Raw genomic sequence first — 70088 nt, forward strand, 5'->3', positions numbered from 1 at the left:
TTGTCCTGGAGACCTTGCAGAGCACTGGAGAAAAGCAGGCAGAGAATTCCCTGCTAGCACCTTCTCTGTGCCTGGGAAGCAGAAGTGTTCACATTGCTTCGCAGAATCGCTTTTGTGCAGAAAACACTAACACTTGTTCAGAACGAAAGAAAGCACAGAGCCCCAGATTTTATGTTGTCCTGGAGAGCTTGCAGAGCACTGGGGAAAAGCAGGCAGAGAATTCCCTGCTAGCACCCTCTCTGTGCCTGTTCATATTGCTTCGCAGAATCGCTTTTGTGCAGAAAACAGTAACACTTGTTCAGAACGAAAGAAAGCACAGAGCCCCAGATTTTATGTTGTCCTGGAGAGCTTGCAGAGCACTAGGGAAAAGCAGGCAGAGAATTCCCTGCTAGCACCTTCTCTGTGCCTGGGAAGCAGAATTGTTCACATTGCTTCGCAGAATCACTTTTGTGCAGAAAACAGTAACACTTGTTCAGAACGAAAGAAAGCACAGAGCCCCAGATTTTATGTTGTCCTGGAGAGCTTGCAGAGCACTGGGGAAAAGCAGGCAGAGAATTCCCTGCTAGCACCTTCTCTGTGCCTGGGAAGCAGAAGTGTTCACATTGCTTCGCAGAATCGCTTTTGTGCAGAAAACAGTAACACTTGTTCAGATCGAAAGAAAGCACAGAGCCCCATATTTTATGTTGTCCTGGAGAGCTTGCAGAGCACTGGGGAAAGGCAGGCAGAGAATTCCCTGCTAGCACCTTCTCTGTGCCTGGGAAGCAGAAGTGTTCACATTGCTTCGCAGAATCGCTTTTGTGCAGAAAACACTAACAGTTGTTCAGAACGAAAGAAAGCACAGAGCCCCAGATTTTATGTTGTCCTGGAGAGCTTGCAGAGCACTGGGGAAAGGCAGGCAGAGAATTCCCTGCTAGCACCTTCTCTGTGCCTGGGAAGCAGAAGTGTTCACATTGCTTCGCAGAATCGCTTTTGTGCAGAAAACAGTGACACTTTTTCAGAACGAAAGAAAGCACAGAGCCCCAGATTTTATGTTGTCCTGGAGAGCTTGCAGAGCACTGGGGAAAGGCAGGCAGAGAATTCCCTGCTAGCACCTTCTCTGTGCCTGGGAAGCACAAGTGTTCACATTGCTTCGCAGAATCGCTTTTGTGCAGAAAACAGTAACACTTGTTCAGAACGAAAGAAAGCACAGAGCCCCAGATTTTATGTTGTCCTGGAGAGCTTGCAGAGCACTGGGGAAAGGCAGGCAGAGTATTCCCTGCTAGCACCTTCTCTGTGCCTGGGAAGCAGAAGTGTTCACATTGCTTGGCAGAATCGCTTTTGTGCAGAAACCAGTAACACTTGTTCAGAACGAAAGAAAGCACAGAGCCCCAGATTTTATGTTGTCCTGGAAAGCTTGCAGAGCACTGGGGAAAAGCAGGCAGAGAATTCCCTGCTAGCACCTTCTCTGTGCCTGGGAAACAGAAGTGTTCACATTGCTTGGCAGAATCGCTTTTGTGCAGAAAACAGTAACACTTGTTCAGAACGAAAGAAGGCACAGAGCCCCAGAGTTTATATTGTCCTGGAGACCTTGCAGAGCACTGGGTAAAGGCAGGCAGAGAATTCCCTGCTAGCACCTTCTCTGTGCCTGTTCACATTGCTTGGCAGAATCGCTTTTGTGCAGAAAACAGTAACACTTGTTCAGAACGAAAGAAAGCACAGAGCCCCAGATTTTATGTTGTCCTGGAAAGCTTGCAGAGCACTGGGGAAAAGCAGGCAGAGAATTCCCTGCTAGCACCTTCTCTGTGCCTGGGAAGCAGAAGTGTTCACATTGCTTCGCAGAATCGCTTTTGTGCAGAAAACAGTGACACTTGTTCAGAACGAAAGAAAGCACAGAGCCCCAGATTTTATGTTGTCCTGGAGAGCTTGCAGAGCACTGGGGAAAGGCAGGCAGAGAATTCCCTGCTAGCACCTTCTCTGTGCCTGGGAAGCAGAAGTGTTCACATTGCTTCGCAGAATCGCTTTTGTGCAGAAAACACTAACAGTTGTTCAGAACGAAAGAAAGCACAGAGCCCCAGATTTTATGTTGTCCTGGAGAGCTTGCAGAGCACTGGGGAAAGGCAGGCAGAGAATTCCCTGCTAGCACCTTCTCTGTGCCTGGGAAGCAGAAGTGTTCACATTGCTTGGCAGAATCGCTTTTGTGCAGAAAACAGTAACACTTGTTCAGAACGAAAGAAAGCACAGAGCCCCAGATTTTATGTTGTCCTGGAGAGCTTGCAGAGCACTGGGGAAAGGCAGGCAGAGTATTCCCTGCTAGCACCTTCTCTGTGCCTGGGAAGCAGAAGTGTTCACATTGCTTCGCAGAATCGCTTTTGTGCAGAAAACAGTAACACTTGTTCAGAACGAAAGAAAGCACAGAGCCCCAGATTTTATGTTGTCCTGGAGAGCTTGCAGAGCACTGGGGAAAGGCAGGCAGAGAATTCCCTGCTAGCACCTTCTCTGTGCCTGGGAAGCACAAGTGTTCACATTGCTTGGCAGAATCGCTTTTGTGCAGAAAACAGTAACACTTGTTCAGAACGAAAGAAAGCACAGAGCCCCAGATTTTATGTTGTCCTGGAGAGCTTGCAGAGCACTGGGGAAAGGCAGGCAGAGTATTCCCTGCTAGCACCTTCTCTGTGCCTAGGAAGCAGAAGTGTTCACATTGCTTGGCAGAATCGCTTTTGTGCAGAAAACAGTAACACTTGTTCAGAACGAAAGAAAGCACAGAGCCCCAGATTTTATGTTGTCCTGGAGAGCTTGCAGAGCACTGGGGAAAAGCAGGCAGAGAATTCCCTGCTAGCACCTTCTCTGTGCCTGGGAAACAGAAGTGTTCACATTGCTTCGCAGAATCGCTTTTGTGCAGAAAACAGTAACACTTGTTCAGAACGAAAGAAAGCACAGAGCCCCAGATTTTATGTTGTCCTGGAGAGCTTGCAGAGCACTGGGGAAAAGCAGGCAGAGAATTCCCTGCTAGCACCTTCTCTGTGCCTGGGAAGCAGAAGTGTTCACATTGCTTCGCAGAATCGCTTTTGTGCAGAAAACAGTAACACTTGTTCAGATCGAAAGAAAGCACAGAGCCCCAGATTTTATGTTGTCCTGGAGAGCTTGCAGAGCACTGGGGAAAGGCAGGCAGAGAATTCCCTGCTAGCACCTTCTCTGTGCCTGGGAAGCAGAAGTGTTCACATTGCTTCGCAGAATCACTTTTGTGCAGAAAACAGTAACACTTGGTCAGAACGAAAGAAAGCACAGAGCCCCAGATTTTATGTTGTCCTGGAGAGCTTGCAGAGCACTGGGGAAAGGCAGGCAGTGAATTCCCTGCTAGCACCTTCTCTGTGCCTGTTCACATTGCTTGGCAGAATCGCTTTTGTGCAGAAAACAGTAACACTTGTTCAGAACGAAAGAAAGCACAGAGCCCCAGATTTTATGTTGTCCTGGAAAGCTTGCAGAGCACTGGGGAAAAGCAGGCAGAGAATTCCCTGCTAGCACCTTCTCTGTGCCTGGGAAGCAGAAGTGTTCACATTGCTTCGCAGAATCGCTTTTGTGCAGAAAACAGTAACACTTGTTCAGAACGAAAGAAAGCACAGAGCCCCAGATTTTATGTTGTCCTGGAAAGCTTGCAGAGCACTGGGGAAAAGCAGGCAGAGAATTCCCTGCTAGCACCTTCTCTGTGCCTGGGAAGCAGAAGTGTTAACATTGCTTCGCAGAATCGCTTTTGTGCAGAAAACACTAACACTTGTTCAGAACGAAAGAAAGCACAGAGCCCCAGATTTTATGTTGTCCTGGAGAGCTTGCAGAGCACTGGGGAAAGGCAGGCAGAGAATTCCCTGCTAGCACCTTCTCTGTGCCTGGGAAGCAGAAGTGTTCACATTGCTTCGCAGAATCGCTTTTGTGCAGAAAACACTAATACTTGTTCAGATCGAAAGAAAGCACAGAGCCCAAGATTTTATGTTGTCCTGGAGAGCTTGCAGAGCACTGGGGAAAGGCAGGCAGAGAATTCCCTGCTAGCACCTTCTCTGTGCCTGGGAAGCAGAAGTGTTCACATTGCTTCACAGAATCGCTTTTGTGCAGAAAACAGTAACACTTGTTCAGAACGAAAGAAGGCACAGAGCCCCAGAGTTTATATTGTCCTGGAGAGCTTGCAGAGCACTGGGGAAAGGCAGGCAGAGAATTCCCTGCTAGCACCTTCTCTGTGCCTGTTCACATTGCTTGGCAGAATCGCTTTTGTGCAGAAAACAGTAACACTTGTTCAGAACGAAAGAAAGCACAGAGCCCCATATTTTATGTTGTCCTGGAGAGCTTGCAGAGCACTGGGGAAAAGCAGGCAGAGAATTCCCTGCTAGCACCTTCTCTGTGCCTGGGAAGCAGAAGTGTTCACATTGCTTCGCAGAATCGCTTTTGTGCAGAAAACAGTAACACTTGTTCAGAACGAAAGAAAGCACAGAGCCCCAGATTTTATGTTGTCCTGGAGAGCTTGCAGAGCACTGGGGAAAGGCAGGCAGAGAATTCCCTGCTAGCACCTTCTCTGTGCCTGGGAAGCAGAAGTGTTCACATTGCTTCGCAGAATCGCTTTTGTGCAGACAACAGTAACACTTGTTCAGAACGAAAGAAAGCACAGAGCCCCAGATTTTATGTTGTCCTGGAGAGCTTGCAGAGCACTGGGGAAAGGCAGGCAGAGAATTCCCTGCTAGCACCTTCTCTGTGCCTGGGAAGCAGAAGTGTTCACATTGCTTGGCAGAATCGCTTTTGTGCAGAAAACAGTAACACTTGTTCAGAACGAAAGAAAGCACAGAGCCCCAGATTTTATGTTGTCCTGGAGAGCTTGCAGAGCACTGGGGAAAGGCAGGCAGAGAATTCCCTGCTAGCACCTTCTCTGTGCCTGTTCACATTGCTTCGCAGAATCGCTTTTGTGCAGAAAACAGTAACACTTGTTCAGAACGAAAGAAAGCACAGAGCCCCAGATTCTATGTTGTCCTGGAGAGCTTGCAGAGCACTGGGGAAAGGCAGGCAGAGAATTCCCTGCTAGCATCTTCTCTGTGCCTGTTTACATTGCTTGGCAGAATCGCTTTTGTGCAGAAAACAGTAACACTTGTTCAGAATGAAAGAAAGCACAGAGCCCCAGATTTTATGTTGTCCTGGAGACCTTGCAGAGCACTGGGGAAAAGCAGGCAGAGAATTCCCTGCTAGCACCTTCTCTGTGCCTGGGAAGCAGAAGTGTTCACATTGCTTCGCAGAATTGCTTTTGTGCAGAAAACACTAACACTTGTTCAGAACGAAAGAAAGCACAGAGCCCCAGATTTTATGTTGTCCTGGAGAGCTTGCAGAGCACTGGGGAAAGGCAGGCAGAGAATTCCCTGCTAGCACCTTCTCTGTGCCTGGGAAGCAGAAGTGTTCACATTGCTTCGCAGAATCGCTTTTGTGCAGAAAACAGTAACACTTGTTCAGAACGAAAGAAGGCACAGAGCCCCAGATTTTATATTGTCCTGGAGACCTTGCAGAGCACTGGGGAAAGGCAGGCAGAGAATTCCCTGCTAGCACCTTCTCTGTGCCTGTTCACATTGCTTGGCAGAATCGCTTTTGTGCAGAAAACAGTAACACTTGTTCAGAACGAAAGAAAGCACAGAGCCCCAGATTTTATGTTGTCCTGGAGACCTTGCAGAGCACTGGAGAAAAGCAGGCAGAGAATTCCCTGCTAGCACCTTCTCTGTGCCTGGGAAGCAGAAGTGTTCACATTGCTTCGCAGAATCGCTTTTGTGCAGAAAACACTAACACTTGTTCAGAACGAAAGAAAGCACAGAGCCCCAGATTTTATGTTGTCCTGGAGAGCTTGCAGAGCACTGGGGAAAAGCAGGCAGAGAATTCCCTGCTAGCACCCTCTCTGTGCCTGTTCATATTGCTTCGCACAATCGCTTTTGTGCAGAAAACAGTAACACTTGTTCAGAACGAAAGAAAGCACAGAGCCCCAGATTTTATGTTGTCCTGGAGAGCTTGCAGAGCACTAGGGAAAAGCAGGCAGAGAATTCCCTGCTAGCACCTTCTCTGTGCCTGGGAAGCAGAATTGTTCACATTGCTTCGCAGAATCACTTTTGTGCAGAAAACAGTAACACTTGTTCAGAACGAAAGAAAGCACAGAGCCCCAGATTTTATGTTGTCCTGGAGAGCTTGCAGAGCACTGGGGAAAAGCAGGCAGAGAATTCCCTGCTAGCACCTTCTCTGTGCCTGGGAAGCAGAAGTGTTCACATTGCTTCGCAGAATCGCTTTTGCGCAGAAAACAGTAACACTTGTTCAGATCGAAAGAAGGCACAGAGCCCCAGAGTTTATATTGTCCTGGAGACCTTGCAGAGCACTGGGGAAAGGCAGGCAGAGAATTCCCTGCTAGCACCTTCTCTGTGCCTGTTCACATTGCTTGGCAGAATCGCTTTTGTGCAGAAAACAGTAACACTTGTTCAGAACGAAAGAAAGCACAGAGCCCCAGATTTTATGTTGTCCTGGAGAGCTTGCAGAGCACTGGGGAAAGGCAGGCAGTGAATTCCCTGCTAGCACCTTCTCTGTGCCTGTTCACATTGCTTGGCAGAATCGCTTTTGTGCAGAAAACAGTAACACTTGTTCAGAACGAAAGAAAGCACAGAGCCCCAGATTTTATGTTGTCCTGGAAAGCTTGCAGAGCACTGGGGAAAAGCAGGCAGAGAATTCCCTGCTAGCACCTTCTCTGTGCCTGGGAAGCAGAAGTGTTCACATTGCTTCGCAGAATCGCTTTTGTGCAGAAAACAGTAACACTTGTTCAGAACGAAAGAAAGCACAGAGCCCCAGATTTTATGTTGTCCTGGAAAGCTTGCAGAGCACTGGGGAAAAGCAGGCAGAGAATTCCCTGCTAGCACCTTCTCTGTGCCTGGGAAGCAGAAGTGTTAACATTGCTTCGCAGAATCGCTTTTGTGCAGAAAACACTAACACTTGTTCAGAACGAAAGAAAGCACAGAGCCCCAGATTTTATGTTGTCCTGGAGAGCTTGCAGAGCACTGGGGAAAGGCAGGCAGAGAATTCCCTGCTAGCACCTTCTCTGTGCCTGGGAAGCAGAAGTGTTCACATTGCTTCGCAGAATCGCTTTTGTGCAGAAAACAGTAACACTTGATCAGAACGAAAGAAAGCACAGAGCCCCATATTTTATGTTGTCCTGGAGAGCTTGCAGAGCACTGGGGAAAGGCAGGCAGAGAATTCCCTGCTAGCACCTTCTCTGTGCCTGTATACATTGCTTGGCAGAATCGCTTTTGTGCAGAAAACAGTAACACTTGTTCAGAACGAAAGAAAGCACAGAGCCCCAGATTTTATGTTGTCCTGGAGAGCTTGCAGAGCACTGGGAAAAAGCAGGCAGAGAATTCCCTGCTAGCACCTTCTCTGTGCCTGGGAAGCAGAAGTGTTCACATTGCTTCGCAGAATCGCTTTTGTGCAGAAAACACTAATACTTGTTCAGATCGAAAGAAAGCACAGAGCCCAAGATTTTATGTTGTCCTGGAGAGCTTGCAGAGCACTGGGGAAAGGCAGGCAGAGAATTCCCTGCTAGCACCTTCTCTGTGCCTGGGAAGCAGAAGTGTTCACATTGCTTCACAGAATCGCTTTTGTGCAGAAAACAGTAACACTTGTTCAGAACGAAAGAAGGCACAGAGCCCCAGAGTTTATATTGTCCTGGAGAGCTTGCAGAGCACTGGGGAAAGGCAGGCAGAGAATTCCCTGCTAGCACCTTCTCTGTGCCTGTTCACATTGCTTGGCAGAATCGCTTTTGTGCAGAAAACAGTAACACTTGTTCAGAACGAAAGAAAGCACAGAGCCCCATATTTTATGTTGTCCTGGAGAGCTTGCAGAGCACTGGGGAAAAGCAGGCAGAGAATTCCCTGCTAGCACCTTCTCTGTGCCTGGGAAGCAGAAGTGTTCACATTGCTTCGCAGAATCGCTTTTGTGCAGAAAACAGTAACACTTGTTCAGAACGAAAGAAAGCACAGAGCCCCAGATTTTATGTTGTCCTGGAGAGCTTGCAGAGCACTGGGAAAAAGCAGGCAGAGAATTCCCTGCTAGCACCTTCTCTGTGCCTGGGAAGCAGAAGTGTTCACATTGCTTCGCAGAATCGCTTTTGTGCAGAAAACACTAACAGTTGTTCAGAACGAAAGAAAGCACAGAGCCCCAGATTTTATGTTGTCCTGGAGAGCTTGCAGAGCACTGGGGAAAGGCAGGCAGAGAATTCCCTGCTAGCACCTTCTCTGTGCCTGGGAAGCAGAAGTGTTCACATTGCTTCGCAGAATCGCTTTTGTGCAGAAAACACTAACACTTGTTCAGAACGAAAGAAAGCACAGAGCCCCAGATTTTATGTTGTCCTGGAGAGCTTGCAGAGCACTGGGGAAAGGCAGGCAGAGAATTCCCTGCTAGCACCTTCTCTGTGCCTGTTTACATTGCTTCGCAGAATCGCTTTTGTGCAGAAAACAGTGACACTTGTTCAGAACGAAAGAAAGCACAGAGCCCCAGATTTTATGTTGTCCTGGAGAGCTTGCAGAGCACTGGGGAAAGGCAGGCAGAGAATTCCCTGCTAGCACCTTCTCTGTGCCTGGGAAGCAGAAGTGTTCACATTGCTTGGCAGAATCGCTTTTGTGCAGAAAACAGTAACACTTGTTCAGAACGAAAGAAAGCACAGAGCCCCAGATTTTATGTTGTCCTGGAGAGCTTGCAGAGCACTGGGGAAAGGCAGGCAGAGAATTCCCTGCTAGCACCTTCTCTGTGCCTGTTCACATTGCTTCGCAGAATCGCTTTTGTGCAGAAAACAGTAACACTTGTTCAGAACGAAAGAAAGCACAGAGCCCCAGATTCTATGTTGTCCTGGAGAGCTTGCAGAGCACTGGGGAAAGGCAGGCAGAGAATTCCCTGCTAGCATCTTCTCTGTGCCTGTTTACATTGCTTGGCAGAATCGCTTTTGTGCAGAAAACAGTAACACTTGTTCAGAATGAAAGAAAGCACAGAGCCCCAGATTTTATGTTGTCCTGGAGACCTTGCAGAGCACTGGGGAAAAGCAGGCAGAGAATTCCCTGCTAGCACCTTCTCTGTGCCTGGGAAGCAGAAGTGTTCACATTGCTTCGCAGAATCGCTTTTGTGCAGAAAACACTAACACTTGTTCAGAACGAAAGAAAGCACAGAGCCCCAGATTTTATGTTGTCCTGGAGAGCTTGCAGAGCACTGGGGAAAGGCAGGCAGAGAATTCCCTGCTAGCACCTTCTCTGTGCCTGGGAAGCAGAAGTGTTCACATTGCTTCGCAGAATCGCTTTTGTGCAGAAAACAGTAACACTTGTTCAGAACGAAAGAAGGCACAGAGCCCCAGATTTTATATTGTCCTGGAGACCTTGCAGAGCACTGGGGAAAGGCAGGCAGAGAATTCCCTGCTAGCACCTTCTCTGTGCCTGTTCACATTGCTTGGCAGAATCGCTTTTGTGCAGAAAACAGTAACACTTGTTCAGAACGAAAGAAAGCACAGAGCCCCAGATTTTATGTTGTCCTGGAGACCTTGCAGAGCACTGGAGAAAAGCAGGCAGAGAATTCCCTGCTAGCACCTTCTCTGTGCCTGGGAAGCAGAAGTGTTCACATTGCTTCGCAGAATCGCTTTTGTGCAGAAAACACTAACACTTGTTCAGAACGAAAGAAAGCACAGAGCCCCAGATTTTATGTTGTCCTGGAGAGCTTGCAGAGCACTGGGGAAAAGCAGGCAGAGAATTCCCTGCTAGCACCCTCTCTGTGCCTGTTCATATTGCTTCGCAGAATCGCTTTTGTGCAGAAAACAGTAACACTTGTTCAGAACGAAAGAAAGCACAGAGCCCCAGATTTTATGTTGTCCTGGAGAGCTTGCAGAGCACTAGGGAAAAGCAGGCAGAGAATTCCCTGCTAGCACCTTCTCTGTGCCTGGGAAGCAGAATTGTTCACATTGCTTCGCAGAATCACTTTTGTGCAGAAAACAGTAACACTTGTTCAGAACGAAAGAAAGCACAGAGCCCCAGATTTTATGTTGTCCTGGAGAGCTTGCAGAGCACTGGGGAAAAGCAGGCAGAGAATTCCCTGCTAGCACCTTCTCTGTGCCTGGGAAGCAGAAGTGTTCACATTGCTTCGCAGAATCGCTTTTGTGCAGAAAACAGTAACACTTGTTCAGATCGAAAGAAGGCACAGAGCCCCAGAGTTTATATTGTCCTGGAGACCTTGCAGAGCACTGGGGAAAGGCAGGCAGAGAATTCCCTGCTAGCACCTTCTCTGTGCCTGTTCACATTGCTTGGCAGAATCGCTTTTGTGCAGAAAACAGTAACACTTGTTCAGAACGAAAGAAAGCACAGAGCCCCAGATTTTATGTTGTCCTGGAAAGCTTGCAGAGCACTGGGGAAAAGCAGGCAGAGAATTCCCTGCTAGCACCTTCTCTGTGCCTGGGAAGCAGAAGTGTTCACATTGCTTCGCAGAATCGCTTTTGTGCAGAAAACAGTGACACTTGTTCAGAACGAAAGAAAGCACAGAGCCCCATATTTTATGTTGTCCTGGAGAGCTTGCAGAGCACTGGGGAAAGGCAGGCAGAGAATTCCCTGCTAGCACCTTCTCTGTGCCTGGGAAGCAGAAGTGTTCACATTGCTTCGCAGAATCGCTTTTGTGCAGAAAACACTAACAGTTGTTCAGAACGAAAGAAAGCACAGAGCCCCAGATTTTATGTTGTCCTGGAGAGCTTGCAGAGCACTGGGGAAAGGCAGGCAGAGAATTCCCTGCTAGCACCTTCTCTGTGCCTGGGAAGCAGAAGTGTTCACATTGCTTCGCAGAATCGCTTTTGTGCAGAAAACAGTGACACTTTTTCAGAACGAAAGAAAGCACAGAGCCCCAGATTTTATGTTGTCCTGGAGAGCTTGCAGAGCACTGGGGAAAGGCAGGCAGAGAATTCCCTGCTAGCACCTTCTCTGTGCCTGGGAAGCACAAGTGTTCACATTGCTTCGCAGAATCGCTTTTGTGCAGAAAACAGTAACACTTGTTCAGAACGAAAGAAAGCACAGAGCCCCAGATTTTATGTTGTCCTGGAGAGCTTGCAGAGCACTGGGGAAAGGCAGGCAGAGTATTCCCTGCTAGCACCTTCTCTGTGCCTGGGAAGCAGAAGTGTTCACATTGCTTGGCAGAATCGCTTTTGTGCAGAAACCAGTAACACTTGTTCAGAACGAAAGAAAGCACAGAGCCCCATATTTTATGTTGTCCTGGAGAGCTTGCAGAGCACTGGGGAAAGGCAGGCAGAGAATTCCCTGCTAGCACCTTCTCTGTGCCTGTATACATTGCTTGGCAGAATCGCTTTTGTGCAGAAAACAGTAACACTTGTTCAGAACGAAAGAAAGCACAGAGCCCCAGATTTTATGTTGTCCTGGAGAGCTTGCAGAGCACTGGGAAAAAGCAGGCAGAGAATTCCCTGCTAGCACCTTCTCTGTGCCTGGGAAGCAGAAGTGTTCACATTGCTTCGCAGAATCGCTTTTGTGCAGAAAACACTAATACTTGTTCAGATCGAAAGAAAGCACAGAGCCCAAGATTTTATGTTGTCCTGGAGAGCTTGCAGAGCACTGGGGAAAGGCAGGCAGAGAATTCCCTGCTAGCACCTTCTCTGTGCCTGGGAAGCAGAAGTGTTCACATTGCTTCACAGAATCGCTTTTGTGCAGAAAACAGTAACACTTGTTCAGAACGAAAGAAGGCACAGAGCCCCAGAGTTTATATTGTCCTGGAGAGCTTGCAGAGCACTGGGGAAAGGCAGGCAGAGAATTCCCTGCTAGCACCTTCTCTGTGCCTGTTCACATTGCTTGGCAGAATCGCTTTTGTGCAGAAAACAGTAACACTTGTTCAGAACGAAAGAAAGCACAGAGCCCCATATTTTATGTTGTCCTGGAGAGCTTGCAGAGCACTGGGGAAAAGCAGGCAGAGAATTCCCTGCTAGCACCTTCTCTGTGCCTGGGAAGCAGAAGTGTTCACATTGCTTCGCAGAATCGCTTTTGTGCAGAAAACAGTAACACTTGTTCAGAACGAAAGAAAGCACAGAGCCCCAGATTTTATGTTGTCCTGGAGAGCTTGCAGAGCACTGGGAAAAAGCAGGCAGAGAATTCCCTGCTAGCACCTTCTCTGTGCCTGGGAAGCAGAAGTGTTCACATTGCTTCGCAGAATCGCTTTTGTGCAGAAAACACTAACAGTTGTTCAGAACGAAAGAAAGCACAGAGCCCCAGATTTTATGTTGTCCTGGAGAGCTTGCAGAGCACTGGGGAAAGGCAGGCAGAGAATTCCCTGCTAGCACCTTCTATGTGCCTGTTTACATTGCTTCGCAGAATCGCTTTTGTGCAGAAAACAGTGACACTTGTTCAGAACGAAAGAAAGCACAGAGCCCCAGATTTTATGTTGTCCTGGAGAGCTTGCAGAGCACTGGGGAAAGGCAGGCAGAGAATTCCCTGCTAGCACCTTCTCTGTGCCTGGGAAGCAGAAGTGTTCACATTGCTTGGCAGAATCGCTTTTGTGCAGAAAACAGTAACACTTGTTCAGAACGAAAGAAAGCACAGAGCCCCAGATTTTATGTTGTCCTGGAGAGCTTGCAGAGCACTGGGGAAAGGCAGGCAGAGAATTCCCTGCTAGCACCTTCTCTGTGCCTGTTCACATTGCTTCGCAGAATCGCTTTTGTGCAGAAAACAGTAACACTTGTTCAGAACGAAAGAAAGCACAGAGCCCCAGATTCTATGTTGTCCTGGAGAGCTTGCAGAGCACTGGGGAAAGGCAGGCAGAGAATTCCCTGCTAGCATCTTCTCTGTGCCTGTTTACATTGCTTGGCAGAATCGCTTTTGTGCAGAAAACAGTAACACTTGTTCAGAATGAAAGAAAGCACAGAGCCCCAGATTTTATGTTGTCCTGGAGACCTTGCAGAGCACTGGGGAAAAGCAGGCAGAGAATTCCCTGCTAGCACCTTCTCTGTGCCTGGGAAGCAGAAGTGTTCACATTGCTTCGCAGAATCGCTTTTGTGCAGAAAACACTAACACTTGTTCAGAACGAAAGAAAGCACAGAGCCCCAGATTTTATGTTGTCCTGGAGAGCTTGCAGAGCACTGGGGAAAGGCAGGCAGAGAATTCCCTGCTAGCACCTTCTCTGTGCCTGGGAAGCAGAAGTGTTCACATTGCTTCGCAGAATCGCTTTTGTGCAGAAAACAGTAACACTTGTTCAGAACGAAAGAAGGCACAGAGCCCCAGATTTTATATTGTCCTGGAGACCTTGCAGAGCACTGGGGAAAGGCAGGCAGAGAATTCCCTGCTAGCACCTTCTCTGTGCCTGTTCACATTGCTTGGCAGAATCGCTTTTGTGCAGAAAACAGTAACACTTGTTCAGAACGAAAGAAAGCACAGAGCCCCAGATTTTATGTTGTCCTGGAGACCTTGCAGAGCACTGGAGAAAAGCAGGCAGAGAATTCCCTGCTAGCACCTTCTCTGTGCCTGGGAAGCAGAAGTGTTCACATTGCTTCGCAGAATCGCTTTTGTGCAGAAAACACTAACACTTGTTCAGAACGAAAGAAAGCACAGAGCCCCAGATTTTATGTTGTCCTGGAGAGCTTGCAGAGCACTGGGGAAAAGCAGGCAGAGAATTCCCTGCTAGCACCCTCTCTGTGCCTGTTCATATTGCTTCGCAGAATCGCTTTTGTGCAGAAAACAGTAACACTTGTTCAGAACGAAAGAAAGCACAGAGCCCCAGATTTTATGTTGTCCTGGAGAGCTTGCAGAGCACTAGGGAAAAGCAGGCAGAGAATTCCCTGCTAGCACCTTCTCTGTGCCTGGGAAGCAGAAGTGTTCACATTGCTTCGCAGAATCGCTTTTGTGCAGAAAACACTAACAGTTGTTCAGAACGAAAGAAAGCACAGAGCCCCAGATTTTATGTTGTCCTGGAGAGCTTGCAGAGCACTGGGGAAAGGCAGGCAGAGAATTCCCTGCTAGCACCTTCTCTGTGCCTGGGAAGCAGAAGTGTTCACATTGCTTCGCAGAATCGCTTTTGTGCAGAAAACAGTGACACTTTTTCAGAACGAAAGAAAGCACAGAGCCCCAGATTTTATGTTGTCCTGGAGAGCTTGCAGAGCACTGGGGAAAGGCAGGCAGAGAATTCCCTGCTAGCACCTTCTCTGTGCCTGGGAAGCACAAGTGTTCACATTGCTTCGCAGAATCGCTTTTGTGCAGAAAACAGTAACACTTGTTCAGAACGAAAGAAAGCACAGAGCCCCAGATTTTATGTTGTCCTGGAGAGCTTGCAGAGCACTGGGGAAAGGCAGGCAGAGTATTCCCTGCTAGCACCTTCTCTGTGCCTGGGAAGCAGAAGTGTTCACATTGCTTGGCAGAATCGCTTTTGTGCAGAAACCAGTAACACTTGTTCAGAACGAAAGAAAGCACAGAGCCCCATATTTTATGTTGTCCTGGAGAGCTTGCAGAGCACTGGGGAAAGGCAGGCAGAGAATTCCCTGCTAGCACCTTCTCTGTGCCTGTATACATTGCTTGGCAGAATCGCTTTTGTGCAGAAAACAGTAACACTTGTTCAGAACGAAAGAAAGCACAGAGCCCCAGATTTTATGTTGTCCTGGAGAGCTTGCAGAGCACTGGGAAAAAGCAGGCAGAGAATTCCCTGCTAGCACCTTCTCTGTGCCTGGGAAGCAGAAGTGTTCACATTGCTTCGCAGAATCGCTTTTGTGCAGAAAACACTAATACTTGTTCAGATCGAAAGAAAGCACAGAGCCCAAGATTTTATGTTGTCCTGGAGAGCTTGCAGAGCACTGGGGAAAGGCAGGCAGAGAATTCCCTGCTAGCACCTTCTCTGTGCCTGGGAAGCAGAAGTGTTCACATTGCTTCACAGAATCGCTTTTGTGCAGAAAACAGTAACACTTGTTCAGAACGAAAGAAGGCACAGAGCCCCAGAGTTTATATTGTCCTGGAGAGCTTGCAGAGCACTGGGGAAAGGCAGGCAGAGAATTCCCTGCTAGCACCTTCTCTGTGCCTGTTCACATTGCTTCGCAGAATCGCTTTTGTGCAGAAAACAGTAACACTTGGTCAGAACGAAAGAAAGCACAGAGCCCCAGATTTTATGTTGTCCTGGAGAGCTTGCAGAGCACTGGGGAAAAGCAGGCAGAGAATTCCCTGCTAGCACCTTCTCTGTGCCTGGGAAGCAGAAGTGTTCACATTGCTTCGCAGAATCGCTTTTGTGCAGAAAACAGTAACACTTGTTCAGAACGAAAGAAAGCACAGAGCCCCAGATTTTATGTTGTCCTGGAGAGCTTGCAGAGCACTGGGAAAAAGCAGGCAGAGAATTCCCTGCTAGCACCTTCTCTGTGCCTGGGAAGCAGAAGTGTTCACATTGCTTCGCAGAATCGCTTTTGTGCAGAAAACACTAACAGTTGTTCAGAACGAAAGAAAGCACAGAGCCCCAGATTTTATGTTGTCCTGGAGAGCTTGCAGAGCACTGGGGAAAGGCAGGCAGAGAATTCCCTGCTAGCACCTTCTATGTGCCTGTTTACATTGCTTCGCAGAATCGCTTTTGTGCAGAAAACAGTGACACTTGTTCAGAACGAAAGAAAGCACAGAGCCCCAGATTTTATGTTGTCCTGGAGAGCTTGCAGAGCACTGGGGAAAGGCAGGCAGAGAATTCCCTGCTAGCACCTTCTCTGTGCCTGGGAAGCAGAAGTGTTCACATTGCTTGGCAGAATCGCTTTTGTGCAGAAAACAGTAACACTTGTTCAGAACGAAAGAAAGCACAGAGCCCCAGATTTTATGTTGTCCTGGAGAGCTTGCAGAGCACTGGGGAAAGGCAGGCAGAGAATTCCCTGCTAGCACCTTCTCTGTGCCTGTTCACATTGCTTCGCAGAATCGCTTTTGTGCAGAAAACAGTAACACTTGTTCAGAACGAAAGAAAGCACAGAGCCCCAGATTCTATGTTGTCCTGGAGAGCTTGCAGAGCACTGGGGAAAGGCAGGCAGAGAATTCCCTGCTAGCATCTTCTCTGTGCCTGTTTACATTGCTTGGCAGAATCGCTTTTGTGCAGAAAACAGTAACACTTGTTCAGAATGAAAGAAAGCACAGAGCCCCAGATTTTATGTTGTCCTGGAGACCTTGCAGAGCACTGGGGAAAAGCAGGCAGAGAATTCCCTGCTAGCACCTTCTCTGTGCCTGGGAAGCAGAAGTGTTCACATTGCTTCGCAGAATCGCTTTTGTGCAGAAAACACTAACACTTGTTCAGAACGAAAGAAAGCACAGAGCCCCAGATTTTATGTTGTCCTGGAGAGCTTGCAGAGCACTGGGGAAAGGCAGGCAGAGAATTCCCTGCTAGCACCTTCTCTGTGCCTGGGAAGCAGAAGTGTTCACATTGCTTCGCAGAATCGCTTTTGTGCAGAAAACAGTAACACTTGTTCAGAACGAAAGAAGGCACAGAGCCCCAGATTTTATATTGTCCTGGAGACCTTGCAGAGCACTGGGGAAAGGCAGGCAGAGAATTCCCTGCTAGCACCTTCTCTGTGCCTGTTCACATTGCTTGGCAGAATCGCTTTTGTGCAGAAAACAGTAACACTTGTTCAGAACGAAAGAAAGCACAGAGCCCCAGATTTTATGTTGTCCTGGAGACCTTGCAGAGCACTGGAGAAAAGCAGGCAGAGAATTCCCTGCTAGCACCTTCTCTGTGCCTGGGAAGCAGAAGTGTTCACATTGCTTCGCAGAATCGCTTTTGTGCAGAAAACACTAACACTTGTTCAGAACGAAAGAAAGCACAGAGCCCCAGATTTTATGTTGTCCTGGAGAGCTTGCAGAGCACTGGGGAAAAGCAGGCAGAGAATTCCCTGCTAGCACCCTCTCTGTGCCTGTTCATATTGCTTCGCAGAATCGCTTTTGTGCAGAAAACAGTAACACTTGTTCAGAACGAAAGAAAGCACAGAGCCCCAGATTTTATGTTGTCCTGGAGAGCTTGCAGAGCACTAGGGAAAAGCAGGCAGAGAATTCCCTGCTAGCACCTTCTCTGTGCCTGGGAAGCAGAAGTGTTCACATTGCTTCGCAGAATCGCTTTTGTGCAGAAAACACTAACAGTTGTTCAGAACGAAAGAAAGCACAGAGCCCCAGATTTTATGTTGTCCTGGAGAGCTTGCAGAGCACTGGGGAAAGGCAGGCAGAGAATTCCCTGCTAGCACCTTCTCTGTGCCTGGGAAGCAGAAGTGTTCACATTGCTTCGCAGAATCGCTTTTGTGCAGAAAACAGTGACACTTTTTCAGAACGAAAGAAAGCACAGAGCCCCAGATTTTATGTTGTCCTGGAGAGCTTGCAGAGCACTGGGGAAAGGCAGGCAGAGAATTCCCTGCTAGCACCTTCTCTGTGCCTGGGAAGCACAAGTGTTCACATTGCTTCGCAGAATCGCTTTTGTGCAGAAAACAGTAACACTTGTTCAGAACGAAAGAAAGCACAGAGCCCCAGATTTTATGTTGTCCTGGAGAGCTTGCAGAGCACTGGGGAAAGGCAGGCAGAGTATTCCCTGCTAGCACCTTCTCTGTGCCTGGGAAGCAGAAGTGTTCACATTGCTTGGCAGAATCGCTTTTGTGCAGAAACCAGTAACACTTGTTCAGAACGAAAGAAAGCACAGAGCCCCATATTTTATGTTGTCCTGGAGAGCTTGCAGAGCACTGGGGAAAGGCAGGCAGAGAATTCCCTGCTAGCACCTTCTCTGTGCCTGTATACATTGCTTGGCAGAATCGCTTTTGTGCAGAAAACAGTAACACTTGTTCAGAACGAAAGAAAGCACAGAGCCCCAGATTTTATGTTGTCCTGGAGAGCTTGCAGAGCACTGGGAAAAAGCAGGCAGAGAATTCCCTGCTAGCACCTTCTCTGTGCCTGGGAAGCAGAAGTGTTCACATTGCTTCGCAGAATCGCTTTTGTGCAGAAAACACTAATACTTGTTCAGATCGAAAGAAAGCACAGAGCCCAAGATTTTATGTTGTCCTGGAGAGCTTGCAGAGCACTGGGGAAAGGCAGGCAGAGAATTCCCTGCTAGCACCTTCTCTGTGCCTGGGAAGCAGAAGTGTTCACATTGCTTCACAGAATCGCTTTTGTGCAGAAAACAGTAACACTTGTTCAGAACGAAAGAAGGCACAGAGCCCCAGAGTTTATATTGTCCTGGAGAGCTTGCAGAGCACTGGGGAAAGGCAGGCAGAGAATTCCCTGCTAGCACCTTCTCTGTGCCTGTTCACATTGCTTCGCAGAATCGCTTTTGTGCAGAAAACAGTAACACTTGGTCAGAACGAAAGAAAGCACAGAGCCCCAGATTTTATGTTGTCCTGGAGAGCTTGCAGAGCACTGGGGAAAAGCAGGCAGAGAATTCCCTGCTAGCACCTTCTCTGTGCCTGGGAAGCAGAAGTGTTCACATTGCTTCGCAGAATCGCTTTTGTGCAGAAAACAGTAACACTTGTTCAGAACGAAAGAAAGCACAGAGCCCCAGATTTTATGTTGTCCTGGAGAGCTTGCAGAGCACTGGGAAAAAGCAGGCAGAGAATTCCCTGCTAGCACCTTCTCTGTGCCTGGGAAGCAGAAGTGTTCACATTGCTTCGCAGAATCGCTTTTGTGCAGAAAACACTAACAGTTGTTCAGAACGAAAGAAAGCACAGAGCCCCAGATTTTATGTTGTCCTGGAGAGCTTGCAGAGCACTGGGGAAAGGCAGGCAGAGAATTCCCTGCTAGCACCTTCTATGTGCCTGTTTACATTGCTTCGCAGAATCGCTTTTGTGCAGAAAACAGTGACACTTGTTCAGAACGAAAGAAAGCACAGAGCCCCAGATTTTATGTTGTCCTGGAGAGCTTGCAGAGCACTGGGGAAAGGCAGGCAGAGAATTCCCTGCTAGCACCTTCTCTGTGCCTGGGAAGCAGAAGTGTTCACATTGCTTGGCAGAATCGCTTTTGTGCAGAAAACAGTAACACTTGTTCAGAACGAAAGAAAGCACAGAGCCCCAGATTTTATGTTGTCCTGGAGAGCTTGCAGAGCACTGGGGAAAGGCAGGCAGAGAATTCCCTGCTAGCACCTTCTCTGTGCCTGTTCACATTGCTTCGCAGAATCGCTTTTGTGCAGAAAACAGTAACACTTGTTCAGAACGAAAGAAAGCACAGAGCCCCAGATTCTATGTTGTCCTGGAGAGCTTGCAGAGCACTGGGGAAAGGCAGGCAGAGAATTCCCTGCTAGCATCTTCTCTGTGCCTGTTTACATTGCTTGGCAGAATCGCTTTTGTGCAGAAAACAGTAACACTTGTTCAGAATGAAAGAAAGCACAGAGCCCCAGATTTTATGTTGTCCTGGAGACCTTGCAGAGCACTGGGGAAAAGCAGGCAGAGAATTCCCTGCTAGCACCTTCTCTGTGCCTGGGAAGCAGAAGTGTTCACATTGCTTCGCAGAATCGCTTTTGTGCAGAAAACACTAACACTTGTTCAGAACGAAAGAAAGCACAGAGCCCCAGATTTTATGTTGTCCTGGAGAGCTTGCAGAGCACTGGGGAAAGGCAGGCAGAGAATTCCCTGCTAGCACCTTCTCTGTGCCTGGGAAGCAGAAGTGTTCACATTGCTTCGCAGAATCGCTTTTGTGCAGAAAACAGTAACACTTGTTCAGAACGAAAGAAGGCACAGAGCCCCAGATTTTATATTGTCCTGGAGACCTTGCAGAGCACTGGGGAAAGGCAGGCAGAGAATTCCCTGCTAGCACCTTCTCTGTGCCTGTTCACATTGCTTGGCAGAATCGCTTTTGTGCAGAAAACAGTAACACTTGTTCAGAACGAAAGAAAGCACAGAGCCCCAGATTTTATGTTGTCCTGGAGACCTTGCAGAGCACTGGAGAAAAGCAGGCAGAGAATTCCCTGCTAGCACCTTCTCTGTGCCTGGGAAGCAGAAGTGTTCACATTGCTTCGCAGAATCGCTTTTGTGCAGAAAACACTAACACTTGTTCAGAACGAAAGAAAGCACAGAGCCCCAGATTTTATGTTGTCCTGGAGAGCTTGCAGAGCACTGGGGAAAAGCAGGCAGAGAATTCCCTGCTAGCACCCTCTCTGTGCCTGTTCATATTGCTTCGCAGAATCGCTTTTGTGCAGAAAACAGTAACACTTGTTCAGAACGAAAGAAAGCACAGAGCCCCAGATTTTATGTTGTCCTGGAGAGCTTGCAGAGCACTAGGGAAAAGCAGGCAGAGAATTCCCTGCTAGCACCTTCTCTGTGCCTGGGAAGCAGAATTGTTCACATTGCTTCGCAGAATCACTTTTGTGCAGAAAACAGTAACACTTGTTCAGAACGAAAGAAAGCACAGAGCCCCAGATTTTATGTTGTCCTGGAGAGCTTGCAGAGCACTGGGGAAAAGCAGGCAGAGAATTCCCTGCTAGCACCTTCTCTGTGCCTGGGAAGCAGAAGTGTTCACATTGCTTCGCAGAATCGCTTTTGTGCAGAAAACAGTAACACTTGTTCAGATCGAAAGAAGGCACAGAGCCCCAGAGTTTATATTGTCCTGGAGACCTTGCAGAGCACTGGGGAAAGGCAGGCAGAGAATTCCCTGCTAGCACCTTCTCTGTGCCTGTTCACATTGCTTGGCAGAATCGCTTTTGTGCAGAAAACAGTAACACTTGTTCAGAACGAAAGAAAGCACAGAGCCCCAGATTTTATGTTGTCCTGGAAAGCTTGCAGAGCACTGGGGAAAAGCAGGCAGAGAATTCCCTGCTAGCACCTTCTCTGTGCCTGGGAAGCAGAAGTGTTCACATTGCTTCGCAGAATCGCTTTTGTGCAGAAAACAGTGACACTTGTTCAGAACGAAAGAAAGCACAGAGCCCCATATTTTATGTTGTCCTGGAGAGCTTGCAGAGCACTGGGGAAAGGCAGGCAGAGAATTCCCTGCTAGCACCTTCTCTGTGCCTGGGAAGCACAAGTGTTCACATTGCTTCGCAGAATCGCTTTTGTGCAGAAAACACTAACAGTTGTTCAGAACGAAAGAAAGCACAGAGCCCCAGATTTTATGTTGTCCTGGAGAGCTTGCAGAGCACTGGGGAAAGGCAGGCAGAGAATTCCCTGCTAGCACCTTCTCTGTGCCTGGGAAGCAGAAGTGTTCACATTGCTTCGCAGAATCGCTTTTGTGCAGAAAACAGTGACACTTTTTCAGAACGAAAGAAAGCACAGAGCCCCAGATTTTATGTTGTCCTGGAGAGCTTGCAGAGCACTGGGGAAAGGCAGGCAGAGAATTCCCTGCTAGCACCTTCTCTGTGCCTGGGAAGCACAAGTGTTCACATTGCTTCGCAGAATCGCTTTTGTGCAGAAAACAGTAACACTTGTTCAGAACGAAAGAAAGCACAGAGCCCCAGATTTTATGTTGTCCTGGAGAGCTTGCAGAGCACTGGGGAAAGGCAGGCAGAGTATTCCCTGCTAGCACCTTCTCTGTGCCTGGGAAGCAGAAGTGTTCACATTGCTTGGCAGAATCGCTTTTGTGCAGAAACCAGTAACACTTGTTCAGAACGAAAGAAAGCACAGAGCCCCAGATTTTATGTTGTCCTGGAGAGCTTGCAGAGCACTGGGGAAAAGCAGGCAGAGAATTCCCTGCTAGCACCTTCTCTGTGCCTGGGAAACAGAAGTGTTCACATTGCTTCGCAGAATCGCTTTTGTGCAGAAAACAGTAACACTTGTTCAGAACGAAAGAAGGCACAGAGCCCCAGAGTTTATATTGTCCTGGAGACCTTGCAGAGCACTGGGTAAAGGCAGGCAGAGAATTCCCTGCTAGCACCTTCTCTGTGCCTGTTCACATTGCTTGGCAGAATCGCTTTTGTGCAGAAAACAGTAACACTTGTTCAGAACGAAAGAAAGCACAGAGCCCCAGATTTTATGTTGTCCTGGAAAGCTTGCAGAGCACTGGGGAAAAGCAGGCAGAGAATTCCCTGCTAGCACCTTCTCTGTGCCTGGGAAGCAGAAGTGTTCACATTGCTTCACAGAATCGCTTTTGTGCAGAAAACAGTGACACTTGTTCAGAACGAAAGAAAGCACAGAGCCCCAGATTTTATGTTGTCCTGGAGAGCTTGCAGAGCACTGGGGAAAGGCAGGCAGAGAATTCCCTGCTAGCACCTTCTCTGTGCCTGGGAAGCAGAAGTGTTCACATTGCTTCGCAGAATCGCTTTTGTGCAGAAAACACTAACAGTTGTTCAGAACGAAAGAAAGCACAGAGCCCCAGATTTTATGTTGTCCTGGAGAGCTTGCAGAGCACTGGGGAAAGGCAGGCAGAGAATTCCCTGCTAGCACCTTCTCTGTGCCTGGGAAGCAGAAGTGTTCACATTGCTTGGCAGAATCGCTTTTGTGCAGAAAACAGTAACACTTGTTCAGAACGAAAGAAAGCACAGAGCCCCAGATTTTATGTTGTCCTGGAGAGCTTGCAGAGCACTGGGGAAAGGCAGGCAGAGTATTCCCTGCTAGCACCTTCTCTGTGCCTGGGAAACAGAAGTGTTCACATTGCTTCGCAGAATCGCTTTTGTGCAGAAAACAGTAACACTTGTTCAGAACGAAAGAAGGCACAGAGCCCCAGAGTTTATATTGTCCTGGAGACCTTGCAGAGCACTGGGTAAAGGCAGGCAGAGAATTCCCTGCTAGCACCTTCTCTGTGCCTGTTCACATTGCTTGGCAGAATCGCTTTTGTGCAGAAAACAGTAACACTTGTTCAGAACGAAAGAAAGCACAGAGCCCCAGATTTTATGTTGTCCTGGAAAGCTTGCAGAGCACTGGGGAAAAGCAGGCAGAGAATTCCCTGCTAGCACCTTCTCTGTGCCTGGGAAGCAGAAGTGTTCACATTGCTTCGCAGAATCGCTTTTGTGCAGAAAACAGTGACACTTGTTCAGAACGAAAGAAAGCACAGAGCCCCAGATTTTATGTTGTCCTGGAGAGCTTGCAGAGCACTGGGGAAAGGCAGGCAGAGAATTCCCTGCTAGCACCTTCTCTGTGCCTGGGAAGCAGAAGTGTTCACATTGCTTCGCAGAATCGCTTTTGTGCAGAAAACACTAACACTTGTTCAGAACGAAAGAAAGCACAGAGCCCCAGATTTTATGTTGTCCTGGAGAGCTTGCAGAGCACTGGGGAAAGGCAGGCAGAGAATTCCCTGCTAGCACCTTCTCTGTGCCTGGGAAGCAGAAGTGTTCACATTGCTTCGCAGAATCGCTTTTGTGCAGAAAACAGTAACACTTGTTCAGAACGAAAGAAAGCACAGAGCCCCAGATTTTATGTTGTCCTGGAGAGCTTGCAGAGCACTGGGGAAAGGCAGGCAGAGTATTCCCTGCTAGCACCTTCTCTGTGCCTGGGAAGCAGAAGTGTTCACATTGCTTCGCAGAATCGCTTTTGTGCAGAAAACAGTAACACTTGTTCAGAACGAAAGAAAGCACAGAGCCCCAGATTTTATGTTGTCCTGGAGAGCTTGCAGAGCACTGGGGAAAGGCAGGCAGAGAATTCCCTGCTAGCACCTTCTCTGTGCCTGGGAAGCAGAAGTGTTCACATTGCTTGGCAGAATCGCTTTTGTGCAGAAAACAGTAACACTTGTTCAGAACGAAAGAAAGCACAGAGCCCCAGATTTTATGTTGTCCTGGAGAGCTTGCAGAGCACTGGGGAAAGGCAGGCAGAGTATTCCCTGCTAGCACCTTCTCTGTGCCTGGGAAGCAGAAGTGTTCACATTGCTTGGCAGAATCGCTTTTGTGCAGAAAACAGTAACACTTGTTCAGAACGAAAGAAAGCACAGAGCCCCAGATTTTATGTTGTCCTGGAGAGCTTGCAGAGCACTGGGGAAAAGCAGGCAGAGAATTCCCTGCTAGCACCTTCTCTGTGCCTGGGAAGCAGAAGTGTTCACATTGCTTGGCAGAATCGCTTTTGTGCAGAAAACAGTAACACTTGTTCAGAACGAAAGAAAGCACAGAGCCCCAGATTTTATGTTGTCCTGGAGAGCTTGCAGAGCACTGGGGAAAAGCAGGCAGAGAATTCCCTGCTAGCACCTTCTCTGTGCCTGGGAAGCAGAAGTGTTCACATTGCTTCGCAGAATCGCTTTTGTGCAGAAAACACTAACAGTTGTTCAGAACGAAAGAAAGCACAGAGCCCCAGATTTTATGTTGTCCTGGAGAGCTTGCAGAGCACTGGGGAAAGGCAGGCAGTGAATTCCCTGCTAGCACCTTCTCTGTGCCTGGGAAGCAGAAGTGTTCACATTGCTTCGCAGAATCGCTTTTGTTCAGAAAACAGTAACACTTGTTCAGAACGAAAGAAAGCACAGAGCCCCAGATTTTATGTTGTCCTGGAGAGCTTGCAGAGCACTGGGTAAAGGCAGGCAGAGAATTCCCTGCTAGCACCTTCTCTGTGCCTGTTCACATTGCTTGGCAGAATCGCTTTTGTGCAGAAAACACTAACACTTGTTCAGAACGAAAGAAAGCACAGAGCCCCAGATTTTATGTTGTCCTGGAAAGCTTGCAGAGCACTGGGGAAAAGCAGGCAGAGAATTCCCTGCTAGCACCTTCTCTGTGCCTGGGAAGCAGAAGTGTTCACATTGCTTCGCAGAATCGCTTTTGTGCAGAAAACAGTGACACTTGTTCAGAACGAAAGAAAGCACAGAGCCCCAGATTTTATGTTGTCCTGGAGAGCTTGCAGAGCACTGGGGAAAGGCAGGCAGAGAATTCCCTGCTAGCACCTTCTCTGTGCCTGGGAAGCAGAAGTATTCACATTGCTTCGCAGAATCGCTTTTGTGCAGAAAACACTAACACTTGTTCAGAACGAAAGAAAGCACAGAGCCCCAGATTTTATGTTGTCCTGGAGAGCTTGCAGAGCACTGGGGAAAGGCAGGCAGAGAATTCCCTGCTAGCACCTTCTCTGTGCCTGGGAAGCAGAAGTGTTCACATTGCTTGGCAGAATCGCTTTTGTGCAGAAAACAGTAACACTTGTTCAGAACGAAAGAAAGCACAGAGCCCCAGATTTTATGTTGTCCTGGAGAGCTTGCAGAGCACTGGGGAAAGGCAGGCAGAGAATTCCCTGCTAGCACCTTCTCTGTGCCTGGGAAGCAGAAGTGTTCACATTGCTTCGCAGAATCGCTTTTGTGCAGAAAACAGTAACACTTGTTCAGAACGAAAGAAAGCACAGAGCCCCAGATTTTATGTTGTCCTGGAGAGCTTGCAGAGCACTGGGGAAAGGCAGGCAGAGAATTCCCTGCTAGCACCTTCTCTGTGCCTGGGAAGCAGAAGTGTTCACATTGCTTCGCAGAATCGCTTTTGTGCAGAAAACAGTAACACTTGTTCAGATCGAAAGAAAGCACAGAGCCCCAGATTTTATGTTGTCCTGGAGAGCTTGCAGAGCACTGGGGAAAGGCAGGCAGAGAATTCCCTGCTAGCACCTTCTCTGTGCCTGGGAAGCAGAAGTGTTCACATTGCTTCGCAGAATCACTTTTGTGCAGAAAACAGTAACACTTGGTCAGAACGAAAGAAAGCACAGAGCCCCAGATTTTATGTTGTCCTGGAGAGCTTGCAGAGCACTGGGGAAAGGCAGGCAGTGAATTCCCTGCTAGCACCTTCTCTGTGCCTGTTTACATTGCTTCGCAGAATCGCTTTTGTGCAGAAAACAGTAACACTTGTTCAGAACGAAAGAAAGCACAGAGCCCCATATTTTATGTTGTCCTGGAGAGCTTGCAGAGCACTGGGGAAAAGCAGGCAGAGAATTCCCTGCTAGCACCTTCTCTGTGCCTGGGAAGCAGAAGTGTTCACATTGCTTCGCAGAATCGCTTTTGTGCAGAAAACAGTAACACTTGTTCAGAACGAAAGAAAGCACAGAGCCCCAGAGTTTATATTGTCCTGGAGAGCTTGCAGAGCACTGGGGAAAGGCAGGCAGAGAATTCCCTGCTAGCACCTTCTCTGTGCCTGTTCACATTGCTTGGCAGAATCGCTTTTGTGCAGAAAACAGTAACACTTGTTCAGAACGAAAGAAAGCACAGAGCCCCAGATTTTATGTTGTCCTGGAAAGCTTGCAGAGCACTGGGGAAAAGCAGGCAGAGAATTCCCTGCTAGCACCTTCTCTGTGCCTGGGAAGCAGAAGTGTTCACATTGCTTCGCAGAATCGCTTTTGTGCAGAAAACACTAACACTTGTTCAGAACGAAAGAAAGCACAGAGCCCCAGATTTTATGTTGTCCTGGAAAGCTTGCAGAGCACTGGGGAAAAGCAGGCAGAGAATTCCCTGCTAGCACCTTCTCTGTGCCTGGGAAGCAGAAGTGTTAACATTGCTTCGCAGAATCGCTTTTGTGCAGAAAACACTAACACTTGTTCAGAACGAAAGAAAGCACAGAGCCCCAGATTTTATGTTGTCCTGGAGAGCTTGCAGAGCACTGGGGAAAGGCAGGCAGAGAATTCCCTGCTAGCACCTTCTCTGTGCCTGGGAAGCAGAAGTGTTCACATTGCTTCGCAGAATCGCTTTTGTGCAGAAAACACTAACAGTTGTTCAGAACGAAAGAAAGCACAGAGCCCCAGATTTTATGTTGTCCTGGAGAGCTTGCAGAGCACTGGGGAAAGGCAGGCAGAGAATTCCCTGCTAGCACCTTCTCTGTGCCTGTTTACATTGCTTCGGAGAATCGCTTTTGTGCAGAAAACAGTAACACTTGTTCAGAACGAAAGAAAGCACAGAGCCCCAGATTCTATGTTGTCCTGGAGAGCTTGCAGAGCACTGGGGAAAGGCAGGCAGAGAATTCCCTGCTAGCATCTTCTCTGTGCCTGTTTACATTGCTTGGCAGAATCGCTTTTGTGCAGAAAACAGTAACACTTGTTCAGAACGAAAGAAAGCACAGAGCCCCAGATTTTATGTTGTCCTGGAGAGCTTGCAGAGCACTGGGGAAAAGCAGGCAGAGAATTCCCTGCTAGCACCTTCTCTGTGCCTGGGAAGCAGAAGTGTTCACATTGCTTCGCAGAATCGCTTTTGTGCAGACAACAGTAACACTTGTTCAGAACGAAAGAAAGCACAGAGCCCCAGATTTTATGTTGTCCTGGAGAGCTTGCAGAGCACTGGGGAAAGGCAGGCAGAGAATTCCCTGCTAGCACCTTCTCTGTGCCTGGGAAGCAGAAGTGTTCACATTGCTTGTCAGAATCGCTTTTGTGCAGAAAACACTAACACTTGTTCCGAACAAAAGAAAGCACAGAGCACCAGATTCTATGTTGTCCTGGAGAGCTTACAGAGCACTGGGGAAAGGCAGGCAGAGAATTCCCTGCTAGCACCTTCTCTGTGCCTGGGAAGCAGAAGTGTTCACATTGCTTCGCAGAATCGCTTTTGTGCAGAAAACACTAACACTTGTTCAGAACGAAAGAAAGCACAGAGCCCCAGATTTTATGTTGTCCTGGAGAGCTTGCAGAGCACTGGGGAAAGGCAGGCAGAGAATTCCCTGCTAGCACCTTCTCTGTGCCTGTTCACATTGCTTGGCAGAATCGCTTTTGTGCAGAAAACAGTAACACTTGTTCAGAACGAAAGAAAGCACAGAGCCCCAGATTTTATGTTGTCCTGGAAAGCTTGCAGAGCACTGGGGAAAAGCAGGCAGAGAATTCCCTGCTAGCACCTTCTCTGTGCCTGGGAAGCAGAAGTGTTCACATTGCTTCGCAGAATCGCTTTTGTGCAGAAAACAGTGACACTTGTTCAGAACGAAAGAAAGCACAGAGCCCCAGATTTTATGTTGTCCTGGAGAGCTTGCAGAGCACTGGGGAAAGGCAGGCAGAGAAATCCCTGCTAGCACCTTCTCTGTGCCTGGGAAGCAGAAGTGTTCACATTGCTTCGCAGAATCGCTTTTGTGCAGAAAACACTAACACTTGTTCAGAACGAAAGAAAGCACAGAGCCCCAGATTTTATGTTGTCCTGGAGAGCTTGCAGAGCACTGGGGAAAAGCAGGCAGAGAATTCCCTGCTAGCACCTTCTCTGTGCCTGGGAAGCAGAAGTGTTCACATTGCTTCGCAGAATCGCTTTTGTGCAGAAAACAGTGACACTTGTTCAGAACGAAAGAAAGCACAGAGCCCCAGATTTTATGTTGTCCTGGAGAGCTTGCAGAGCACTGGGGAAAGGCAGGCAGAGAATTCCCTGCTAGCACCTTCTCTGTGCCTGGGAAGCAGAAGTGTTCACATTGCTTCGCAGAATCGCTTTTGTGCAGAAAACAGTAACACTTGTTCAGAACGAAAGAAAGCACAGAGCCCCAGATTTTATGTTGTCCTGGAGAGCTTGCAGAGCACTGGGGAAAGGCAGGCAGAGAATTCCCTGCTAGCACCTTCTCTGTGCCTGTTTACATTGCTTCGGAGAATCGCTTTTGTGCAGAAAACAGTAACACTTGTTCAGAACGAAAGAAAGCACAGAGCCCCAGATTCTATGTTGTCCTGGAGAGCTTGCAGAGCACTGGGGAAAGGCAGGCAGAGAATTCCCTGCTAGCATCTTCTCTGTGCCTGTTTACATTGCTTGGCAGAATCGCTTTTGTGCAGAAAACAGTAACACTTGTTCAGAACGAAAGAAAGCACAGAGCCCCAGATTTTATGTTGTCCTGGAGAGCTTGCAGAGCACTGGGGAAAAGCAGGCAGAGAATTCCCTGCTAGCACCTTCTCTGTGCCTGGGAAGCAGAAGTGTTCACATTGCTTCGCAGAATCGCTTTTGTGCAGACAACAGTAACACTTGTTCAGAACGAAAGAAAGCACAGAGCCCCAGATTTTATGTTGTCCTGGAGAGCTTGCAGAGCACTGGGGAAAGGCAGGCAGAGAATTCCCTGCTAGCACCTTCTCTGTGCCTGGGAAGCAGAAGTGTTCACATTGCTTGTCAGAATCGCTTTTGTGCAGAAAACACTAACACTTGTTCCGAACAAAAGAAAGCACAGAGCACCAGATTCTATGTTGTCCTGGAGAGCTTACAGAGCACTGGGGAAAGGCAGGCAGAGAATTCCCTGCTAGCACCTTCTCTGTGCCTGGGAAGCAGAAGTGTTCACATTGCTTCGCAGAATCGCTTTTGTGCAGAAAACACTAACACTTGTTCAGAACGAAAGAAAGCACAGAGCCCCAGATTTTATGTTGTCCTGGAGAGCTTGCAGAGCACTGGGGAAAGGCAGGCAGAGAATTCCCTGCTAGCACCTTCTCTGTGCCTGTTCACATTGCTTGGCAGAATCGCTTTTGTGCAGAAAACAGTAACACTTGTTCAGAACGAAAGAAAGCACAGAGCCCCAGATTTTATGTTGTCCTGGAAAGCTTGCAGAGCACTGGGGAAAAGCAGGCAGAGAATTCCCTGCTAGCACCTTCTCTGTGCCTGGGAAGCAGAAGTGTTCACATTGCTTCGCAGAATCGCTTTTGTGCAGAAAACAGTGACACTTGTTCAGAACGAAAGAAAGCACAGAGCCCCAGATTTTATGTTGTCCTGGAGAGCTTGCAGAGCACTGGGGAAAGGCAGGCAGAGAAATCCCTGCTAGCACCTTCTCTGTGCCTGGGAAGCAGAAGTGTTCACATTGCTTCGCAGAATCGCTTTTGTGCAGAAAACACTAACACTTGTTCAGAACGAAAGAAAGCACAGAGCCCCAGATTTTATGTTGTCCTGGAGAGCTTGCAGAGCACTGGGGAAAAGCAGGCAGAGAATTCCCTGCTAGCACCTTCTCTGTGCCTGGGAAGCAGAAGTGTTCACATTGCTTCGCAGAATCGCTTTTGTGCAGAAAACAGTGACACTTGTTCAGAACGAAAGAAAGCACAGAGCCCCAGATTTTATGTTGTCCTGGAGAGCTTGCAGAGCACTGGGGAAAGGCAGGCAGAGAATTCCCTGCTAGCACCTTCTCTGTGCCTGGGAAGCAGAAGTGTTCACATTGCTTCGCAGAATCGCTTTTGTGCAGAAAACAGTAACACTTGTTCAGAACGAAAGAAAGCACAGAGCTCCAGATTTTATGTTGTCCTGGAGAGCTTGCAGAGCACTGGGGAAAGGCAGGCAGAGTATTCCCTGCTAGCACCTTCTCTGTGCCTGGGAAGCAGAAGTGTTCACATTGCTTCGCAGAATCGCTTTTGTGCAGAAAACAGTAACACTTGTTCAGAACGAAAGAAAGCACAGAGCCCCAGATTTTATGTTGTCCTGGAGAGCTTGCAGAGCACTGGGGAAAGGCAGGCAGAGAATTCCCTGCTAGCACCTTCTCTGTGCCTGTTCACATTGCTTCGCAGAATCGCTTTTGTGCAGAAAACAGTAACACTTGTTCAGAACGAAAGAAAGCACAGAGCCCCAGATTCTATGTTGTCCTGGAGAGCTTGCAGAGCACTGGGGAAAGGCAGGCAGAGAATTCCCTGCTAGCATCTTCTCTGTGCCTGTTTACATTGCTTCGCAGAATCGCTTTTGTGCAGAAAACAGTAACACTTGTTCAGAACGAAAGAAAGCACAGAGCCCCATATTTTATGTTGTCCTGGAGAGCTTGCAGAGCACTGGGGAAAAGCAGGCAGAGAATTCCCTGCTAGCACCTTCTCTGTGCCTGGGAAGCAGAAGTGTTCACATTGCTTCGCAGAATCGCTTTTGTGCAGAAAACAGTAACACTTGTTCAGAACGAAAGAAAGCACAGAGCCCCAGATTTTATGTTGTCCTGGAGAGCTTGCAGAGCACTGGGGAAAGGCAGGCAGAGAATTCCCTGCTAGCACCTTCTCTGTGCCTGTTCACATTGCTTCGCAGAATCGCTTTTGTGCAGAAAACAGTAACACTTGTTCAGAACGAAAGAAAGCACAGAGCCCCAGATTCTATGTTGTCCTGGAGAGCTTGCAGAGCACTGGGGAAAGGCAGGCAGAGAATTCCCTGCTAGCATCTTCTCTGTGCCTGTTTACATTGCTTGGCAGAATCGCTTTTGTGCAGAAAACAGTAACACTTGTTCAGAACGAAAGAAAGCACAGAGCCCCAGATTTTATGTTGTCCTGGAGAGCTTGCAGAGCACTGGGGAAAAGCAGGCAGAGAATTCCCTGCTAGCACCTTCTCTGTGCCTGGGAAGCAGAAGTGTTCACATTGCTTCGCAGAATCGCTTTTGTGCAGAAAACACTAACAGTTGTTCAGAACGAAAGAAAGCACAGAGCCCCAGATTTTATGTTGTCCTGGAGAGCTTGCAGAGCACTGGGGAGAGGCAGGCAGAGAATTCCCTGCTAGCACCTTCTCTGTGCCTGGGAAGCAGAAGTGTTCACATTGCTTCGCAGAATCGCTTTTGTGCAGAAAACAGTAACACTTGTTCAGAACGAAAGAAAGCACAGAGCCCCAGATTTTATGTTGTCCTGGAAAGCTTGCAGAGCACTGGGGAAAAGCAGGCAGAGAATTCCCTGCTAGCACCTTCTCTGTGCCTGGGAAGCAGAAGTGTTCACATTGCTTCGCAGAATCGCTTTTGTGCAGAAAACAGTAACACTTGATCAGAACGAAAGAAAGCACAGAGCCCCATATTTTATGTTGTCCTGGAGAGCTTGCAGAGCACTGGGGAAAGGCAGGCAGAGAATTCCCTGCTAGCACCTTCTCTGTGCCTGTATACATTGCTTCGCAGAATCGCTTTTGTGCAGAAAACAGTAACACTTGTTCAGAACGAAAGAAAGCACAGAGCCCCAGATTTTATGTTGTCCTGGAGAGCTTGCAGAGCACTGGGAAAAAGCAGGCAGAGAATTCCCTGCTAGCACCTTCTCTGTGCCTGGGAAGCAGAAGTGTTCACATTGCTTCGCAGAATCGCTTTTGTGCAGAAAACACTAATACTTGTTCAGATCGAAAGAAAGCACAGAGCCCAAGATTTTATGTTGTCCTGGAGAGCTTGCAGAGCACTGGGGAAAGGCAGGCAGAGAATTCCCTGCTAGCACCTTCTCTGTGCCTGGGAAGCAGAAGTGTTCACATTGCTTCGCAGAATCGCTTTTGTGCAGAAAACAGTAACACTTGTTCAGAACGAAAGAAGGCACAGAGCCCCAGAGTTTATATTGTCCTGGAGAGCTTGCAGAGCACTGGGGAAAGGCAGGCAGAGAATTCCCTGCTAGCACCTTCTCTGTGCCTGTTCACATTGCTTGGCAGAATCGCTTTTGTGCAGAAAACAGTAACACTTGTTCAGAACGAAAGAAAGCACAGAGCCCCATATTTTATGTTGTCCTGGAGAGCTTGCAGAGCACTGGGAAAAAGCAGGCAGAGAATTCCCTGCTAGCACCTTCTCTGTGCCTGGGAAGCAGAAGTGTTCACATTGCTTCGCAGAATCGCTTTTGTGCAGAAAACACTAACACTTGTTCAGAACGAAAGAAAGCACAGAGCCCCAGATTTTATGTTGTCCTGGAGAGCTTGCAGAGCACTGGGGAAAGGCAGGCAGAGAATTCCCTGCTAGCACCTTCTCTGTGCCTGGGAAGCAGAAGTGTTCACATTGCTTCGCAGAATCGCTTTTGTGCAGAAAACAGTAACACTTGTTCAGAACGAAAGAAAGCACAGAGCCCCAGATTTTATGTTGTCCTGGAGACCTTGCAGAGCACTGGGGAAAGGCAGGCAGAGAATTCCCTGCTAGCACCTTCTCTGTGCCTGTTCACATTGCTTGGCAGAATCGCTTTTGTGCAGAAAACAGTAACACTTGTTCAGAACGAAAGAAAGCACAGAGCCCCAGATTTTATGTTGTCCTGGAGAGCTTGCAGAGATGGGAAAAAGCAGGCAGAGAATTCCCTGCTAGCACCTTCTCTGTGCCTGGGAAGCAGAAGTGTTCACATTGCTTCGCAGAATCGCTTTTGTGCAGAAAACACTAACACTTGTTCAGAACGAAAGAAAGCACAGAGCCCCAGATTTTATGTTGTCCTGGAGAGCTTGCAGAGCACTGGGGAAAGGCAGGCAGAGAATTCCCTGCTAGCACCTTCTCTGTGCCTGTTTACATTGCTTCGCAGAATCGCTTTTGTGCAGAAAACAGTAACACTTGTTCAGAACGAAAGAAAGCACAGAGCCCCATATTTTATGTTGTCCTGGAGAGCTTGCAGAGCACTGGGGAAAGGCAGGCAGAGAATTCCCTGCTAGCACCTTCTCTGTGCCTGGGAAGCAGAAGTGTTCACATTGCTTGGCAGAATCGCTTTTGTGCAGAAAACACTAACACTTGTTCAGAACGAAAGAAAGCACAGAGCCCCAGATTTTATGTTGTCCTGGAGAGCTTGCAGAGCACTGGGGAAAGGCAGGCAGAGAATTCCCTGCTAGCACCTTCTCTGTGCCTGTTCACATTGCTTCGCAGAATCGCTTTTGTGCAGAAAACAGTAACACTTGTTCAGAACGAAAGAAAGCACAGAGCCCCAGATTTTATGTTGTCCTGGAAAGCTTGCAGAGCACTGGGGAAAAGCAGGCAGAGAATTCCCTGCTAGCACCTTCTCTGTGCCTGGGAAGCAGAAGTGTTCACATTGCTTCGCAGAATCGCTTTTGTGCAGAAAACAGTAACACTTGATCAGAACGAAAGAAAGCACAGAGCCCCAGATTTTATGTTGTCCTGGAGAGCTTGCAGAGCACTGGGGAAAGGCAGGCAGAGAATTCCCTGCTAGCACCTTCTCTGTGCCTGTATACATTGCTTCGCAGAATCGCTTTTGTGCAGAAAACAGTAACACTTGTTCAGAACGAAAGAAAGCACAGAGCCCCAGATTTTATGTTGTCCTGGAGAGCTTGCAGAGCACTGGGAAAAAGCAGGCAGAGAATTCCCTGCTAGCACCTTCTCTGTGCCTGGGAAGCAGAAGTGTTCACATTGCTTCGCAGAATCGCTTTTGTGCAGAAAACACTAATACTTGTTCAGATCGAAAGAAAGCACAGAGCCCAAGATTTTATGTTGTCCTGGAGAGCTTGCAGAGCACTGGGGAAAGGCAGGCAGAGAATTCCCTGCTAGCACCTTCTCTGTGCCTGGGAAGCAGAAGTGTTCACATTGCTTCGCAGAATCGCTTTTGTGCAGAAAACAGTAACACTTGTTCAGAACGAAAGAAGGCACAGAGCCCCAGAGTTTATATTGTCCTGGAGAGCTTGCAGAGCACTGGGGAAAGGCAGGCAGAGAATTCCCTGCTAGCACCTTCTCTGTGCCTGTTCACATTGCTTGGCAGAATCGCTTTTGTGCAGAAAACAGTAACACTTGTTCAGAACGAAAGAAAGCACAGAGCCCCATATTTTATGTTGTCCTGGAGAGCTTGCAGAGCACTGGGGAAAAGCAGGCAGAGAATTCCCTGCTAGCACCTTCTCTGTGCCTGGGAAGCAGAAGTGTTCACATTGCTTCGCAGAATCGCTTTTGTGCAGAAAACAGTAACACTTGTTCAGAACGAAAGAAAGCACAGAGCCCCAGATTTTATGTTGTCCTGGAGAGCTTGCAGAGCACTGGGGAAAGGCAGGCAGAGAATTCCCTGCTAGCACCTTCTCTGTGCCTGTTCACATTGCTTCGCAGAATCGCTTTTGTGCAGAAAACAGTAACACTTGTTCAGAACGAAAGAAAGCACAGAGCCCCAGATTCTATGTTGTCCTGGAGAGCTTGCAGAGCACTGGGGAAAGGCAGGCAGAGAATTCCCTGCTTACATCTTCTCTGTGCCTGTTTACATTGCTTGGCAGAATCGCTTTTGTGCAGAAAACAGTAACACTTGTTCAGAACGAAAGAAAGCACAGAGCCCCAGATTTTATGTTGTCCTGGAGAGCTTGCAGAGCACTGGGGAAAAGCAGGCAGAGAATTCCCTGCTAGCACCTTCTCTGTGCCTGGGAAGCAGAAGTGTTCACATTGCTTCGCAGAATCGCTTTTGTGCAGAAAACACTAACACTTGTTCAGAACGAAAGAAGGCACAGAGCCCCAGAGTTTATATTGTCCTGGAGACCTTGCAGAGCACTGGGGAAAGGCAGGCAGAGAATTCCCTGCTAGTACCTTCTCTGTGCCTGTTCACATTGCTTGGCAGAATCGCTTTTGTGCAGAAAACAGTAACACTTGTTCAGAACGAAAGAAAGCACAGAGCCCCAGATTTTATGTTGTCCTGGAAAGCTTGCAGAGCACTGGGGAAAAGCAGGCAGAGAATTCCCTGCTAGCACCTTCTCTGTGCCTGGGAAGCAGAAGTGTTCACATTGCTTCGCAGAATCGCTTTTGTGCAGAAAACAGTGACACTTGTTCAGAACGAAAGAAAGCACAGAGCCCCAGATTTTATGTTGTCCTGGAGAGCTTGCAGAGCACTGGGGAAAGGCAGGCAGAGAATTCCCTGCTAGCACCTTCTCTGTGCCTGTTCACATTGCTTCGCAGAATCGCTTTTGTGCAGAAAACAGTAACACTTGTTCAGAACGAAAGAAAGCACAGAGCCCCAGATTCTATGTTGTCCTGGAGAGCTTGCAGAGCACTGGGGAAAGGCAGGCAGAGAATTCCCTGCTTACATCTTCTCTGTGCCTGTTTACATTGCTTGGCAGAATCGCTTTTGTGCAGAAAACAGTAACACTTGTTCAGAACGAAAGAAAGCACAGAGCCCCAGATTTTATGTTGTCCTGGAGAGCTTGCAGAGCACTGGGGAAAAGCAGGCAGAGAATTCCCTGCTAGCACCTTCTCTGTGCCTGGGAAGCAGAAGTGTTCACATTGCTTCGCAGAATCGCTTTTGTGCAGAAAACAGTAACACTTGTTCAGATCGAAAGAAAGCACAGAGCCCCAGATTTTATGTTGTCCTGGAGAGCTTGCAGAGCACTGGGGAAAGGCAGGCAGAGAATTCCCTGCTAGTACCTTCTCTGTGCCTGTTCACATTGCTTGGCAGAATCGCTTTTGTGCAGAAAACAGTAACACTTGTTCAGAACGAAAGAAAGCACAGAGCCCCAGATTTTATGTTGTCCTGGAGAGCTTGCAGAGCACTGGGGAAAAGCAGGCAGAGAATTCCCTGCTAGCACCTTCTCTGTGCCTGGGAAGCAGAAGTGTTCACATTGCTTGGCAGAATCGCTTTTGTGCAGAAAACAGTAACACTTGTTCAGAACGAAAGAAAGCACAGAGCCCCAGATTTTATGTTGTCCTGGAGAGCTTGCAGAGCACTGGGGAAAGGCAGGCAGAGAATTCCCTGCTAGCACCTTCTCTGTGCCTGGGAAGCAGAAGTGTTCACATTGCTTCGCAGAATCGCTTTTGTGCAGAAAACAGTAACACTTGTTCAGAACGAAAGAAAGCACAGAGCCCCAGATTTTATGTTGTCCTGGAGAGCTTGCAGAGCACTGGGGAAAGGCAGGCAGAGAATTCCCTGCTAGCACCTTCTCTGTGCCTGGGAAGCAGAAGTGTTCACATTGCTTCGCAGAATCGCTTTTGTGCAGAAAACAGTAACACTTGTTCAGAACGAAAGAAAGCACAGAGCCCCAGAGTTTATATTGTCCTGGAGAGCTTGCAGAGCACTGGGGAAAGGCAGGCAGAGAATTCCCTGCTAGCACCTTCTCTGTGCCTGGGAAGCAGAAGTGTTCACATTGCTTCGCAGAATCGCTTTTGTGCAGAAAACACTAACACTTGTTCAGAACGAAAGAAAGCACAGAGCCCCATATTTTATGTTGTCCTGGAGAGCTTGCAGAGCACTGGGGAATGGCAGGCAGAGAATTCCCTGCTAGCACCTTCTCTGTGCCTGTTTACATTGCTTCGCAGAATCGCTTTTGTGCAGAAAACAGTAACACTTGTTCAGAACGAAAGAAAGCACAGAGCCCCAGATTTTATGTTGTCCTGGAGAGCTTGCAGAGCACTGGGGAAAAGCAGGCAGAGAATTCCCTGCTAGCACCTTCTCTGTGCCTGGGAAGCAGAAGTGTTCACATTGCTTCGCAGAATCGCTTTTGTGCAGAAAACACTAACATTTGTTCAGAACGAAAGAAAGCACAGAGCCCCAGATTTTATGTTGTCCTGGAGAGCTTGCAGAGCACTGGGGAAAGGCAGGCAGAGAATTCCCTGCTAGCACCTTCTCTGTGCCTGGGAAGCAGAAGTGTTCACATTGCTTCGCAGAATCGCTTTTGTGCAGAAAACAGTAACACTTGTTCAGAACGAAAGAAAGCACAGAGCCCCAGAGTTTATATTGTCCTGGAGAGCTTGCAGAGCACTGGGGAAAGGCAGGCAGAGAATTCCCTGCTAGCACCTTCTCTGTGCCTGGGAAGCAGAAGTGTTCACATTGCTTCGCAGAATCGCTTTTGTGCAGAAAACACTAACACTTGTTCAGAACGAAAGAAAGCACAGAGCCCCATATTTTATGTTGTCCTGGAGAGCTTGCAGAGCACTGGGGAATGGCAGGCAGAGAATTCCCTGCTAGCACCTTCTCTGTGCCTGTTTACATTGCTTCGCAGAATCGCTTTTGTGCAGAAAACAGTAACACTTGTTCAGAACGAAAGAAAGCACAGAGCCCCAGATTTTATGTTGTCCTGGAGAGCTTGCAGAGCACTGGGGAAAAGCAGGCAGAGAATTCCCTGCTAGCACCTTCTCTGTGCCTGGGAAGCAGAAGTGTTCACATTGCTTCGCAGAATCGCTTTTGTGCAGAAAACACTAACATTTGTTCAGAACGAAAGAAAGCACAGAGCCCCAGATTTTATGTTGTCCTGGAGAGCTTGCAGAGCACTGGGGAAAGGCAGGCAGAGAATTCCCTGCTAGCACCTTCTCTGTGCCTGTTCACATTGCTTCGCAGAATCGCTTTTGTGCAGAAAACAGTAACACTTGTTCAGAACGAAAGAAAGCACAGAGCCCCAGATTCTATGTTGTCCTGGAGAGCTTGCAGAGCACTGGGGAAAGGCAGGCAGAGAATTCCCTGCTAGCATCTTCTCTGTGCCTGTTTACAATGCTTGGCAGAATCGCTTTTGTGCAGAAAACAGTAACACTTGTTCAGAACGAAAGAAAGCACAGAGCCCCAGATTTTATGTTGTCCTGGAGAGCTTGCAGAGCACTGGGGAAAAGCAGGCAGAGAATTCCCTGCTAGCACCTTCTCTGTGCCTGGGAAGCAGAAGTGTTCACATTGCTTCGCAGAATCGCTTTTGTGCAGAAAACAGTAACACTTGTTCAGAACGAAAGAAAGCACAGAGCCCCAGATTTTATGTTGTCCTGGAGAGCTTGCAGAGCACTGGGGAAAGGCAGGCAGAGAATTCCCTGCTAGCACCTTCTCTGTGCCTGTTCACATTGCTTCGCAGAATCGCTTTTGTGCAGAAAACAGTAACACTTGTTCAGAACGAAAGAAAGCACAGAGCCCCAGATTCTATGTTGTCCTGGAGAGCTTGCAGAGCACTGGGGAAAGGCAGGCAGAGAATTCCCTGCTTACATCTTCTCTGTGCCTGTTTACATTGCTTGGCAGAATCGCTTTTGTGCAGAAAACAGTAACACTTGTTCAGAACGAAAGAAAGCACAGAGCCCCAGATTTTATGTTGTCCTGGAGAGCTTGCAGAGCACTGGGGAAAAGCAGGCAGAGAATTCCCTGCTAGCACCTTCTCTGTGCCTGGGAAGCAGAAGTGTTCACATTGCTTCGCAGAATCGCTTTTGTGCAGAAAACACTAACACTTGTTCAGAACGAAAGAAGGCACAGAGCCCCAGAGTTTATATTGTCCTGGAGACCTTGCAGAGCACTGGGGAAAGGCAGGCAGAGAATTCCCTGCTAGTACCTTCTCTGTGCCTGTTCACATTGCTTGGCAGAATCGCTTTTGTGCAGAAAACAGTAACACTTGTTCAGAACGAAAGAAAGCACAGAGCCCCAGATTTTATGTTGTCCTGGAAAGCTTGCAGAGCACTGGGGAAAAGCAGGCAGAGAATTCCCTGCTAGCACCTTCTCTGTGCCTGGGAAGCAGAAGTGTTCACATTGCTTCGCAGAATCGCTTTTGTGCAGAAAACAGTGACACTTGTTCAGAACGAAAGAAAGCACAGAGCCCCAGATTTTATGTTGTCCTGGAGAGCTTGCAGAGCACTGGGGAAAGGCAGGCAGAGAATTCCCTGCTAGCACCTTCTCTGTGCCTGGGAAGCAGAAGTGTTCACATTGCTTCGCAGAATCGCTTTTGTGCAGAAAACACTAACACTTGTTCAGAACGAAAGAAAGCACAGAGCCCCAGATTTTATGTTGTCCTGGAGAGCTTGCAGAGCACTGGGGAAAAGCAGGCAGAGAATTCCCTGCTAGCACCTTCTTTGTGCCTGGGAAGCAGAAGTGTTCACATTGCTTCGCAGAATCGCTTTTGTGCAGAAAACAGTAACACTTGTTCAGATCGAAAGAAAGCACAGAGCCCCAGATTTTATGTTGTCCTGGAGAGCTTGCAGAGCACTGGGGAAAGGCAGGCAGAGAATTCCCTGCTAGCACCTTCTCTGTGCCTGGGAAGCAGAAGTGTTCACATTGCTTCGCAGAATCACTTTTGTGCAGAAAACAGTAACACTTGGTCAGAACGAAAGAAAGCACAGAGCCCCAGATTTTATGTTGTCCTGGAGAGCTTGCAGAGCACTGGGGAAGGCAGGCAGTGAATTCCCTGCTAGCACCTTCTCTGTGCCTGGGAAGCAGAAGTGTTCACATTGCTTCGCAGAATCGCTTTTGTGCAGACAACAGTAACACTTGTTCAGAACGAAAGAAAGCACAGAGCCCCAGATTTTATGTTGTCCTGGAGAGCTTGCAGAGCACTGGGGAAAGGCAGGCAGAGAATTCCCTGCTAGCACCTTCTCTGTGCCTGGGAAGCAGAAGTGTTCACATTGCTTCGCAGAATCGCTTTTGTGCAGAAAACACTAACACTTGTTCAGAACGAAAGAAAGCACAGAGCCCCAGATTTTATGTTGTCCTGGAGAGCTTGCAGAGCACTGGGGAAAAGCAGGCAGAGAATTCCCTGCTAGCACCTTCTCTGTGCCTGGGAAGCAGAAGTGTTCACATTGCTTCGCAGAATCGCTTTTGTGCAGAAAACAGTAACACTTGTTCAGAACGAAAGAAAGCACAGAGCCCCAGATTTTATGTTGTCCTGGAGAGCTTGCAGAGCACTGGGGAAAAGCAGGCAGAGAATTCCCTGCTAGCACCTTCTCTGTGCCTGGGAAGCAGAAGTGTTCACATTTCTTCGCAGAATCGCTTTTGTGCAGAAAACACTAACACTTGTTCAGATCGAAAGAAAGCACAGAGCCCAAGATTTTATGTTGTCTTGGAGAGCTTGCAGAGCACTGGGGAAAGGCAGGCAGAGAATTCCCTGCTAGCACCTTCTCTGTGCCTGGGAAGCAGAAGTGTTCACATTGCTTCGCAGAATCGCTTTTGTGCAGAAAACAGTAACACTTGTTCAGAACGAAAGAAAGCACAGAGCCCCAGAGTTTATATTGTCCTGGAGACCTTGCAGAGCACTGGGTAAAGGCAGGCAGAGAATTCCCTGCTAGCACCTTCTCTGTGCCTGTTCACATTGCTTGGCAGAATCGCTTTTGTGCAGAAAACAGTAACACTTGTTCAGAACGAAAGAAAGCACAGAGCCCCAGATTTTATGTTGTCCTGGAAAGCTTGCAGAGCACTGGGGAAAAGCAGGCAGAGAATTCCCTGCTAGCACCTTCTCTGTGCCTGGGAAGCAGAAGTGTTCACATTGCTTCGCAGAATCGCTTTTGTGCAGAAAACAGTGACACTTGTTCAGAACGAAAGAAAGCACAGAGCCCCAGATTTTATGTTGTCCTGGAGAGCTTGCAGAGCACTGGGGAAAGGCAGGCAGAGAATTCCCTGCTAGCACCTTCTCTGTGCCTGGGAAGCAGAAGTGTTCACATTGCTTCGCAGAATCGCTTTTGTGCAGAAAACAGTGACACTTGTTCAGAACGAAAGAAAGCACAGAGCCCCAGATTTTATGTTGTCCTGGAGAGCATGCAGAGCACTGCGGAAAGGCAGGCAGAGAATTCCCTGCTAGCACCTTCTCTGTGCCTGGGAAGCACAAGTGTTCACATTGCTTCGCAGAATCGCTTTTGTGCAGAAAACAGTAACACTTGTTCAGAACGAAAGAAAGCACAGAGCCCCAGATTTTATGTTGTCCTGGAGAGCTTGCAGAGCACTGGGGAAAAGCAGGCAGAGAATTCCCTGCTAGCACCTTCTCTGTGCCTGTTCACATTGCTTGGCAGAATCGCTTTTGTGCAGAAAACAGTAACACTTGTTCAGAACGAAAGAAAGCACAGAGCCCCAGATTTTATGTTGTCCTGGAAAGCTTGCAGAGCACTGGGGAAAGGCAGGCAGAGTATTCCCTGCTAGCACCTTCTCTGTGCCTGGGAAGCAGAAGTGTTCACATTGCTTCGCAGAATCGCTTTTGTGCAGAAAACACTAACACTTGTTCAGAACGAAAGAAAGCACAGAGCCCCAGATTTTATGTTGTCCTGGAGAGCTTGCAGAGCACTGGGGAAAGGCAGGCAGAGAATTCCCTGCTAGCACCTTCTCTGTGCCTGTTCACATTGCTTCGCAGAATCGCTTTTGTGCAGAAAACAGTAACACTTGTTCAGAACGAAAGAAAGCACAGAGCCCCAGATTCTATGTTGTCCTGGAGAGCTTGCAGAGCACTGGGGAAAGGCAGGCAGAGAATTCCCTGCTAGCATCTTCTCTGTGCCTGTTTACATTGCTTGGCAGAATCGCTTTTGTGCAGAAAACAGTAACACTTGTTCAGAACGAAAGAAAGCACAGAGCCCCATATTTTATGTTGTCCTGGAGAGCTTGCAGAGCACTGGGGAAAAGCAGGCAGAGAATTCCCTGCTAGCACCTTCTCTGTGCCTGGGAAGCAGAAGTGTTCACATTGCTTCGCAGAATCGCTTTTGTGCAGAAAACAGTAACACTTGTTCAGAACGAAAGAAAGCACAGAGCCCCAGATTCTATGTTGTCCTGGAGAGCTTGCAGAGCACTGGGGAAAGGCAGGCAGAGAATTCCCTGCTAGCATCTTCTCTGTGCCTGTTTACATTGCTTGGCAGAATCGCTTTTGTGCAGAAAACAGTAACACTTGTTCAGAACGAAAGAAAGCACAGAGCCCCAGATTTTATGTTGTCCTGGAGAGCTTGCAGAGCACTGGGGAAAGGCAGGCAGAGAATTCCCTGCTAGCACCTTCTCTGTGCCTGGGAAGCAGAAGTGTTCACATTGCTTCGCAGAATCGCTTTTGTGCAGAAAACACTAACACTTGTTCAGAACGAAAGAAAGCACAGAGCCCCAGATTTTATGTTGTCCTGGAGAGCTTGCAGAGCACTGGGGAAAAGCAGGCAGAGAATTCCCTGCTAGCACCTTCTCTGTGCCTGGGAAGCAGAAGTGTTCACATTGCTTCGCAGAATCGCTTTTGTGCAGAAAACAGTAACACTTGTTCAGAACGAAAGAAAGCACAGAGCCCCAGATTTTATGTTGTCCTGGAGAGCTTGCAGAGCACTGGGGAAAAGCAGGCAGAGAATTCCCTGCTAGCACCTTCTCTGTGCCTGGGAAGCAGAAGTGTTCACATTTCTTCGCAGAATCGCTTTTGTGCAGAAAACACTAACACTTGTTCAGATCGAAAGAAAGCACAGAGCCCAAGATTTTATGTTGTCTTGGAGAGCTTGCAGAGCACTGGGGAAAGGCAGGCAGAGAATTCCCTGCTAGCACCTTCTCTGTGCCTGGGAAGCAGAAGTGTTCACATTGCTTCGCAGAATCGCTTTTGTGCAGAAAACAGTAACACTTGTTCAGAACGAAAGAAAGCACAGAGCCCCAGAGTTTATATTGTCCTGGAGACCTTGCAGAGCACTGGGTAAAGGCAGGCAGAGAATTCCCTGCTAGCACCTTCTCTGTGCCTGTTCACATTGCTTGGCAGAATCGCTTTTGTGCAGAAAACAGTAACACTTGTTCAGAACGAAAGAAAGCACAGAGCCCCAGATTTTATGTTGTCCTGGAAAGCTTGCAGAGCACTGGGGAAAAGCAGGCAGAGAATTCCCTGCTAGCACCTTCTCTGTGCCTGGGAAGCAGAAGTGTTCACATTGCTTCGCAGAATCGCTTTTGTGCAGAAAACAGTGACACTTGTTCAGAACGAAAGAAAGCACAGAGCCCCAGATTTTATGTTGTCCTGGAGAGCTTGCAGAGCACTGGGGAAAGGCAGGCAGAGAATTCCCTGCTAGCACCTTCTCTGTGCCTGGGAAGCAGAAGTGTTCACATTGCTTCGCAGAATCGCTTTTGTGCAGAAAACAGTGACACTTGTTCAGAACGAAAGAAAGCACAGAGCCCCAGATTTTATGTTGTCCTGGAGAGCATGCAGAGCACTGCGGAAAGGCAGGCAGAGAATTCCCTGCTAGCACCTTCTCTGTGCCTGGGAAGCACAAGTGTTCACATTGCTTCGCAGAATCGCTTTTGTGCAGAAAACAGTAACACTTGTTCAGAACGAAAGAAAGCACAGAGCCCCAGATTTTATGTTGTCCTGGAGAGCTTGCAGAGCACTGGGGAAAAGCAGGCAGAGAATTCCCTGCTAGCACCTTCTCTGTGCCTGTTCACATTGCTTGGCAGAATCGCTTTTGTGCAGAAAACAGTAACACTTGTTCAGAACGAAAGAAAGCACAGAGCCCCAGATTTTATGTTGTCCTGGAAAGCTTGCAGAGCACTGGGGAAAGGCAGGCAGAGTATTCCCTGCTAGCACCTTCTCTGTGCCTGGGAAGCAGAAGTGTTCACATTGCTTCGCAGAATCGCTTTTGTGCAGAAAACACTAACACTTGTTCAGAACGAAAGAAAGCACAGAGCCCCAGATTTTATGTTGTCCTGGAGAGCTTGCAGAGCACTGGGGAAAGGCAGGCAGAGAATTCCCTGCTAGCACCTTCTCTGTGCCTGTTCACATTGCTTCGCAGAATCGCTTTTGTGCAGAAAACAGTAACACTTGTTCAGAACGAAAGAAAGCACAGAGCCCCAGATTCTATGTTGTCCTGGAGAGCTTGCAGAGCACTGGGGAAAGGCAGGCAGAGAATTCCCTGCTAGCATCTTCTCTGTGCCTGTTTACATTGCTTGGCAGAATCGCTTTTGTGCAGAAAACAGTAACACTTGTTCAGAACGAAAGAAAGCACAGAGCCCCATATTTTATGTTGTCCTGGAGAGCTTGCAGAGCACTGGGGAAAAGCAGGCAGAGAATTCCCTGCTAGCACCTTCTCTGTGCCTGGGAAGCAGAAGTGTTCACATTGCTTCGCAGAATCGCTTTTGTGCAGAAAACAGTAACACTTGTTCAGAACGAAAGAAAGCACAGAGCCCCAGATTCTATGTTGTCCTGGAGAGCTTGCAGAGCACTGGGGAAAGGCAGGCAGAGAATTCCCTGCTAGCATCTTCTCTGTGCCTGTTTACATTGCTTGGCAGAATCGCTTTTGTGCAGAAAACAGTAACACTTGTTCAGAACGAAAGAAAGCACAGAGCCCCAGATTTTATGTTGTCCTGGAGAGCTTGCAGAGCACTGGGGAAAAGCAGGCAGAGAATTCCCTGCTAGCACCTTCTCTGTGCCTGGGAAGCAGAAGTGTTCACATTGCTTGGCAGAATCGCTTTTGTGCAGAAAACAGTAACACTTGTTCAGAACGAAAGAAAGCACAGAGCCCCAGATTTTATGTTGTCCTGGAGAGCTTGCAGAGCACTGGGGAAAGGCAGGCAGAGAATTCCCTGCTAGCACCTTCTCTGTGCCTGTTCACATTGCTTCGCAGAATCGCTTTTGTGCAGAAAACAGTAACACTTGTTCAGAACGAAAGAAAGCACAGAGCCCCAGATTCTATGTTGTCCTGGAGAGCTTGCAGAGCACTGGGGAAAGGCAGGCAGAGAATTCCCTGCTAGCATCTTCTCTGTGCCTGTTTACATTGCTTGGCAGAATCGCTTTTGTGCAGAAAACAGTAACACTTGTTCAGAACGAAAGAAAGCACAGAGCCCCATATTTTATGTTGTCCTGGAGAGCTTGCAGAGCACTGGGGAAAAGCAGGCAGAGAATTCCCTGCTAGCACCTTCTCTGTGCCTGGGAAGCAGAAGTGTTCACATTGCTTCGCAGAATCGCTTTTGTGCAGAAAACAGTAACACTTGTTCAGAACGAAAGAAAGCACAGAGCCCCAGATTCTATGTTGTCCTGGAGAGCTTGCAGAGCACTGGGGAAAGGCAGGCAGAGAATTCCCTGCTAGCATCTTCTCTGTGCCTGTTTACATTGCTTGGCAGAATCGCTTTTGTGCAGAAAACAGTAACACTTGTTCAGAACGAAAGAAAGCACAGAGCCCCAGATTTTATGTTGTCCTGGAGAGCTTGCAGAGCACTGGGGAAAGGCAGGCAGAGAATTCCCTGCTAGCACCTTCTCTGTGCCTGGGAAGCAGAAGTGTTCACATTGCTTCGCAGAATCGCTTTTGTGCAGAAAACACTAACACTTGTTCAGAACGAAAGAAAGCACAGAGCCCCAGATTTTATGTTGTCCTGGAGAGCTTGCAGAGCACTGGGGAAAAGCAGGCAGAGAATTCCCTGCTAGCACCTTCTCTGTGCCTGGGAAGCAGAAGTGTTCACATTGCTTCGCAGAATCGCTTTTGTGCAGAAAACAGTAACACTTGTTCAGAACGAAAGAAAGCACAGAGCCCCAGATTTTATGTTGTCCTGGAGAGCTTGCAGAGCACTGGGGAAAAGCAGGCAGAGAATTCCCTGCTAGCACCTTCTCTGTGCCTGGGAAGCAGAAGTGTTCACATTTCTTCGCAGAATCGCTTTTGTGCAGAAAACACTAACACTTGTTCAGATCGAAAGAAAGCACAGAGCCCAAGATTTTATGTTGTCTTGGAGAGCTTGCAGAGCACTGGGGAAAGGCAGGCAGAGAATTCCCTGCTAGCACCTTCTCTGTGCCTGGGAAGCAGAAGTGTTCACATTGCTTCGCAGAATCGCTTTTGTGCAGAAAACAGTAACACTTGTTCAGAACGAAAGAAAGCACAGAGCCCCAGAGTTTATATTGTCCTGGAGACCTTGCAGAGCACTGGGTAAAGGCAGGCAGAGAATTCCCTGCTAGCACCTTCTCTGTGCCTGTTCACATTGCTTGGCAGAATCGCTTTTGTGCAGAAAACAGTAACACTTGTTCAGAACGAAAGAAAGCACAGAGCCCCAGATTTTATGTTGTCCTGGAAAGCTTGCAGAGCACTGGGGAAAAGCAGGCAGAGAATTCCCTGCTAGCACCTTCTCTGTGCCTGGGAAGCAGAAGTGTTCACATTGCTTCGCAGAATCGCTTTTGTGCAGAAAACAGTGACACTTGTTCAGAACGAAAGAAAGCACAGAGCCCCAGATTTTATGTTGTCCTGGAGAGCTTGCAGAGCACTGGGGAAAGGCAGGCAGAGAATTCCCTGCTAGCACCTTCTCTGTGCCTGGGAAGCAGAAGTGTTCACATTGCTTCGCAGAATCGCTTTTGTGCAGAAAACAGTGACACTTGTTCAGAACGAAAGAAAGCACAGAGCCCCAGATTTTATGTTGTCCTGGAGAGCATGCAGAGCACTGCGGAAAGGCAGGCAGAGAATTCCCTGCTAGCACCTTCTCTGTGCCTGGGAAGCACAAGTGTTCACATTGCTTCGCAGAATCGCTTTTGTGCAGAAAACAGTAACACTTGTTCAGAACGAAAGAAAGCACAGAGCCCCAGATTTTATGTTGTCCTGGAGAGCTTGCAGAGCACTGGGGAAAAGCAGGCAGAGAATTCCCTGCTAGCACCTTCTCTGTGCCTGTTCACATTGCTTGGCAGAATCGCTTTTGTGCAGAAAACAGTAACACTTGTTCAGAACGAAAGAAAGCACAGAGCCCCAGATTTTATGTTGTCCTGGAAAGCTTGCAGAGCACTGGGGAAAGGCAGGCAGAGTATTCCCTGCTAGCACCTTCTCTGTGCCTGGGAAGCAGAAGTGTTCACATTGCTTCGCAGAATCGCTTTTGTGCAGAAAACACTAACACTTGTTCAGAACGAAAGAAAGCACAGAGCCCCAGATTTTATGTTGTCCTGGAGAGCTTGCAGAGCACTGGGGAAAGGCAGGCAGAGAATTCCCTGCTAGCACCTTCTCTGTGCCTGTTCACATTGCTTCGCAGAATCGCTTTTGTGCAGAAAACAGTAACACTTGTTCAGAACGAAAGAAAGCACAGAGCCCCAGATTCTATGTTGTCCTGGAGAGCTTGCAGAGCACTGGGGAAAGGCAGGCAGAGAATTCCCTGCTAGCATCTTCTCTGTGCCTGTTTACATTGCTTGGCAGAATCGCTTTTGTGCAGAAAACAGTAACACTTGTTCAGAACGAAAGAAAGCACAGAGCCCCATATTTTATGTTGTCCTGGAGAGCTTGCAGAGCACTGGGGAAAAGCAGGCAGAGAATTCCCTGCTAGCACCTTCTCTGTGCCTGGGAAGCAGAAGTGTTCACATTGCTTCGCAGAATCGCTTTTGTGCAGAAAACAGTAACACTTGTTCAGAACGAAAGAAAGCACAGAGCCCCAGATTCTATGTTGTCCTGGAGAGCTTGCAGAGCACTGGGGAAAGGCAGGCAGAGAATTCCCTGCTAGCATCTTCTCTGTGCCTGTTTACATTGCTTGGCAGAATCGCTTTTGTGCAGAAAACAGTAACACTTGTTCAGAACGAAAGAAAGCACAGAGCCCCAGATTTTATGTTGTCCTGGAGAGCTTGCAGAGCACTGGGGAAAAGCAGGCAGAGAATTCCCTGCTAGCACCTTCTCTGTGCCTGGGAAGCAGAAGTGTTCACATTGCTTGGCAGAATCGCTTTTGTGCAGAAAACAGTAACACTTGTTCAGAACGAAAGAAAGCACAGAGCCCCAGATTTTATGTTGTCCTGGAGAGCTTGCAGAGCACTGGGGAAAGGCAGGCAGAGAATTCCCTGCTAGCACCTTCTCTGTGCCTGGGAAGCAGAAGTGTTCACATTGCTTCGCAGAATCGCTTTTGTGCAGAAAACAGTAACACTTGTTCAGAACGAAAGAAAGCACAGAGCCCCAGAGTTTATATTGTCCTGGAGAGCTTGCAGAGCACTGGGGAAAGGCAGGCAGAGAATTCCCTGCTAGCACCTTCTCTGTGCCTGTTCACATTGCTTGGCAGAATCGCTTTTGTGCAGAAAACAGTAACACTTGTTCAGAACGAAAGAAAGCACAGAGCCCCAGATTTTATGTTGTCCTGGAAAGCTTGCAGAGCACTGGGGAAAAGCAGGCAGAGAATTCCCTGCTAGCACCTTCTCTGTGCCTGGGAAGCAGAAGTGTTCACATTGCTTCGCAGAATCGCTTTTGTGCAGAAAACAGTAACACTTGATCAGAACGAAAGAAAGCACAGAGCCCCATATTTTATGTTGTCCTGGAGAGCTTGCAGAGCACTGGGGAAAGGCAGGCAAAGAATTCCCTGCTAGCACCTTCTCTGTGCCTGTATACATTGCTTCGCAGAATCGCTTTTGTGCAGAAAACAGTAACACTTGTTCAGAACGAAAGAAAGCACAGAGCCCCAGATTTTATGTTGTCCTGGAGAGCTTGCAGAGCACTGGGAAAAAGCAGGCAGAGAATTCCCTGCTAGCACCTTCTCTGTGCCTGGGAAGCAGAAGTGTTCACATTGCTTCGCAGAATCGCTTTTGTGCAGAAAACACTAATACTTGTTCAGAACGAAAGAAAGCACAGAGCCCAAGATTTTATGTTGTCCTGGAGAGCTTGCAGAGCACTGGGGAAAGGCAGGCAGAGAATTCCCTGCTAGCACCTTCTCTGTGCCTGGGAAGCAGAAGTGTTCACATTGCTTCGCAGAATCGCTTTTGTGCAGAAAACAGTAACACTTGTTCAGAACGAAAGAAGGCACAGAGCCCCAGATTTTATATTGTCCTGGAGAGCTTGCAGAGCACTGGGGAAAGGCAGGCAGAGAATTCCCTGCTAGCACCTTCTCTGTGCCTGTTCACATTGCTTGGCAGAATCGCTTTTGTGCAGAAAACAGTAACACTTGTTCAGAACGAAAGAAAGCACAGAGCCCCATATTTTATGTTGTCCTGGAGAGCTTGCAGAGCACTGGGGAAAAGCAGGCAGAGAATTCCCTGCTAGCACCTTCTCTGTGCCTGGGAAGCAGAAGTGTTCACATTGCTTCGCAGAATCGCTTTTGTGCAGAAAACAGTAACACTTGTTCAGAACGAAAGAAAGCACAGAGCCCCAGATTTTATGTTGTCCTGGAGAGCTTGCAGAGCACTGGGAAAAAGCAGGCAGAGAATTCCCTGCTAGCACCTTCTCTGTGCCTGGGAAGCAGAAGTGTTCACATTGCTTCGCAGAATCGCTTTTGTGCAGAAAACAGTAACACTTGTTCAGAACGAAAGAAAGCACAGAGCCCCAGATTTTATGTTGTCCTGGAGAGCTTGCAGAGCACTGGGGAAAGGCAGGCAGAGAATTCCCTGCTAGCACCTTCTCTGTGCCTGTTCACATTGCTTCGCAGAATCGCTTTTGTGCAGAAAACAGTAACACTTGTTCAGAACGAAAGAAAGCACAGAGCCCCAGATTCTATGTTGTCCTGGAGAGCTTGCAGAGCACTGGGGAAAGGCAGGCAGAGAATTCCCTGCTAGCATCTTCTCTGTGCCTGTTTACATTGCTTGGCAGAATCGCTTTTGTGCAGAAAACAGTAACACTTGTTCAGAACGAAAGAAAGCACAGAGCCCCAGATTTTATGTTGTCCTGGAGACCTTGCAGAGCACTGGGGAAAAGCAGGCAGAGAATTCCCTGCTAGCACCTTCTCTGTGCCTGGGAAGCAGAAGTGTTCACATTGCTTCGCAGAATCGCTTTTGTGCAGAAAACACTAACACTTGTTCAGAACGAAAGAAAGCACAGAGCCCCAGATTTTATGTTGTCCTGGAGAGCTTGCAGAGCACTGGGGAAAGGCAGGCAGAGAATTCCCTGCTAGCACCTTCTCTGTGCCTGGGAAGCAGAAGTGTTCACATTGCTTCGCAGAATCGCTTTTGTGCAGAAAACAGTAACACTTGTTCAGAACGAAAGAAGGCACAGAGCCCCAGATTTTATATTGTCCTGGAGACCTTGCAGAGCACTGGGGAAAGGCAGGCAGAGAATTCCCTGCTAGCACCTTCTCTGTGCCTGTTCACATTGCTTGGCAGAATCGCTTTTGTGCAGAAAACAGTAACACTTGTTCAGAACGAAAGAAAGCACAGAGCCCCAGATTTTATGTTGTCCTGGAGACCTTGCAGAGCACTGGAGAAAAGCAGGCAGAGAATTCCCTGCTAGCACCTTCTCTGTGCCTGGGAAGCAGAAGTATTCACATTGCTTCGCAGAATCGCTTTTGTGCAGAAAACACTAACACTTGTTCAGAACGAAAGAAAGCACAGAGCCCCAGATTTTATGTTGTCCTGGAGAGCTTGCAGAGCACTGGGGAAAAGCAGGCAGAGAATTCCCTGCTAGCACCTTCTCTGTGCCTGGGAAGCAGAATTGTTCACATTGCTTCGCAGAATCACTTTTGTGCAGAAAACAGTAACACTTGTTCAGAACGAAAGAAAGCACAGAGCCCCAGATTTTATGTTGTCCTGGAGAGCTTGCAGAGCACTGGGGAAAAGCAGGCAGAGAATTCCCTGCTAGCACCTTCTCTGTGCCTGGGAAGCAGAAGTGTTCACATTGCTTCGCAGAATCGCTTTTGTGCAGAAAACAGTAACACTTGTTCAGAACGAAAGAAAGCACAGAGCCCCAGATTTTATGTTGTCCTGGAAAGATTGCAGAGCACTGGGGAAAAGCAGGCAGAGAATTCCCTGCTAGCACCTTCTCTGTGCCTGGGAAGCAGAAGTGTTCACATTGCTTCGCAGAATCGCTTTTGTGCAGAAAACAGTAACACTTGATCAGAACGAAAGAAAGCACAGAGCCCCAGATTTTATGTTGTCCTGGAGAGCTTGCAGAGCACTGGGGAAAGGCAGGCAGAGAATTCCCTGCTAGCACCTTCTCTGTGCCTGTTTACATTGCTTCGCAGAACCGCTTTTGTGCAGAAAACAGTAACACTTGTTCAGAACGAAAGAAAGCACAGAGCCCCAGATTTTATGTTTTCCTGGAGAGCTTGCAGAGCACTGGGAAAAAGCAGGCAGAGAATTCCCTGCTAGCACCTTCTCTGTGCCTGGGAAGCAGAAGTGTTCACATTGCTTCGCAGAATCGCTTTTGTGCAGAAAACACTAATACTTGTTCAGATCGAAAGAAAGCACAGAGCCCCAGATTTTATGTTGTCCTGGAGAGCTTGCAGAGCACTGGGGAAAGGCAGGCAGAGAATTCCCTGCTAGCACCTTCTCTGTGCCTGGGAAGCAGAAGTGTTCACATTGCTTCGCAGAATCGCTTTTGTGCAGAAAACAGTAACACTTGTTCAGAACGAAAGAAGGCACAGAGCCCCAGAGTTTATATTGTCCTGGAGAGCTTGCAGAGCACTGGGGAAAGGCAGGCAGAGAATTCCCTGCTAGCACCTTCTCTGTGCCTGTTCACATTGCTTGGCAGAATCGCTTTTGTGCAGAAAACAGTAACACTTGTTCAGAACGAAAGAAAGCACAGAGCCCCAGATTTTATGTTGTCCTGGAAAGCTTGCAGAGCACTGGGGAAAAGCAGGCAGAGAATTCCCTGCTAGCACCTTCTCTGTGCCTGGGAAGCAGAAGTGTTCACATTGCTTCGCAGAATCGCTTTTGTGCAGAAAACAGTAACACTTGGTCAGAACGAAAGAAAGCACAGAGCCCCAGATTTTATGTTGTCCTGGAGAGCTTGCAGAGCACTGGGAAAAAGCAGGCAGAGAATTCCCTGCTAGCACCTTCTCTGTGCCTGGGAAGCAGAAGTGTTCACATTGCTTCGCAGAATCGCTTTTGTGCAGAAAACAGTAACACTTGTTCAGAACGAAAGAAAGCACAGAGCCCCAGATTTTATGTTGTCCTGGAGAGCTTGCAGAGCACTGGGGAAAGGCAGGCAGAGAATTCCCTGCTAGCACCTTCTCTGTGCCTGGGAAGCACAAGTGTTCACATTGCTTCGCAGAATCGCTTTTGTGCAGAAAACACTAACACTTGTTCAGAACGAAAGAAAGCACAGAGCCCCAGATTTTATGTTGTCCTGGAGAGCTTGCAGAGCACTGGGGAATGGCAGGCAGAGAATTCCCTGCTAGCACCTTCTCTGTGCCTGTTTACATTGCTTCGCAGAACCGCTTTTGTGCAGAAAACAGTAACACTTGTTCAGAACGAAAGAAAGCACAGAGCCCCAGATTTTATGTTGTCCTGGAGAGCTTGCAGAGCACTGGGGAAAAGCAGGCAGAGAATTCCCTGCTAGCACCTTCTCTGTGCCTGGGAAGCAGAAGTGTTCACATTGCTTCGCAGAATCGCTTTTGTGCAGAAAACACTAACATTTGTTCAGAACGAAAGAAAGCACAGAGCCCCAGATTTTATGTTGTCCTGGAGAGCTTGCAGAGCACTGGGGAAAGGCAGGCAGAGAATTCCCTGCTAGCACCTTCTCTGTGCCTGTTCACATTGCTTCGCAGAATCGCTTTTGTGCAGAAAACTCTAACACTTGTTCAGAACGAAAGAAAGCACAGAGCCCCAGATTCTATGTTGTCCTGGAGAGCTTGCAGAGCACTGGGGAAAGGCAGGCAGAGAATTCCCTGCTAGCACCTTCTCTGTGCCTGGGAAGCAGAAGTGTTCACATTGCTTCGCAGAATCGCTTTTGTGCAGAAAACAGTAACACTTGTTCAGAACGAAAGAAGGCACAGAGCCCCAGATTTTATATTGTCCTGGAGACCTTGCAGAGCACTGGGGAAAGGCAGGCAGAGAATTCCCTGCTAGCACCTTCTCTGTGCCTGTTCACATTGCTTGGCAGAATCGCTTTTGTGCAGAAAACAGTAACACTTGTTCAGAACGAAAGAAAGCACAGAGCCCCAGATTTTATGTTGTCCTGGAGACCTTGCAGAGCACTGGAGAAAAGCAGGCAGAGAATTCCCTGCTAGCACCTTCTCTGTGCCTGGGAAGCAGAAGTATTCACATTGCTTCGCAGAATCGCTTTTGTGCAGAAAACACTAACACTTGTTCAGAACGAAAGAAAGCACAGAGCCCCAGATTTTATGTTGTCCTGGAGAGCTTGCAGAGCACTGGGGAAAAGCAGGCAGAGAATTCCCTGCTAGCACCTTCTCTGTGCCTGGGAAGCAGAATTGTTCACATTGCTTCGCAGAATCACTTTTGTGCAGAAAACAGTAACACTTGTTCAGAACGAAAGAAAGCACAGAGCCCCAGATTTTATGTTGTCCTGGAGAGCTTGCAGAGCACTGGGGAAAAGCAGGCAGAGAATTCCCTGCTAGCACCTTCTCTGTGCCTGGGAAGCAGAAGTGTTCACATTGCTTCGCAGAATCGCTTTTGTGCAGAAAACAGTAACACTTGTTCAGAACGAAAGAAAGCACAGAGCCCCAGATTTTATGTTGTCCTGGAAAGATTGCAGAGCACTGGGGAAAAGCAGGCAGAGAATTCCCTGCTAGCACCTTCTCTGTGCCTGGGAAGCAGAAGTGTTCACATTGCTTCGCAGAATCGCTTTTGTGCAGAAAACAGTAACACTTGATCAGAACGAAAGAAAGCACAGAGCCCCAGATTTTATGTTGTCCTGGAGAGCTTGCAGAGCACTGGGGAAAGGCAGGCAGAGAATTCCCTGCTAGCACCTTCTCTGTGCCTGTTTACATTGCTTCGCAGAACCGCTTTTGTGCAGAAAACAGTAACACTTGTTCAGAACGAAAGAAAGCACAGAGCCCCAGATTTTATGTTTTCCTGGAGAGCTTGCAGAGCACTGGGAAAAAGCAGGCAGAGAATTCCCTGCTAGCACCTTCTCTGTGCCTGGGAAGCAGAAGTGTTCACATTGCTTCGCAGAATCGCTTTTGTGCAGAAAACACTAATACTTGTTCAGATCGAAAGAAAGCACAGAGCCCCAGATTTTATGTTGTCCTGGAGAGCTTGCAGAGCACTGGGGAAAGGCAGGCAGAGAATTCCCTGCTAGCACCTTCTCTGTGCCTGGGAAGCAGAAGTGTTCACATTGCTTCGCAGAATCGCTTTTGTGCAGAAAACAGTAACACTTGTTCAGAACGAAAGAAGGCACAGAGCCCCAGAGTTTATATTGTCCTGGAGAGCTTGCAGAGCACTGGGGAAAGGCAGGCAGAGAATTCCCTGCTAGCACCTTCTCTGTGCCTGTTCACATTGCTTGGCAGAATCGCTTTTGTGCAGAAAACAGTAACACTTGTTCAGAACGAAAGAAAGCACAGAGCCCCAGATTTTATGTTGTCCTGGAAAGCTTGCAGAGCACTGGGGAAAAGCAGGCAGAGAATTCCCTGCTAGCACCTTCTCTGTGCCTGGGAAGCAGAAGTGTTCACATTGCTTCGCAGAATCGCTTTTGTGCAGAAAACAGTAACACTTGGTCAGAACGAAAGAAAGCACAGAGCCCCAGATTTTATGTTGTCCTGGAGAGCTTGCAGAGCACTGGGAAAAAGCAGGCAGAGAATTCCCTGCTAGCACCTTCTCTGTGCCTGGGAAGCAGAAGTGTTCACATTGCTTCGCAGAATCGCTTTTGTGCAGAAAACACTAACACTTGTTCAGAACGAAAGAAAGCACAGAGCCCCAGATTTTATGTTGTCCTGGAGAGCTTGCAGAGCACTGGGGAAAGGCAGGCAGAGAATTCCCTGCTAGCACCTTCTCTGTGCCTGGGAAGCACAAGTGTTCACATTGCTTCGCAGAATCGCTTTTGTGCAGAAAACACTAACACTTGTTCAGAACGAAAGAAAGCACAGAGCCCCAGATTTTATGTTGTCCTGGAGAGCTTGCAGAGCACTGGGGAATGGCAGGCAGAGAATTCCCTGCTAGCACCTTCTCTGTGCCTGTTTACATTGCTTCGCAGAACCGCTTTTGTGCAGAAAACAGTAACACTTGTTCAGAACGAAAGAAAGCACAGAGCCCCAGATTTTATGTTGTCCTGGAGAGCTTGCAGAGCACTGGGGAAAAGCAGGCAGAGAATTCCCTGCTAGCACCTTCTCTGTGCCTGGGAAGCAGAAGTGTTCACATTGCTTCGCAGAATCGCTTTTGTGCAGAAAACACTAACATTTGTTCAGAACGAAAGAAAGCACAGAGCCCCAGATTTTATGTTGTCCTGGAGAGCTTGCAGAGCACTGGGGAAAGGCAGGCAGAGAATTCCCTGCTAGCACCTTCTCTGTGCCTGTTCACATTGCTTCGCAGAATCGCTTTTGTGCAGAAAACAGTAACACTTGTTCAGAACGAAAGAAAGCACAGAGCCCCAGATTCTATGTTGTCCTGGAGAGCTTGCAGAGCACTGGGGAAAGGCAGGCAGAGAATTCCCTGCTAGCACCTTCTCTGTGCCTGTTTACATTGCTTGGCAGAATCGCTTTTGTGCAGAAAACAGTAACACTTGTTCAGAACGAAAGAAAGCACAGAGCCCCATATTTTATGTTGTCCTGGAGAGCTTGCAGAGCACTGGGGAAAAGCAGGCAGAGAATTCCCTGCTAGCACCTTCTCTGTGCCTGGGAAGCAGAAGTGTTCACATTGCTTCGCAGAATCGCTTTTGTGCAGAAAACAGTAACACTTGTTCAGAACGAAAGAAAGCACAGAGCCCCAGATTTTATGTTGTCCTGGAGAGCTTGCAGAGCACTGGGGAAAGGCAGGCAGAGAATTCCCTGCTAGCACCTTCTCTGTGCCTGTTCACATTGCTTCGCAGAATCGCTTTTGTGCAGAAAACAGTAACACTTGTTCAGAACGAAAGAAAGCACAGAGCCCCAGATTTTATGTTGTCCTGGAGAGCTTGCAGAGCACTGGGGAAAGGCAGGCAGAGAATTCCCTGCTTACATCTTCTCTGTGCCTGTTTACATTGCTTGGCAGAATCGCTTTTGTGCAGAAAACAGTAACACTTGTTCAGAACGAAAGAAAGCACAGAGCCCCAGATTTTATGTTGTCCTGGAGAGCTTGCAGAGCACTGGGGAAAAGCAGGCAGAGAATTCCCTGCTAGCACCTTCTCTGTGCCTGGGAAGCAGAAGTGTTCACATTGCTTCGCAGAATCGCTTTTGTGCAGAAAACACTAACACTTGTTCAGAACGAAAGAAGGCACAGAGCCCCAGAGTTTATATTGTCCTGGAGACCTTGCAGAGCACTGGGGAAAGGCAGGCAGAGAATTCCCTGCTAGTACCTTCTCTGTGCCTGTTCACATTGCTTGGCAGAATCGCTTTTGTGCAGAAAACAGTAACACTTGTTCAGAACGAAAGAAAGCACAGAGCCCCAGATTTTATGTTGTCCTGGAAAGCTTGCAGAGCACTGGGGAAAAGCAGGCAGAGAATTCCCTGCTAGCACCTTCTCTGTGCCTGGGAAGCAGAAGTGTTCACATTGCTTCGCAGAATCGCTTTTGTGCAGAAAACAGTGACACTTGTTCAGAACGAAAGAAAGCACAGAGCCCCAGATTTTATGTTGTCCTGGAGAGCTTGCAGAGCACTGGGGAAAGGCAGGCAGAGAATTCCCTGCTAGCACCTTCTCTGTGCCTGGGAAGCAGAAGTGTTCACATTGCTTCGCAGAATCGCTTTTGTGCAGAAAACACTAACACTTGTTCAGAACGAAAGAAAGCACAGAGCCCCAGATTTTATGTTGTCCTGGAGAGCTTGCAGAGCACTGGGGAAAGGCAGGCAGAGTATTCCCTGCTAGCACCTTCTCTGTGCCTGGGAAGCAGAAGTGTTCACATTGCTTGGCAGAATCGCTTTTGTGCAGAAAACAGTAACACTTGTTCAGAACGAAAGAAAGCACAGAGCCCCAGATTTTATGTTGTCCTGGAGAGCTTGCAGAGCACTGGGGAAAAGCAGGCAGAGAATTCCCTGCTAGCACCTTCTCTGTGCCTGGGAAACAGAAGTGTTCACATTGCTTCGCAGAATCGCTTTTGTGCAGAAAACAGTAACACTTGTTCAGAACGAAAGAAAGCACAGAGCCCCAGATTTTATGTTGTCCTGGAGAGCTTGCAGAGCACTGGGGAAAAGCAGGCAGAGAATTCCCTGCTAGCACCTTCTTTGTGCCTGGGAAGCAGAAGTGTTCACATTGCTTCGCAGAATCGCTTTTGTGCAGAAAACAGTAACACTTGTTCAGATCGAAAGAAAGCACAGAGCCCCAGATTTTATGTTGTCCTGGAGAGCTTGCAGAGCACTGGGGAAAGGCAGGCAGAGAATTCCCTGCTAGCACCTTCTCTGTGCCTGGGAAGCAGAAGTGTTCACATTGCTTCGCAGAATCACTTTTGTGCAGAAAACAGTAACACTTGGTCAGAACGAAAGAAAGCACAGAGCCCCAGATTTTATGTTGTCCTGGAGAGCTTGCAGAGCACTGGGGAAGGCAGGCAGTGAATTCCCTGCTAGCACCTTCTCTGTGCCTGGGAAGCAGAAGTGTTCACATTGCTTCGCAGAATCGCTTTTGTGCAGACAACAGTAACACTTGTTCAGAACGAAAGAAAGCACAGAGCCCCAGATTTTATGTTGTCCTGGAGAGCTTGCAGAGCACTGGGGAAAGGCAGGCAGAGAATTCCCTGCTAGCACCTTCTCTGTGCCTGGGAAGCAGAAGTGTTCACATTGCTTGGCAGAATCGCTTTTGTGCAGAAAACACTAACACTTGTTCAGAACGAAAGAAAGCACAGAGCCCCAGATTTTATGTTGTCCTGGAGAGCTTGCAGAGCACTGGGGAAAAGCAGGCAGAGAATTCCCTGCTAGCACCTTCTCTGTGCCTGGGAAGCAGAAGTGTTCACATTGCTTCGCAGAATCGCTTTTGTGCAGAAAACAGTAACACTTGTTCAGAACGAAAGAAAGCACAGAGCCCCAGATTTTATGTTGTCCTGGAGAGCTTGCAGAGCACTGGGGAAAAGCAGGCAGAGAATTCCCTGCTAGCACCTTCTCTGTGCCTGGGAAGCAGAAGTGTTCACATTTCTTCGCAGAATCGCTTTTGTGCAGAAAACACTAACACTTGTTCAGATCGAAAGAAAGCACAGAGCCCAAGATTTTATGTTGTCTTGGAGAGCTTGCAGAGCACTGGGGAAAGGCAGGCAGAGAATTCCCTGCTAGCACCTTCTCTGTGCCTGGGAAGCAGAAGTGTTCACATTGCTTCGCAGAATCGCTTTTGTGCAGAAAACAGTAACACTTGTTCAGAACGAAAGAAGGCACAGAGCCCCAGAGTTTATATTGTCCTGGAGACCTTGCAGAGCACTGGGTAAAGGCAGGCAGAGAATTCCCTGCTAGCACCTTCTCTGTGCCTGTTCACATTGCTTGGCAGAATCGCTTTTGTGCAGAAAACAGTAACACTTGTTCAGAACGAAAGAAAGCACAGAGCCCCAGATTTTATGTTGTCCTGGAAAGCTTGCAGAGCACTGGGGAAAAGCAGGCAGAGAATTCCCTGCTAGCACCTTCTCTGTGCCTGGGAAGCAGAAGTGTTCACATTGCTTCGCAGAATCGCTTTTGTGCAGAAAACAGTGACACTTGTTCAGAACGAAAGAAAGCACAGAGCCCCAGATTTTATGTTGTCCTGGAGAGCTTGCAGAGCACTGGGGAAAGGCAGGCAGAGAATTCCCTGCTAGCACCTTCTCTGTGCCTGGGAAGCAGAAGTGTTCACATTGCTTCGCAGAATCGCTTTTGTGCAGAAAACAGTGACACTTGTTCAGAACGAAAGAAAGCACAGAGCCCCAGATTTTATGTTGTCCTGGAGAGCATGCAGAGCACTGCGGAAAGGCAGGCAGAGAATTCCCTGCTAGCACCTTCTCTGTGCCTGGGAAGCACAAGTGTTCACATTGCTTCGCAGAATCGCTTTTGTGCAGAAAACAGTAACACTTGTTCAGAACGAAAGAAAGCACAGAGCCCCAGATTCTATGTTCTCCTGGAGAGCTTGCAGAGCACTGGGGAAAGGCAGGCAGAGAATTCCCTGCTAGCACCTTCTCTGTGCCTGGGAAGCAGAAGTGTTCACATTGCTTCGCAGAATCGTTTTTGTGCAGAAAACAGTAACACTTGTTCAGAACGAAAGAAAGCACAGAGCCCCAGATTTTATGTTGTCCTGGAGAGCTTGCAGAGCACTGGGAAAAAGCAGGCAGAGAATTCCCTGCTAGCACCTTCTCTGTGCCTGGGAAGCAGAAGTGTTCACATTGCTTCGCAGAATCGCTTTTGTGCAGAAAACACTAACACTTGTTCAGAACGAAAGAAAGCACAGAGCCCCATATTTTATGTTGTCCTGGAGAGCTTGCAGAGCACTGGGGAAAGGCAGGCAGAGAATTCCCTGCTAGCACCTTCTCTGTGCCTGTTTACATTGCTTCGCAGAACCGCTTTTGTGCAGAAAACAGTAACACTTGTTTAGAACGAAAGAAAGCACAGAGCCCCAGATTTTATGTTGTCCTGGAGAGCTTGCAGAGCACTGGGAAAAAGCAGGCAGAGAATTCCCTGCTAGCACCTTCTCTGTGCCTGGGAAGCAGAAGTGTTCACATTGCTTCGCAGAATCGCTTTTGTGCAGAAAACACTAATACTTGTTCAGATCGAAAGAAAGCACAGAGCCCCAGATTTTATGTTGTCCTGGAGAGCTTGCAGAGCACTGGGGAAAGGCAGGCAGAGAATTCCCTGCTAGCACCTTCTCTGTGCCTGGGAAGCAGAAGTGTTCACATTGCTTCGCAGAATCGCTTTTGTGCAGAAAACAGTAACACTTGTTCAGAACGAAAGAAGGCACAGAGCCCCAGAGTTTATATTGTCCTGGAGAGCTTGCAGAGCACTGGGGAAAGGCAGGCAGACAATTCCCTGCTAGCACCTTCTCTGTGCCTGTTCACATTGCTTGGCAGAATCGCTTTTGTGCAGAAAACAGTAACACTTGTTCAGAACGAAAGAAAGCACAGAGCCCCAGATTTTATGTTGTCCTGGAAAGCTTGCAGAGCACTGGGGAAAAGCAGGCAGAGAATTCCCTGCTAGCACCTTCTCTGTGCCTGGGAAGCAGAAGTGTTCACATTGCTTCGCAGAATCGCTTTTGTGCAGAAAACAGTAACACTTGGTCAGAACGAAAGAAAGCACAGAGCCCCAGATTTTATGTTGTCCTGGAGAGCTTGCAGAGCACTGGGAAAAAGCAGGCAGAGAATTCCCTGCTAGCACCTTCTCTGTGCCTGGGAAGCAGAAGTGTTCACATTGCTTCGCAGAATCGCTTTTGTGCAGAAAACACTAACACTTGTTCAGAACGAAAGAAAGCACAGAGCCCCAGATTTTATGTTGTCCTGGAGAGCTTGCAGAGCACTGGGGAAAGGCAGGCAGAGAATTCCCTGCTAGCACCTTCTCTGTGCCTGGGAAGCAGAAGTGTTCACATTGCTTCGCAGAATCGCTTTTGTGCAGAAAACACTAACACTTGTTCAGAACGAAAGAAAGCACAGAGCCCCATATTTTATGTTGTCCTGGAGAGCTTGCAGAGCACTGGGGAATGGCAGGCAGAGAATTCCCTGCTAGCACCTTCTCTGTGCCTGTTTACATTGCTTCGCAGAATCGCTTTTGTGCAGAAAACAGTAACACTTGTTCAGAACGAAAGAAAGCACAGAGCCCCAGATTTTATGTTGTCCTGGAGAGCTTGCAGAGCACTGGGGAAAAGCAGGCAGAGAATTCCCTGCTAGCACCTTCTCTGTGCCTGGGAAGCAGAAGTGTTCACATTGCTTCGCAGAATCGCTTTTGTGCAGAAAACACTAACATTTGTTCAGAACGAAAGAAAGCACAGAGCCCCAGATTTTATGTTGTCCTGGAGAGCTTGCAGAGCACTGGGGAAAGGCAGGCAGAGAATTCCCTGCTAGCACCTTCTCTGTGCCTGTTCACATTGCTTCGCAGAATCGCTTTTGTGCAGAAAACAGTAACACTTGTTCAGAACGAAAGAAAGCACAGAGCCCCAGATTCTATGTTGTCCTGGAGAGCTTGCAGAGCACTGGGGAAAGGCAGGCAGAGAATTCCCTGCTAGCATCTTCTCTGTGCCTGTTTACATTGCTTGGCAGAATCGCTTTTGTGCAGAAAACAGTAACACTTGTTCAGAACGAAAGAAAGCACAGAGCCCCATATTTTATGTTGTCCTGGAGAGCTTGCAGAGCACTGGGGAAAAGCAGGCAGAGAATTCCCTGCTAGCACCTTCTCTGTGCCTGGGAAGCAGAAGTGTTCACATTGCTTCGCAGAATCGCTTTTGTGCAGAAAACAGTAACACTTGTTCAGAACGAAAGAAAGCACAGAGCCCCAGATTTTATGTTGTCCTGGAGAGCTTGCAGAGCACTGGGGAAAGGCAGGCAGAGAATTCCCTGCTAGCACCTTCTCTGTGCCTGTTCACATTGTTTCGCAGAATCGCTTTTGTGCAGAAAACAGTAACACTTGTTCAGAACGAAAGAAAGCACAGAGCCCCAGATTCTATGTTGTCCTGGAGAGCTTGCAGAGCACTGGGGAAAGGCAGGCAGAGAATTCCCTGCTTACATCTTCTCTGTGCCTGTTTACATTGCTTGGCAGAATCGCTTTTGTGCAGAAAACAGTAACACTTGTTCAGAACGAAAGAAAGCACAGAGCCCCAGATTTTATGTTGTCCTGGAGAGCTTGCAGAGCACTGGGGAAAAGCAGGCAGAGAATTCCCTGCTAGCACCTTCTCTGTGCCTGGGAAGCAGAAGTGTTCACATTGCTTCGCAGAATCGCTTTTGTGCAGAAAACACTAACACTTGTTCAGAACGAAAGAAGGCACAGAGCCCCAGAGTTTATATTGTCCTGGAGACCTTGCAGAGCACTGGGGAAAGGCAGGCAGAGAATTCCCTGCTAGTACCTTCTCTGTGCCTGTTCACATTGCTTGGCAGAATCGCTTTTGTGCAGAAAACAGTAACACTTGTTCAGAACGAAAGAAAGCACAGAGCCCCAGATTTTATGTTGTCCTGGAAAGCTTGCAGAGCACTGGGGAAAAGCAGGCAGAGAATTCCCTGCTAGCACCTTCTCTGTGCCTGGGAAGCAGAAGTGTTCACATTGCTTCGCAGAATCGCTTTTGTGCAGAAAACAGTGACACTTGTTCAGAACGAAAGAAAGCACAGAGCCCCAGATTTTATGTTGTCCTGGAGAGCTTGCAGAGCACTGGGGAAAGGCAGGCAGAGAATTCCCTGCTAGCACCTTCTCTGTGCCTGGGAAGCAGAAGTGTTCACATTGCTTCGCAGAATCGCTTTTGTGCAGAAAACACTAACACTTGTTCAGAACGAAAGAAAGCACAGAGCCCCAGATTTTATGTTGTCCTGGAGAGCTTGCAGAGCACTGGGGAAAGGCAGGCAGAGTATTCCCTGCTAGCACCTTCTCTGTGCCTGGGAAGCAGAAGTGTTCACATTGCTTGGCAGAATCGCTTTTGTGCAGAAAACAGTAACACTTGTTCAGAACGAAAGAAAGCACAGAGCCCCAGATTTTATGTTGTCCTGGAGAGCTTGCAGAGCACTGGGGAAAAGCAGGCAGAGAATTCCCTGCTAGCACCTTCTCTGTGCCTGGGAAACAGAAGTGTTCACATTGCTTCGCAGAATCGCTTTTGTGCAGAAAACAGTAACACTTGTTCAGAACGAAAGAAAGCACAGAGCCCCAGATTTTATGTTGTCCTGGAGAGCTTGCAGAGCACTGGGGAAAAGCAGGCAGAGAATTCCCTGCTAGCACCTTCTTTGTGCCTGGGAAGCAGAAGTGTTCACATTGCTTCGCAGAATCGCTTTTGTGCAGAAAACAGTAACACTTGTTCAGATCGAAAGAAAGCACAGAGCCCCAGATTTTATGTTGTCCTGGAGAGCTTGCAGAGCACTGGGGAAAGGCAGGCAGAGAATTCCCTGCTAGCACCTTCTCTGTGCCTGGGAAGCAGAAGTGTTCACATTGCTTCGCAGAATCACTTTTGTGCAGAAAACAGTAACACTTGGTCAGAACGAAAGAAAGCACAGAGCCCCAGATTTTATGTTGTCCTGGAGAGCTTGCAGAGCACTGGGGAAGGCAGGCAGTGAATTCCCTGCTAGCACCTTCTCTGTGCCTGGGAAGCAGAAGTGTTCACATTGCTTCGCAGAATCGCTTTTGTGCAGAAAACACTAACACTTGTTCAGAACGAAAGAAAGCACAGAGCCCCAGATTTTATGTTGTCCTGGAGAGCTTGCAGAGCACTGGGAAAAAGCAGGCAGAGAATTCCCTGCTAGCACCTTCTCTGTGCCTGGGAAGCAGAAGTGTTCACATTGCTTCGCAGAATCGCTTTTGTGCAGAAAACAGTAACACTTGTTCAGAACGAAAGAAAGCACAGAGCCCCAGATTTTATGTTGTCCTGGAGAGCTTGCAGAGCACTGGGGAAAAGCAGGCAGAGAATTCCCTGCTAGCACCTTCTCTGTGCCTGGGAAGCAGAAGTGTTCACATTTCTTCGCAGAATCGCTTTTGTGCAGAAAACACTAACACTTGTTCAGATCGAAAGAAAGCACAGAGCCCAAGATTTTATGTTGTCTTGGAGAGCTTGCAGAGCACTGGGGAAAGGCAGGCAGAGAATTCCCTGCTAGCACCTTCTCTGTGCCTGGGAAGCAGAAGTGTTCACATTGCTTGGCAGAATCGCTTTTGTGCAGAAAACAGTAACACTTGTTCAGAACGAAAGAAGGCACAGAGCCCCAGAGTTTATATTGTCCTGGAGACCTTGCAGAGCACTGGGTAAAGGCAGGCAGAGAATTCCCTGCTAGCACCTTCTCTGTGCCTGTTCACATTGCTTGGCAGAATCGCTTTTGTGCAGAAAACAGTAACACTTGTTCAGAACGAAAGAAAGCACAGAGCCCCAGATTTTATGTTGTCCTGGAAAGCTTGCAGAGCACTGGGGAAAAGCAGGCAGAGAATTCCCTGCTAGCACCTTCTCTGTGCCTGGGAAGCAGAAGTGTTCACATTGCTTCGCAGAATCGCTTTTGTGCAGAAAACAGTGACACTTGTTCAGAACGAAAGAAAGCACAGAGCCCCAGATTTTATGTTGTCCTGGAGAGCTTGCAGAGCACTGGGGAAAGGCAGGCAGAGAATTCCCTGCTAGCACCTTCTCTGTGCCTGGGAAGCAGAAGTGTTCACATTGCTTCGCAGAATAGCTTTTGTGCAGAAAACAGTGACACTTGTTCAGAACGAAAGAAAGCACAGAGCCCCAGATTTTATGTTGTCCTGGAGAGCATGCAGAGCACTGCGGAAAGGCAGGCAGAGAATTCCCTGCTAGCACCTTCTCTGTGCCTGGGAAGCACAAGTGTTCACATTGCTTCGCAGAATCGCTTTTGTGCAGAAAACAGTAACACTTGTTCAGAACGAAAGAAAGCACAGAGCCCCAGATTCTATGTTCTCCTGGAGAGCTTGCAGAGCACTGGGGAAAGGCAGGCAGAGAATTCCCTGCTAGCACCTTCTCTGTGCCTGGGAAGCAGAAGTGTTCACATTGCTTCGCAGAATCGTTTTTGTGCAGAAAACAGTAACACTTGTTCAGAACGAAAGAAAGCACAGAGCCCCAGATTTTATGTTGTCCTGGAGAGCTTGCAGAGCACTGGGGAAAGGCAGGCAGAGAATTCCCTGCTAGCACCTTCTTTGTGCCTGGGAAGCAGAAGTGTTCACATTGCTTGGCAGAATCGCTTTTGTGCAGAAAACAGTAACACTTGTTCAGAACGAAAGAAAGCACAGAGCCCCAGATTTTATGTTGTCCTGGAGAGCTTGCAGAGCACTGGGGAAAAGCAGGCAGAGAATTCCCTGCTAGCACCTTCTCTGTGCCTGTTCACATTGCTTGGCAGAATCGCTTTTGTGCAGAAAACAGTAACACTTGTTCAGAACGAAAGAAAGCACAGAGCCCCAGATTTTATGTTGTCCTGGAAAGCTTGCAGAGCACTGGGGAAAGGCAGGCAGAGTATTCCCTGCTAGCACCTTCTCTGTGCCTGGGAAGCAGAAGTGTTCACATTGCTTGGCAGAATCGCTTTTGTGCAGAAAACAGTAACACTTGTTCAGAACGAAAGAAAGCACAGAGCCCCAGATTTTATGTTGTCCTGGAGAGCTTGCAGAGCACTGGGGAAAGGCAGGCAGAGAATTCACTGCTAGCACCTTCTCTGTGCCTGGGAAGCAGAAGTGTTCACATTGCTTCGCAGAATCGCTTTTGTGCAGAAAACAGTAACACTTGTTCAGAACGAAAGAAAGCACAGAGCCCCAGAGTTTATATTGTCCTGGAGAGCTTGCAGAGCACTGGGGAAAGGCAGGCAGAGAATTCCCTGCTAGCACCTTCTCTGTGCCTGTTCACATTGCTTGGCAGAATCGCTTTTGTGCAGAAAACAGTAACACTTGTTCAGAACGAAAGAAAGCACAGAGCCCCAGATTTTATGTTGTCCTGGAAAGCTTGCAGAGCACTGGGGAAAAGCAGGCAGAGAATTCCCTGCTAGCACCTTCTCTGTGCCTGGGAAGCAGAAGTGTTCACATTGCTTCGCAGAATCGCTTTTGTGCAGAAAACACTAATACTTGTTCAGATCGAAAGAAAGCACAGAGCCCAAGATTTTATGTTGTCCTGGAGAGCTTGCAGAGCACTGGGGAAAGGCAGGCAGAGAATTCCCTGCTAGCACCTTCTCTGTGCCTGGGAAGCAGAAGTGTTCACATTGCTTCGCAGAATCGCTTTTGTGCAGAAAACAGTAACACTTGTTCAGAACGAAAGAAGGCACAGAGCCCCAGAGTTTATATTGTCCTGGAGAGCTTGCAGAGCACTGGGGAAAGGCAGGCAGAGAATTCCCTGCTAGCACCTTCTCTGTGCCTGTTCACATTGCTTCGCAGAATCGCTTTTGTGCAGAAAACAGTAACACTTGTTCAGAACGAAAGAAAGCACAGAGCCCCAGATTTTATGTTGTCCTGGAGAGCTTGCAGAGCACTGGGGAAAAGCAGGCAGAGAATTCCCTGCTAGCACCTTCTCTGTGCCTGGGAAGCAGAAGTGTTCACATTGCTTCGCAGAATCGCTTTTGTGCAGAAAACAGTAACACTTGTTCAGAACGAAAGAAAGCACAGAGCCCCAGATTTTATGTTGTCCTGGAGAGCTTGCAGAGCACTGGGAAAAAGCAGGCAGAGAATTCCCTGCTAGCACCTTCTCTGTGCCTGGGAAGCAGAAGTGTTCACATTGCTTCGCAGAATCGCTTTTGTGCAGAAAACACTAACAGTTGTTCAGAACGAAAGAAAGCACAGAGCCCCAGATTTTATGTTGTCCTGGAGAGCTTGCAGAGCACTGGGGAAAGGCAGGCAGAGAATTCCCTGCTAGCACCTTCTCTGTGCCTGGGAAGCAGAAGTGTTCACATTGCTTCGCAGAATCGCTTTTGTGCAGAAAACAGTAACACTTGTTCAGAACGAAAGAAAGCACAGAGCCCCAGATTTTATGTTGTCCTGGAGAGCTTGCAGAGCACTGGGGAAAGGCAGGCAGAGAATTCCCTGCTAGCACCTTCTCTGTGCCTGTTCACATTGCTTCGCAGAATCGCTTTTGTGCAGAAAACAGTAACACTTGTTCAGAACGAAAGAAAGCACAGAGCCCCAGATTCTATGTTGTCCTGGAGAGCTTGCAGAGCACTGGGGAAAGGCAGGCAGAGAATTCCCTGCTAGCATCTTCTCTGTGCCTGTTTACATTGCTTGGCAGAATCGCTTTTGTGCAGAAAACAGTAACACTTGTTCAGAACGAAAGAAAGCACAGAGCCCCAGATTTTATGTTGTCCTGGAGACCTTGCAGAGCACTGGGGAAAAGCAGGCAGAGAATTCCCTGCTAGCACCTTCTCTGTGCCTGGGAAGCAGAAGTGTTCACATTGCTTCGCAGAATCGCTTTTGTGCAGAAAACACTAACACTTGTTCAGAACGAAAGAAAGCACAGAGCCCCAGATTTTATGTTGTCCTGGAGAGCTTGCAGAGCACTGGGGAAAGGCAGGCAGAGAATTCCCTGCTAGCACCTTCTCTGTGCCTGGGAAGCAGAAGTGTTCACATTGCTTCGCAGAATCGCTTTTGTGCAGAAAACAGTAACACTTGTTCAGAACGAAAGAAGGCACAGAGCCCCAGATTTTATATTGTCCTGGAGACCTTGCAGAGCACTGGGGAAAGGCAGGCAGAGAATTCCCTGCTAGCACCTTCTCTGTGCCTGTTCACATTGCTTCGCAGAATCGCTTTTGTGCAGAAAACAGTAACACTTGTTCAGAACGAAAGAAAGCACAGAGCCCCAGATTTTATGTTGTCCTGGAGACCTTGCAGAGCACTGGAGAAAAGCAGGCAGAGAATTCCCTGCTAGCACCTTCTCTGTGCCTGGGAAGCAGAAGTGTTCACATTGCTTCGCAGAATCGCTTTTGTGCAGAAAACACTAACACTTGTTCAGAACGAAAGAAAGCACAGAGCCCCAGATTTTATGTTGTCCTGGAGAGCTTGCAGAGCACTGGGGAAAAGCAGGCAGAGAATTCCCTGCTAGCACCTTCTCTGTGCCTGGGAAGCAGAATTGTTCACATTGCTTCGCAGAATCACTTTTGTGCAGAAAACAGTAACACTTGTTCAGAACGAAAGAAAGCACAGAGCCCCAGATTTTATGTTGTCCTGGAGAGCTTGCAGAGCACTGGGGAAAAGCAGGCAGAGAATTCCCTGCTAGCACCTTCTCTGTGCCTGGGAAGCAGAAGTGTTCACATTGCTTCGCAGAATCGCTTTTGTGCAGAAAACAGTAACACTTGTTCAGAACGAAAGAAAGCACAGAGCCCCAGATTTTATGTTGTCCTGGAAAGATTGCAGAGCACTGGGGAAAAGCAGGCAGAGAATTCCCTGCTAGCACCTTCTCTGTGCCTGGGAAGCAGAAGTGTTCACATTGCTTCGCAGAATCGCTTTTGTGCAGAAAACAGTGACACTTGTTCAGAACGAAAGAAAGCACAGAGCCCCATATTTTATGTTGTCCTGGAGAGCTTGCAGAGCACTGGGGAAAGGCAGGCAGAGAATTCCCTGCTAGCACCTTCTCTGTGCCTGGGAAGCAGAAGTGTTCACATTGCTTCGCAGAATCGCTTTTGTGCAGAAAACACTAACAGTTGTTCAGAACGAAAGAAAGCACAGAGCCCCAGATTTTATGTTGTCCTGGAGAGCTTGCAGAGCACTGGGGAAAGGCAGGCAGAGAATTCCCTGCTAGCACCTTCTCTGTGCCTGGGAAGCAGAAGTGTTCACATTGCTTCGCAGAATCGCTTTTGTGCAGAAAACAGTGACACTTGTTCAGAACGAAAGAAAGCACAGAGCCCCAGATTTTATGTTGTCCTGGAGAGCTTGCAGAGCACTGGGGAAAGGCAGGCAGAGAATTCCCTGCTAGCACCTTCTCTGTGCCTGGGAAGCACAAGTGTTCACATTGCTTCGCAGAATCGCTTTTGTGCAGAAAACAGTAACACTTGTTCAGAACGAAAGAAAGCACAGAGCCCCAGATTTTATGTTGTCCTGGAGAGCTTGCAGAGCACTGGGGAAAGGCAGGCAGAGTATTCCCTGCTAGCACCTTCTCTGTGCCTGGGAAGCAGAAGTGTTCACATTGCTTGGCAGAATCGCTTTTGTGCAGAAAACAGTAACACTTGTTCAGAACGAAAGAAAGCACAGAGCCCCAGATTTTATGTTGTCCTGGAGAGCTTGCAGAGCACTGGGGAAAAGCAGGCAGAGAATTCCCTGCTAGCACCTTCTCTGTGCCTGGGAAACAGAAGTGTTCACATTGCTTCGCAGAATCGCTTTTGTGCAGAAAACAGTAACACTTGTTCAGAACGAAAGAAGGCACAGAGCCCCAGAGTTTATATTGTCCTGGAGACCTTGCAGAGCACTGGGTAAAGGCAGGCAGAGAATTCCCTGCTAGCACCTTCTCTGTGCCTGTTCACATTGCTTGGCAGAATCGCTTTTGTGCAGAAAACAGTAACACTTGTTCAGAACGAAAGAAAGCACAGAGCCCCAGATTTTATGTTGTCCTGGAAAGCTTGCAGAGCACTGGGGAAAAGCAGGCAGAGAATTCCCTGCTAGCACCTTCTCTGTGCCTGGGAAGCAGAAGTGTTCACATTGCTTCGCAGAATCGCTTTTGTGCAGAAAACAGTGACACTTGTTCAGAACGAAAGAAAGCACAGAGCCCCAGATTTTATGTTGTCCTGGAGAGCTTGCAGAGCACTGGGGAAAGGCAGGCAGAGAATTCCCTGCTAGCACCTTCTCTGTGCCTGGGAAGCACAAGTGTTCACATTGCTTCGCAGAATCGCTTTTGTGCAGAAAACACTAACACTTGTTCAGAACGAAAGAAAGCACAGAGCCCCAGATTTTATGTTGTCCTGGAGAGCTTGCAGAGCACTGGGGAAAGGCAGGCAGAGAATTCCCTGCTAGCACCTTCTCTGTGCCTGGGAAGCAGAAGTGTTCACATTGCTTCGCAGAATCGCTTTTGTGCAGAAAACAGTAACACTTGTTCAGAACGAAAGAAAGCACAGAGCCCCAGATTTTATGTTGTCCTGGAGAGCTTGCAGAGCACTGGGGAAAGGCAGGCAGAGTATTCCCTGCTAGCACCTTCTCTGTGCCTGGGAAGCAGAAGTGTTCACATTGCTTGGCAGAATCGCTTTTGTGCAGAAAACAGTAACACTTGTTCAGAACGAAAGAAAGCACAGAGCCCCAGATTTTATGTTGTCCTGGAGAGCTTGCAGAGCACTGGGGAAAAGCAGGCAGAGAATTCCCTGCTAGCACCTTCTCTGTGCCTGGGAAACAGAAGTGTTCACATTGCTTCGCAGAATCGCTTTTGTGCAGAAAACAGTAACACTTGTTCAGAACGAAAGAAAGCACAGAGCCCCAGATTTTATGTTGTCCTGGAGAGCTTGCAGAGCACTGGGGAAAAGCAGGCAGAGAATTCCCTGCTAGCACCTTCTCTGTGCCTGGGAAGCAGAAGTGTTAACATTGCTTCGCAGAATCGCTTTTGTGCAGAAAACACTAACAGTTGTTCAGAACGAAAGAAAGCACAGAGCCCCAGATTTTATGTTGTCCTGGAGAGCTTGCAGAGCACTGGGGAAAGGCAGGCAGTGAATTCCCTGCTAGCACCTTCTCTGTGCCTGGGAAGCAGAAGTGTTCACATTGCTTCGCAGAATCGCTTTTGTGCAGACAACAGTAACACTTGTTCAGAACGAAAGAAAGCACAGAGCCCCAGATTTTATGTTGTCCTGGAGAGCTTGCAGAGCACTGGGTAAAGGCAGGCAGAGAATTCCCTGCTAGCACCTTCTCTGTGCCTGTTCACATT

Source organism: Strix uralensis, chromosome 22, assembly GCF_047716275.1.
Source record: "Strix uralensis isolate ZFMK-TIS-50842 chromosome 22, bStrUra1, whole genome shotgun sequence".
In the NCBI taxonomy this organism is placed as follows: Eukaryota; Metazoa; Chordata; class Aves; order Strigiformes; family Strigidae; genus Strix; species Strix uralensis.